Source organism: Lactuca saligna, chromosome 8 (genome assembly GCF_052625555.1).
Source record: "Lactuca saligna cultivar CGN05327 chromosome 8, ASM5262555v1, whole genome shotgun sequence".
Taxonomy (NCBI): domain Eukaryota; kingdom Viridiplantae; phylum Streptophyta; class Magnoliopsida; order Asterales; family Asteraceae; genus Lactuca; species Lactuca saligna.
Genome location: NC_136424.1, coordinates 112,060,780 through 112,132,868, shown reverse-complemented (window position 1 = coordinate 112,132,868; position 72,089 = coordinate 112,060,780). Strand labels below are relative to the sequence as shown.

At 36.5% G+C, this 72,089-nt stretch overlaps 3 protein-coding genes and 1 long non-coding RNA gene across 10 annotated transcripts in view; all 4 read left to right on the top strand.

Annotated features, from left to right (window-relative positions):
- Window positions 1–1,514, top strand: part of LOC145007972 (uncharacterized) — an 8,748-nt gene extending 7,234 nt beyond the window's left edge. The window contains exon 5 of one of the 2 annotated variants that reach the window (XM_078966583.1): window positions 1,408–1,514. In XM_078966583.1, the coding sequence (XP_078822709.1) occupies window positions 1,408–1,427 (20 nt within the window). In that variant the 3' untranslated portion in view covers window positions 1,428–1,514. Of the gene's footprint in view, window positions 1–806; window positions 899–1,407 lie in introns of those variants that run through there. The other variant, XM_078966584.1, reaches the window with a different exon arrangement.
- A 29,815-nt stretch (window positions 1,515–31,329) lies between these two features.
- LOC145012905 (uncharacterized) lies at window positions 31,330–36,208 on the top strand. 4 transcript variants are annotated; one of them, XM_078971702.1, is made up of 4 exons: window positions 31,330–31,633; window positions 32,108–32,238; window positions 32,534–32,889; window positions 32,993–36,208. In XM_078971702.1, exons 3-4 carry the CDS (start codon window positions 32,543–32,545, stop codon window positions 35,997–35,999), a joined length of 3,354 nt encoding a protein of 1,117 aa, XP_078827828.1. In that variant the 5' UTR covers window positions 31,330–31,633; window positions 32,108–32,238; window positions 32,534–32,542; the 3' UTR covers window positions 36,000–36,208. The 4 variants fall into 4 exon arrangements, with proteins under 4 accessions (XP_078827828.1, XP_078827827.1, XP_078827826.1 ...); XM_078971701.1 differs by having other exon boundaries at window positions 31,330–31,637; XM_078971700.1 differs by lacking the exon at window positions 32,108–32,238.
- Window positions 36,209–38,654: 2,446 nt separating this feature from the next.
- On the top strand, window positions 38,655–40,109 carry LOC145008041 (secoisolariciresinol dehydrogenase-like). Its single transcript, XM_078966654.1, has 3 exons — window positions 38,655–38,753; window positions 38,834–38,902; window positions 39,219–40,109. The coding sequence occupies exons 1-3, from the start codon at window positions 38,728–38,730 to the stop codon at window positions 40,018–40,020; spliced, it is 897 nt and encodes a 298-aa protein (XP_078822780.1). The 5' UTR covers window positions 38,655–38,727; the 3' UTR covers window positions 40,021–40,109.
- Window positions 40,110–43,102: 2,993 nt separating this feature from the next.
- Window positions 43,103–46,349, top strand: LOC145012970 (uncharacterized). Of its 3 annotated transcripts, none has more exons than XR_013664771.1 (5): window positions 43,103–43,681; window positions 44,745–44,979; window positions 45,274–45,323; window positions 45,402–45,847; window positions 45,973–46,349. It is a non-coding gene; the product is annotated as an uncharacterized LOC145012970 (long non-coding RNA). The 3 variants fall into 3 exon arrangements; XR_013664772.1 differs by having other exon boundaries at window positions 43,105–43,681; window positions 45,274–45,516; window positions 45,782–45,847; XR_013664770.1 differs by having other exon boundaries at window positions 43,104–43,681; window positions 45,274–45,847.
- The last annotated feature ends 25,740 nt before the right edge of the window (window positions 46,350–72,089 follow it).

Below are 72,089 nucleotides of genomic sequence, written 5' to 3'. Positions count from 1 at the left end.
CAAGGTATGAACTCTTAATTTTTGGATTAGCCCTTGTAATTAGTGAGTTATTAAGAGATTAGGGTTTGATCAAAGTGGGTTTACCACTGATTTAATGAAATTAGGCATGAGTTTATGTTATTAACCTAGAATCTTAAATGGAAATCAAGTAACTACATGTAAACTTGAGAATTAATCATATGGTTTAAGAGTAATTAGTGAAAATTAATAATGAAACCCATGGTTTATACTTGAATTAGAATGGATTACTAAAATATTCAGTGTTATCATTGTAAAAGAAGAACTTGGTGATATTGATCATGAGGTTTGATCATGTAAAGGGTAAAATGAAATTATAAAGGGTATAATTGTCCTGTTTTTGTAAAAATCACCAAAAATTATAGAAAAATCGTATGGAGATGTGCTATATATCCCTGGAAAGCTGAGAATGTCTACTTTGATTTTTGTTTTAAAACCAAAATCTAATTCCGGACTTAAAAGGGGTGAAAACAGCTATATGTTCAGTGCAGTAAGGCTGAATTTTGACAGCTTTGGAACATTTTGACAGCTTTAGGATGCTGTTTTGTAAAATTCATAGTAAATTATAGAAAAATCATAAAAATGTGAGGTCAGTGGCATTAGAAAGATATAAGAGTCTATTTTATTAATATGTATAATTTATTAGTTATTTTGACATTTAATAAGGGTAAAACAGATCTGCAAGTGACAGCTATACAAAGAACAAAAACTAAAATTTCTAAATTGAAAACAACATAACTTGAGAGTAGTTGAGTAATTGCTTATGAAATTTGAAATATGAACTCCAGGGGTATAATTGAAGGTTTTAGAGGCCTGAGGATGGTGTAATTTCATCAGAAAAAGAGGAATTTTATCGCAACATTCGGTTACAGCACAGTGAGTTCAATATAGGGACAATTGTATGTTATGTGTTATATGTGCAATGTGCTTTCTTGTGTTATTGATCTAAGTGGTTATTACTTGATATTGATTTTGATGCCTTTGGCCATGTAGAGCATGACTCGTATCACTTTGGTATTGGCTTTGTGCCTTTGACCATGTAGAGCATGACTCGTATCACTTTGGTATTGGCTTCGGGCTAGGTAGGGCTGAAAGCCTGTATATTCTAGCAACATGATTAAAAGGGATTGTGTTTTATGTGCCTCTTGGGCTGGAATTTATGATGCTTATGATCCTAAATTATTGTGTCTTAATTATTGTAATCCTTTGAATCTAACCGTTTATTGATTTGGAAAGTCCTTCATTTGATACACATATAAGCCTTTGTTGTCCTTTGTTTCTTTTTGTTCCTGTCATATTGTTATGTATATGGCATAGCGTTATATTGTATCTATTTTTGAACTCACTAAGTGACGCCCACTTATCCCTTTTAGTGTTTAACTATTTCAGGTGATAAGCATCCAGAGTAAACACGCTTTGTTGGAGGACTTAGAGTAGTTGACACTACTACGTTTTTACTTGGTATACATATATGTATATGGATTATAAATTCCTGGGTAGTTATGTATTTATACAACTAGTTATGAAACTTTGTAAAAACCCTTTTAGTTGGTTTGTATCCATGCTTTTGTATTTAGACCACTAGTGTGAATTATAATTATGAATATGCATGTAGCATGTTTGGCTTTATGGTAATTTTAGTGAATGGGGTCATACAATATAGCTACCAGTGTAGGTACTAAGTCCATAGCTATCATCGTCTATCTGATAGTATTAAATCCATAGCTACCAGCGTTCGTCTATACGGTACTAAATCCATAGCTACCAAGGTTTATCTATACAATACTAAATCCATAGCAACCAGCGTTCGTCTATACGGTACTAAATCCATAGCTACCAAGGTTTATCTATAAAGTACTAAATCCATAGCTACCAGCGTTCGTCTATACGGTACTAAATCCATAGCTACCACGGTTTACCTATACAGTACTAAATCCATAGCTACCGAGGTTTATCTTTCGTCTCATCCTCAAACTTATCCTTCATCACACACCAACTAGTTCGTCTACCCATGTTCTACCCAACATATTTGTAGATATAAAATACATATGCAGTTTATCTCATTTAAAACCTATATAAAATATCCATTTCACGCTTATCTCAAATAAACAACAATATATAAACACATAACACGTATTTCGTAGCAAATACTTAATATTTATGTGTTAGAAGAAAGTTACCACACACTCACACCAAACATATACTTAGTACATTCAAACAATACTTGTATTAAAATCGTGTTTATGAAAGGGACTATACACCCACGCATATAAACAACTTTATATTGTACACATAGCACGTTTTTCATAAAAAATACTTCATAATTATGCGTTAGAAGAAAGTAACCACATACTCACACCAAACATATACTTAATACATTCAAACAATACTTGTATTAAAATCGTGTTTATGAAAAGGACTTGCTTCGGGTCTCGGGGTTGATACGGGAGCTTCGGGGGTACTTCTTTTCACGTAAATCAATGTAATATGGGAGAGAGATGAGAGAATGAGCAACCAAACTCGGTTGGCCCTTCAAATCTATTTATAGGGCAAAACTGGCCCTTGCCACGTCGTGGAACCTTTTGCCACATTGTGGGCTTGATCGTCACTGCATGCGTCATCCCAAGTTGCATCTGGGGGACTCCCGGAGGTGTCAGGAGACTTGCCACATCATGGCACTGCTTGCCACGTCGTGGTCTCTGACAGTTTTGGGGTTTCGCGCCCCGAACTTCAGAAATTCATAACTTTCGCATACGAACTCAATTTTCGACGTTCTTTATATCGACGCGAAGGTGAGATTATGCTCTACAACTCTCGTTCAGACTCCATTGGCTAATTTTGAATTTTTTTAATATATTATAATTATATTACTTATATAATATCTTTAGTATGCCGGGACAGGAAAACTCCGTTCGAAATTCATAACTCCTTCATCTGAACTCCGTTTTCGTCTGTATTTTTATCGTTGGAATACTATCAAAGAAATCTTAGACTCTCGTTTAGATCAATAAGGATAGATATCTATCTACCTTAAATTCACTATTTACGTCGCGCTGGGTCATGTCGGTTCTGTCGCGAAACTTCGACAGGTCATAACTTCTTCGTTATAACTCGGATTTTGGCGTTCTTTATATGCACGGAAACCTTGTGAAATATACTACAACTTGGTTAAGATTAATCATTCTAAATAATCTTCCATCAAAAAGTCATTTTTGATGCTTATCGTCTCTAATGTGACTAGCCCGGATTTACGAGCGTTACAATTATATCCCCCTTAAGGTGATTACGTCTTGGAATCATCAACGAAATAGGGCTTGCATAATGATTCCACATGTTATCTTTTCATCCTAGGTAATAATCGTAACTTCTATGTTTCCTCGAAAGAGTATTTAACTCTATGGCTTTCTTGACCGCAGACGATGCCCAATCTTGCATCTGCTTATCGTACTATGTTGTACTTTCAATCATAACTTCCAAGTTACAAAATAAGTCCTTATTGTCGATTCCTTCTTCTTCTCAAGATAAATACTTTCCTTTATCTATTATAATAGACTGATGGGTCGTGTTCTAATGACCTCTCATCTCACGATGCGACGCTTAGAATTGGTCTTTAATAAAGTTAAATTCCAGAATGGAATATACCTTCCTTCATATTCTAATGTGATATAATCACATTTCAGCATGTAGCATTTCTAGCTACAAACTTTATGAACAACGAGTGCGATACCAATGATTGCATTAACTTCAATCTTTTGACTGACGTCAGATGTTACTTCGAACTTGGTTCTATGAACCACGTAACAAACTCATCGTAGTCGGACTCAATTTGATATGACCACTAGGGTCGGAATAACAACCATCTTACTAGTTACTACCGAAACAAGGGTAATGACAGACTTGAACAAAACGGAATCAATTACTAGCTTCTTGGGAACCTTGCGACTTTCCCTAATCCAAGTGCGAGTCATGTGCTTTCGGTAGTATATGCATCTATTATCTTTCACACCTACTCATACTCGTCCCAAGTATTGTCCCGCAGTCGACCAAGTCACCATACAAGAAAATCACAAAACAATTTAACACATACGAATGTGTCCAAATAATCATAAACAATTTCCCTAGACTCTACTAGGACTTCTTCATTGCTCAATCTTCAATCATCAACTCTACTTCAACTCGATTGGTGATGGAAATACCATACGATAAGACAACTTCAAGAATTTCGCCAATCGTTCCATCATCCTGCCAATCAAAAGTGTACTTTAGACGTACCGTACTCCTCTAAAAGTACTGTTATTTCATAAGACATACTCTAAAGGCAAGATACCACTCTTACGATATCTTCTAATAAGTTTCATCCACTATCATAAGCCTTCTTCATTTACTCCATTTACTCAATTTATCTACGAGTCTTCACCGTGACCTCTTGTACATCCAAGCAGACATTTGGTTTACCAAACGAGATTTTTTTTAAGATAAGAAATTTTTAATTACGATAAATGTATAAATCTCCTTATCACCCTGAAACGTTTACATGCTAGTTCTAATTTCGTTGTCGTACGCTTAGAATCCTAAACACATAAGGTTTCCAAATCCGGTCAGCAAACAGACCATAGATCTGAACAAATAATAGCATCAATTTAGCTATCACACAAAACAATTAGCACATAAAAGCATTTTAGGCATCATTCCTAAAATAAACTAGTGCATGTGATAATTTAGGTGTACTACCTAACATATTTTAGACACACTCCTCACAATTATTACTTAGCATTCTAAGTTTAAGTCTAGAAATTTCCTACAAATTCCAAGTTCGCTTAAACTAATGCTCTGATACCAACTGTGACATCCCCAATTTGATGTCCAGAAAAGACCGATTTGTTTATGCTTTGTTTTTAAAATCAGAGTAATCGTTTAAAGAAAATGGTTGCAGAATTTGTTCCCAAAACAAGATATGATAAAAACTTATCAAAAAAATTCTCAAAGAAAATGTATTTTCATTAAATAATAAAACCTCGGGATGTCATGTTCTGATACAGACACATAAGCATAAATAGAACATACATTCATTTACTCTACTGATTTACATCTCCTTTAATCTCTCAGTGAAAAGCAGCTTCGTATCGATACCTGTGATATAATTAAACTGAGTGGGTCAGGCTTGGGAGCCTGGTGAGCATATAGGGTTTTCAACCCACAATAATATAATTATTATATTCAATCATCAAACAATCAACCCAATTACCCATCCCCATTATCTTTCTTACTCTTAAGGGTCTACCCTAAGAATCATCTATTCGTTCACTCCGTATTACGCACTAAGACAATAGCTGCCAGGATTCTTTATTAGGCACTAAGACAATAGCAGCTAAGGCTCCTTCCTAAAACACTAATTCCATAGTTGCTATGGTTCATTCATCGGGTACTAAATATATAGCTACCAGTGTAGGTACTAAGTCCATAGCTATCATCGTCTATCTGATAGTATTAAATCCATAGCTACCAGCGTTCGTCTATACGGTACTAAATCCATAGCTACCAAGGTTTATCTATACAATACTAAATCCATAGCTACCAGCGTCCGTCTATACGGTACTAAATCCATAGCTACCAAGGTTTATCTATACAGTACTAAATCCATAGCTACCAGCGTTCGTCTATACGGTACTAAATCCATAGCTACCACGGTTTACCTATACAGTACTAAATCCATAGCTACCGAGGTTTATCTTTCATCTCATCCTCAAACTTATCCTTCATCACACACCAACTAGTTCGTCTACCCATGTTCTACCCAACATATTTGTAGATATAAAATACATATGCAGTTTATCTCATTTAAAACCTATATAAAACATCCATTTCACGCTTATCACAAATAAACAAAAATATATAAACACATAACACGTATTTCGTAGCAAATACTTAATATTTATGTGTTAGAAGAAAGTTACCACACACTCACACCAAACATATACTTAGTACATTCAAACAATACTTGTATTAAAATCGTGTTTATGAAAGGGACTATACACCCACGCATATAAACAACTTTATATTGTACACATAGCACGTATTTCATAAAAAATACTTCATAATTATGCGTTAGAAGAAAGTAACCACACACTCACACCAAACATATATTTAATACATTCAAACAATACTTGTATTAAAATCGTGTTTATGAAAAGGACTTGCTTCGGGTCTCGGGGTTGATACCGGAGCTTCGGGGGTACTTCTTTGCACGTAAATCAATTTAATATGGGAGAGAGATGAGAGAATGAGCAACCAAACTCGGTTGGCCCTTCAAATCTATTTATAGGGCAAAACTGGCCCTTGCCACATCGTGGAACCTTTTGCCACGTCGTGGGCTTGATCGTCACTGCATGCGTCATCCCAAGTTGCATATGGGGGACTCCCGGAGGTTTCAGGAGACTTGCCACATCATGGCATTGTTTGCCACGTCGTGGTCTCTGATAGTTTTGGGGTTTCGCGCCCCGAACTTCAGAAATTCATAACTTTCGCATACGAACTCCATTTTCGACGTTCTTTATATCGACGAGAATGTGAGATTATGCTCTACAACTCTCGTTTAGACTCCATTGGATAATTCTGAATTTATTTTTAATATATTATAATTATATTACTTATATAATATCTTTAGTAGGCCGGGACAGGAAAACTCCGTTCGAAATTCATAACTCCATCTGAACTCCGTTTTCGTCTGTATTTTTATCGTTGGACTACTATCGAAGAAATATTCAACTCTCGTTTAGATCAATAAGGATAGATATCTATCTACCTTAAATTCACTATTTACGTCGCGCTGGGTCGCGCTGGGTCATGCCGGTCATGCCGGTTCTGTCGCGAAACTTCGACAGGTCATAACTTCTTCGTTATAACTCGGATTTTGGCGTTCTTTATATGCACGGAAACCTTGTGAAATATACTACAACTTGGTTAAGATTAATCCTTCTAAATAATCTTCCATAAAAAAGTCATTTTTGATGCTTATCGTCTCTAATGTGACTAGCCCGGATCTACGGGCGTTACAGAGAGAGAGAGGGAGAGGGAGAGAGAGAGAGAGTTGGATTTAGAAATGGAGAGGAAGAGGAAACCCGAGGGGGTCAGTTAGGGAGTTCGGGAAAGAAGCCCAAGCTATCAGATCACGGATCTCGGAGCTAGTAGAGCCACGACCGTTGTGGAAAATTCGGCAGGATGCACAAGGGAACGTGCAAGGCCGGGAGTTCGGGCTGCTATAAGTGCGGTCGAACTGGTCATGTGAGTCAAGATTGCGCAACCACTACCACCACCACGACAACATCAAATCTAATTTGCTTTTAGTGCAATTAGAGGGGACACACAGTCTTTGTCACACCCTCAAACCAGACAACGAAAACGTATGAGGGCTCGTGTGACTATAAATTGTAATATCATCACAATGAATATACATGAAACATAACACAATCATCAACAAACATTATATAGTACAAGCGGTATTGTTCACATCAAGTACATTGTTTTACAGTACATATTCCAAAACATAAATTGTACGATGATTGACATTTGCATAAAAGAAATTCCAAAATACTCTTGATGATTCTTCAGCTTACCAATTACCTGAGAATACAAGTTATTTTGAAATGGTCAACATATAAAATGTTGGCGAGTTCATCAGGATGTTTGATTTAAAAGAATTTGTATTGTTCGTGAAACCCAAACAATCTGATATTTTCTGTAAATTCTCTGAAAAATGATGTAATGATCAAGTATAAATGTATGTGTGATTTCCACTTGTAAAAAAAACATGTATAAATAAACGATCCAAAATTTCCTTGTATTATATCTGTTGTAAGTAGAAGGTAATGAATAATAGTATTTCCCCAAAAAATCTGATATTTTTTTACTTATAAAAGTGTTGTAGTCCTTGTATTATCGTATAAATTATTTCGTATAAATATGATTTAAGCATTTGGATTTCCGTTGTAACACCCGTTTATTAAATAAATAAATAAATAAAATAATAAGTGCATAGTAGCCCTAAAATAAATAATTATATATCAAAGGTTGGTCTCGAGGAGTTAAATGTCATAATTTTAGAAGGCGGCGATTAAAGTGTAAAATCCGGACTTAATTAGTAAGTATTATTGAAGACAGGGGATGCTTGGTAACAAATAGGACTCGATATGAAAGGAATTATGAAAACAAGGGCTAAAGAGTTAATTAAGGACCTCATTTGAAAATAATTGTAGAGGGTGGGGCCACTTAGTAAAATATGGGACTTATTTTGTAAAGGAGTTACATGGATGGGGTTAAAAAGGTAAATTTCGAATTTTCTTTGGAAAAGACAAGGGAAGGAGGGACCAATCTTGTCAAAATCGGATAGAAGTTATAGTGGAGACGAGTTTAAACCCGTCACTAGCCTCCCCTCCCATAAACATGGAACCCTAACCCTAATACTCAACTTATTCTCCATCCGCCATCGTCGTCGGAGTCGGGAACCACCGTTCGAGTGTTGTTGTTACTGTTCCGCTACCAACGAGGGAGAGAAGTCAATGACCGTTACCACCGCACCTCTACCTTTCTTCTTCTCCTCCTGTTCTGTCTCCATTCATAGTTGTTCATGGTGGTCGCCGACGTCTCAACTGCTCTTGCTCCTTGTAACGCCCGTAGATCCGGACTAGTTAATTTAGAGATAATAGGAGTCGAAAACAACTTTTCGACAAAAGATTATTTATAATAAATAATCTTAACCAAGTTGTAGTATATGTTACAAGGTTTCCGTACATATAAATAGCACCGAAATCCGAGTTATAATGAAGAAGTTATGGTCCGTCGAAGTTTTTCGGCAAAACCGGCACGATACCGGGAAGCGTAAATAGTGAATTTACGATAGAGCGAGATTTAGCCTTAGCAATATAAATGAAAGTCGTAGAAGACGTTAAACAGCGTCCATAAAAAGAACGCCCAATTATGACTTCGTATGAGGAAGTTATGATTTTTCGAAGTTTCAGATTAGCAGTGTACAGCCCGAAATTCGAATAATAGATCAAGCGGTTTTTAGCCGACACGACCTAAACAATAATCGAATATCTCGTTAAGGGTAGCGTAAAGAGAAAAAGATGGGTGAAAACGGACATCAGATGAAGAAGTTATGAGAATTTAACGGACCAATCATGTCCCGGCCTGTTAATAATATAAATTTTAAAATAAAGTCAAAATTAGCCGATGGTGTCTAAACGAAAGTTGTAGATTACGTTCCCACCTTCGCGAGGATATAAAGAACGTCAAAAACAAAGCTCGTGTGCAAAAGTTATGATTTTTAGAAGTCGGAAAGTAAATTTGCAAGACCTGTTGCGAGATTGATGACGTGGCTGCATCTGGGCCGTTGCTTGTTGACCAAGGCTTCGCTTCGAATCGTGACACGTCGCCCTCGCAGTACGCCCCGCGTCCGAAGAAGTTATGCCCCGTGTAGCTCCGATCTGATCCATCCGGCGGTGCGAGACAGCTGGCTTCGGTTGGCAACCTTATCCGAGGTATACGCCCAGCGTAACCGAGGCTACTGGCGCCTATAAAAAGGGTCTGAACTCCTCCGATTTTCTCACACCTTTCTCATATCTCTCTCTTTAAGCTTTCTCTCTCTAAGGGTTTTAACCCTCCTCTAAGCCTAGGTGATCCCCTAGCACCCTAAGGAAGCCCCGAGGCTCCCGGAGTCCCGAGAAAAATGGTCTTTTGGTTTCGGAAACGCTGCTCCGAGCAAAGCCCGGTTTTCTTTAAAATCCGCTGTAAGTGAGCTACGCTTACGCAAGTTTTAATATAGCTTCGAAATAACTATAGTAATGTTATTAGGTCCTTAAAATAATTATTTTGGCTATTATTATGAGTTATATAAGTATCGTTTAACGCTTATATAATAGTAATAATAGTCAGACTATTAATTGTCGCGGTTATCGTTAGACTAAACCCTAGTGGTATTGATACTAGGTTTTATCGAAGGAAATTGTTTTGAGAGTATCGGACCGCTGTCCGAGTGCTGAGTCACCACCTTTCAGGTGAGTGCATAGTTACTTTCATCTTACACATAGATATGAAGTATTTTATATAAATTACGTGCTATGTGTACATATTATCTGAATACTTGTTGTCTATGCTGGATGAACAAATTTATGCACGTTTTAAATGATTTAAACTGTATATGTATTTTATATCTACGAAAATATTGGGGTAAGACATGGATAGACGTAATAGATGAAATATGAGTTGGATGATGAGTTCAGAGGTGAAATAGACCGTGAGGTGAGGATGAGAGGTGGACGATGTGAGAAGCCTTTTTCCCAAATGATTGCCCCGTCATTCAGCAGAGTATGGATGAAAACCACGGAGTATTCTAGACAGTCCAGTGGAACACTAGCATACACGCAACTTGTAGGTGTTATGAACAACGTGTTCACCGGTGTACTCTAAAAACCCATTGATATGTATTGCGAGTGGACTCTCGAAAACGATATTGTCAATAAAACCCGACAGATGCGCCTAAAGGACTCTACCGGCAGAAGCGCTTAATAGAGAACCTCATAACCCCGGCAAATGCGCCTAAAGGACTATTCCGACAGATGCTCCCCATAGAGAATGTCACAGTTTTGGCAGTGGTGCCCCAGTGACAAAACTAGCAGATTGTGCTTGACAGATGTGTCATTTACAACGATGGAATTCGTACCTATTCCTTAGGATACTCCTTAGGAATAAATGAACGAGGAATAGTTGATTCTTAGGGTAGACCCTTAAGAATAAAGAAGATAATAGGGATGGGTAATTGGGTTAATTGTTAAATTGATTAAACATAATAATTATATTATTGTGGGTTGAAAACCCTATGTACTCACCAGGTTTCCCAACCTGACCCACTCAATTTATTTATATCACAGGTGTCGATATAAAGTGACATTACACTAAGAGATTAAAGAGATGTAGATCACTAGTGTAAATAAATGTAAGTTCCGTTTATGCTTATGTTCCTGTATTGACGATGACATCCCAAACGTTTTAAAATGAATAAAATATGTTTCTTCGAAAATGTTTTGATAACGTATTTATCGTATTTTTCTGGGAACAAATTCTGCAACATTTTTATGAAAAGAAGTACTCTGATTTTATAAAACATAAACAAAATCGGTCTTTTATGGCCGTGAAAATGGGGATGTCACGCTCCTCGTGTGACTTCGCAGCAGTCGATCGTTGCCGCTACCGCCGTCATTCCATGCGGTGGTTCTGCTATGTTTTGGGTGCCGCCGCCACAACGAGGATAACATAGTCGGGTTGCTTCTTCGTGTTGTATCTTGTGCAGTGGATGTATCAACTTCAAGCCGTGTGTGGGAGATATTGGTTGGAAAATGCATGAAGACCACCATGGCAGTCAACCATAGTGGCTGCCACCATCAACACCGTCATAGAGCGGCTATCATCGCCGCCTTTCCGTTCATGTTGCCTCAAGATTTCCAATGGGGTGCATTTTTGTGTTCAAAGCAGGTTGTGTGTGCTAGGTGTTGCTGCTATAAGACAAGAGGTGTATGTGAGTGGGTTTAATTAGCCGGAAAAGCCATCACCACCACCGTAAGGTGGTGGATGCCACCTTCTACCACCACTACCCACCATAGGGTGGCTGTGTGTGTTTATGTTGTTTAGTGTGTGTGTGTGTTTATTTTGAGTTTCGGCATTGTAAAGTGTAAATTACAATTTGGATAATGAAAAGAAACCTAAAACCACCATTGTAGGGTGGTGGCTGTCATCTTCTGCCACCACCGGCCGCCATGTTGGGTAGCGGTGTGCTTGCCTCGTTGAGTTCGATTCAGTTAGGGTGCTTGAAACCTTAATGGGCCCAAAGAAACCTTAATGGGCTTAGTGAAACCCTATTGGGCCTAATTGACATTAAAGCCCAAATATGTGTCTAATGGGTCTAATGGACCCTAATTGACCTTAGGAAACCCTAATGGGCTTAAGGACCTAGTTATCGGGCCTATTGGGCTAGGATGGTTTGGAAAACCCTAACCCTGTCGAAAATACCCGATACCCGAATTACCCGCACGATTTTTTCGGGTATCGGGTAAATCGGGTATCGGGTAAATTATTCCGGGTAATCGGGTTACCCGATTTTTTTCGGGTCGGGTAAAGGGTACATTTTTTGGGTTTCGGGTATACCCGAATTACCCAAATTATTTTAAAAATTCATTTTTTTGTAGAGCTTGTACTATATAACAGTTATTTGATCACGCTTAAACTAACTATGATTATTGTAAAACATAAATATATTTATTATATCAATAAGACACTAACAATATTAAAAGTAATTTTTATATATCATCACGTTTTTTAAAACTTAACTATTTTCTAGGTTATAGTTTTTATTGCAACTAACAAACTCATTATCTTGACGAAACTTCAAAACATGAAAAAACTTATGGCTACATTTATCTTAATCATTTTAAACTTTTAAATTAAGATCTTTAGGTATTTATTTTTTTAACATCTTATTAGATTAGATTAAGTTGTTAAAAAATTACTTGATATCTTATGTATTATTGACTATAAAATCTTAATGTTCAAAGCTTGAGTAACTTCGTTTATGTCTCGTTTGTTTATATAAACAAGACTATTAAAGCACGACGTATTTATTTCATTAAATTTATTTTTAGGTGAAATTCAAAAAAAAAAAATTATATATTTCGGGTAATACCCGAATTACCCAAACCCGACCCGATACCCGAATTACCCAAACCCGAATTATCCGAATTTAGTTTGGGTAGGGTAACGGGTAATTTTTCTAACATGAAAAACCCGAATTACCCGAAACCCGAAAAAATGACCCGTTCAACACCCCTAGAAAACTCTAATGCCATGAAACCCTAATTTGGGACTTAGCGGGACCGCATCAGAACAATTTAATGATACCAATCTGATACCAGTGTTACAGTTTAATTTATGGTTTTCCTCTTTGAAACAAGTTAAAATCGATGGGATATGGGATCGTAAATGGGAAGAAGATGAAGTCAAGTGGTGTTAGTTTTGAATCAAATTCCAATGAAATAGTTAAACCTAGAGAGAGGTAAACAGAAGTACCTGTGGGATGTGGGCTGTCGCTGGGGTAAGATTTATGATCAGATCGGAGATGGGTTTTGTTGTTGATGATGGAAAGTTACGTTTGTTCTGTCTGAAACCGGGTGCTAAGTGCTAACTGAAGCGATGATTTGGGTTATATGAAAAGTCAAAAGCAAAATCACTAGGCTTGGAACTGTTGGCTTTTTGTAGAAAACTATGAAAATGGTAACATACGGTTCTTCAAGACTTCGGATTTCTGCTAGTTGCAACTCAAATGCATTTCAGTTTTGACTTTTGAGCTTGTATTACTGCGTCAAGGGAAAAAAAGATTAATTATGTAAAACTCGGAATATTTTCTGTATTTTTTTTGGTAAACGGTAAAATAATATTAAATAAGAAACCCAACTTGAACTAAAACAAGTTGCTATGAGTTGGATGATACAAGGGAAAAAACAAAAACATGACTACAAGGAAGCCATTTCGTTGTCCTGAAGTTCAACGTTGATAAATTTATTGTTTGGAAGGAAGACAAAACAATTAGATTAAGAGAGTCTTTTGGGATTACTTTAAAGTGATTTTTTGTACTTTTGGTTTTTTGATATCCGACAATTCTAAAAGTCGGATTGACTTTTTGACAAGAAGAAAAATGAGTTGTTTTAAAAATAAGGAATTTATTTTGGCTTTTACTCCCTTAAAAGTTAATCTAAACACATTTTAAAATATATAAGTCAAAAAATCATTTTGTTAAAAAGAACTTTTTTAGCAGAAAAAACAATCCCAAATACCCCTAAAGTGGAGACTAACTCCGCCCAACTCGTCGAATTGTTGCCCTTATATTTATTTCGTTGGAATGTTTGAAATATGATTGAGTCAACGGTTCTAGCTTGACAAACAATAGAGTTCTTGAAAATCTTATTATTTTTTGTTATCCAAATGTTCCATAAGGCAGCGTAATCAATGAAATCAAGTCCCCCATGAAAATCTTCTTATTTTTTTTCTGGTACAAGTCCCCCATGTTACGGCGTAATCAATGAAATCTCTCACCTTTCGATCTTGCAAGTTTTTTTTATGTCACACCACCTCAAAAGCAGTACCAAACATCTTTGGAATAGGCACATTCTACCGGTAGATGGTTTGTAGTCTCAATGCAAGTCCCACATAATTGACAATTTCAATTTTAGACATTTATACCCTTATATATATTAGTGCATCAACTATTGCTATTTGATCCAACACAGTTCTCCAAATGAAGCATTTCACCTTTAGAGGGATGAATTTTGACCAACAAATCTTGGATCCAATGTATTGATTGAGTTTAGCATCCAACATCCGCCTCCAAATTTTGACAATGTAAACTCTATTTGTTTGAAACTTAAAACGAAATCCAATCTTGGTTTTGCAACCAAGCCACCTGACACATCTTACACCTTTTCCTCTTATTACAAATCTAGAAATAGGATCTAGATACAATATCGTCCAAAATACTTGCTTTCTTAGGCTTCATTTGTAATGTCTGGTTCCTGGTATGCATTTAACTTATTTATTTATTTATTTTGAAAGAGGGACTCGACGAGTTGGTGGCCCTAACTCGTCGAGTGGATGGCAATTTATACGCAGGGTTTGAGCTACCTACTCGATGAGTCAAGAGCCCTCGACTCGAAGGTAGCTCGGCTAGAGTGAAACCCTAATCTCGGGGTTTTGCACCCTATTTAAGCTCCTTAACCCCTACCTCTTGGCCTTATTTCCAGCCTCCTTGTCCTAAACCCTAGTCCACGGAACCTTAGAGTTTTCCATGAGAGTGTGAGCCATTTGAGTTATCATGGTGTGTTTTTGAAGCTTATAGAAGAAGAGGAAGATATAGGGATCATGAGGGGAAGAGTAGATACTGGAACTACACTCCATTTGCTACACTTTCTAGTAATCAAGCTCTTATCTTGGCTATTAGTTCATTAGATCTCTTTATGTCCTTTTTATGTGGGTTTTTGGTCAAAGAATGATGGACTTTGGAGAATGATCAACCAAAGAGGGTAATCTTCCAGATCTAAGACCTTAAAGGGCTGGAATTGCTTAAAGGTTCAAACTTTATGTCATTAGAGCCCCATATAAGCTTTAAGGACGTCATTATGGCCTTTTGGAGCACAAAAGGCCATGCATGGAAGCAAGCTCGAGACTTTACGTGTTTAACTGGTATCTAGGCCCTAGATCTAGGTTTTCATGCTTTGGTTTGAGATATTAAGGCTTTTTGGACAATATCTATGTCCTAAAAGAATTAGGGTTTGAGCTAAACCCTTCAAGAAGGGATATCAACGGGTAAAGTTGGAAACTTTACCCTTAGAAAGATCATTTCCGGTGAACAAGCGAAGTATGAACTTTGGATCTAGATAATAGGGGCTTAATCTGTTAAGATGGTTAAACAGACAGAGTGACTCGTCGAGTCCATAAAGGAACTCGGTGAGTTGGGTCGTGTTGTCCCGTTCCAGTTTGAGGTAGAACTCGACGAGTCTGTAGAGGAGCTCGACGAGTTGATTCACCAAATCGTGACTCTGAGCAGCACGATAGGACTCGACGATTCGGAGGAATGACTCGGCGAGTTGAGTCGTGATTCCAGGATTTATGAGTTAAAGAGATCGGTCGGCGAATTAGTCAACCCAGAATGTTGACTTTGACCAGGGGTAAAATGGTCATTTTACCCTTATAAGGATTTTCAGTTTTTGACTAAATGTTTTGTGAATGTATATCCATGGAGTCGTTGGAGCAGCCATTGGATGGATTTCTCACTCGAGTTATCAACAGCCATTTTGAGAAGTGAGTTTTCCTTCAGTCGTTGGAGCAGCGAATTAGCGTATACCAGACTTCGGTCCGATGTCGGGGTGGTCCTGAGAAGTGTATATATATACTTGATGTCTTTGTGATTCATGCATGTTATGTGTTATGTGTTTCGAGCCTAGTTCCGATGTCGGGGCAAGCCTGATGCATGTTCGCTTATATGTTATCTGTTATGTGTTCCAGGCTTCGGTCCAATGTCAAGGCAAGTCCGATGTATGTTTTATGCTTACGTTATGTGCTTATGATATATGATATGCTGTGTGAATGTCGGCGCAAGCTCGATGTCAGGCGAGGCCCGATGCCAGACGTGGTTTGATTTCGGGGTAAGCCCGATGTCGGGCAGGAGTCCAATGTCGGGTAAGTCGATGTCGGTTTCGTCCCGATGCAGTTGGGTGGAGTCCCAATTTTGTGTTATATGTTATGTGTATGGTACGTGGTAGTTTGGGGGAGCTCACTAAGCTTTGTGCTTACAGTTTTCAGTTTTGGTTTCAAGTACTTCCGCTAGCAAAGGGAAGGGCTCGGGATAAACACATGGCAAACACCACCGTTTCAAGCCTGGGATATTTACTCTGATATTTGATACGATATTTTGATATGTTGACAGTTGTTATGATACTTTTAAGATACATGGTTTATGACTTTTATATGATGATGATATTTATGGTTTTATTAATGATTTAAAAACAAAATTTTTGGACCTTATTTTTTTGTTGTTACACGTTGGTATCAGAGCCTTGGTTTGAGGGCTTCAGGCAAACTCTCAGGTGTGTATGAACTCAAAACAAGGACTTGGTATGAAAATTTTGAAAAGAAAATCATTTTTATAAAAAGTAATTAGAGAAAAATAAAAGATTTTGAGAAAAGCAGAAAGAGTTTTGAAAAAAAAAAAAGAGAAAAATGTGTGGTGCATGCAATTAGCCGAGCTCAAGTAAATACTCCCAAATTACCCATGCAAGTTTATGTTATGATATGTTTATGAGAACTGCATGTTAGATTAGGGCTAAGGATCTAGGAAGGATACCTTATATGCCTGTTATGTGTGAGTCATCTTTATGAACTGCATGCTAGTACAGATTAGTCAGTATGATGGCCTGATTAGTATATGCTTGATTATGTGTACTCAATGCTCGAATGTTGCTTGCTTTGTGATTTTAGGAGTTCTAGCTATCTTTTAATAACTAGTAAACTAATATATTAAGTTACATATTGCGAAGACTAAATAATTTCAGAATGTTAGGTTTAGCCTTATTTCGCAGCTCTCGTATCAGTCGAATCGTTGTAGGGTAGAACCTCTCATTCGAAGACTTATCTAGTCTTAGTGATATGTAATAGTATTTGCGTGATAGTTAGGGGAAGATAGCAATGACTTCTTATGCAGATGATGGCGTAGAGTGGGATGGTGATTACCTTAGGGCAAGCCTAGGATGAGAGTAGCGCGTGGAGCATTAGTAGTAGAAGGGACTTGGTGAGGTCAAGGCAGTTCTTGAGGAAAATACGGATATATGTGGAATTTAGTATGGGCCCATACTACTAAAAAGCAGAGGATCAGTACTCGAGTCAAGGAATGCTGAGATGAATCCGAGGAACTTGTAGTATATGTGATCCCTCGAGAATTGATTAGTATTTTGATATTTTTTATGATGTGTTTTTCAAAATGGTGGTTTTACGCAATAAACCAGTTGGCAGTTCAGGCGCCGGTGAGGGATCAGGCTGAGACTCAGGAGTCGGGTAGTTAGACGACGAGACTAGAGAGTTCATCTCCTCTGAGATCATGCGCAGTATCCTGGATTAGACTCTTGTGATCTTTGGCATGATCAAGGAGCGTATTTTAGAGCTTTTGTATGAGTGGTTGAGTGCTTTCCGCACTAAGGTGGCTTTACGACCAGGTTCAGGGTCGAGTTTGCACCCCTGATAGAGGTGCAACAGCTTGCCAGGGAGTTTCAGGATCTTGAGCACACGATAGAGACAGTGGCGGAGAACACCACCAAGATTACGGAGAGGGCCCTTCTCGTTCTGCAGTACATGGAGGACGAGGGATAAAAAAGGCTCGGTATCATGAGATGTTGCAGAGTGATATCCGCCAATTTGTGAGTCGCTCCAACTGCAAGATGTTGGAGGACATGATTGTTAGGGCGAGAGAGAGAGAGAGAGAGAGAGAGAGAGAGTTGGATTTAGAAATGAAGAGGAAGAGGAAACCCAGGGGGTCAGTCAAGGAGTTCGGGCAAGAAGCCCAAGCTATTAGATCACGATCTTGGAGCTAGCAGAGCCACGACCGTTGTGGCAAATTCGATAGGATGCACAAGGGAACGTGCAAGGCCGGGAGTTCGGGCTGCTACAAGTGCAGCCGAACTGGTAATATGAGTCAAGATTGCACAGCCATTGCCATCACCACGACAACATCAGATCTAATTTGCTTTCAGTGCAATCAGAGGGGACACAAGCGATCCTAGTCACACCCTCAAACTAGACGATGAAAACATTTGAGGGCTCGTGTGACTATAAATTGTAATATCATCATAATGAATATACATGAAACATCACACAATCATCACCAAACATTATATAGTAAAAGTAGTATTGTTCACATCAAGTACATTTTTTTACAGTACATGTTCCAAAACATAAATTGTACGATGATTGACATTTGCATAAAAGAAATTCCAAAATACTCTTGATGATTCTTCAGCTTACCGATTACCTGAGAATACAAGCTATTTTGAGATGGTCAACATATAAAATGTTTGCGAGTTCATAAGTATGTTTGATGTAAAAGTATTTGTATTGTTCGTGAAACCCAGAAAATCCGATATTTTTTGTAAATTCTCTGAAAATGATGTAATGATCAAGTATAAATGTATGTGTGATTTCCACTTGTAAAAAAATATGTATAAATAAACGATCCAAAATTTCCTTATATTATATCTGTTGTAAGTAGAAGGTAATGAATAATAGTGTTTCCCCATAAAATACGATATTTTTTGATTTATAAAAGTGATGTGGTCCTTGTATTATCGTATGAATTATTTCGTATAAATATGATTTAAGCACTTGGATTCCCATTGTAATACCCGTTTATTTATTAAATAAATAAATAAAATAATGAGTGAATAGTAGCCCCAAAATAAATAATTATATATCAAAGGTTGGTCTCGAGGAGTTAACTGTCATAATTTTAGAAGGCAGGGATTATAGTGTAAAATCCGGAGTTAATTAGTAAGTAATATTGAAGATAGGGGATGCTTGGTAACAATTAGGATTCGATATGAAAGGAATTATGAAAACAAGGGCTAAAGAGTTAATTAAGGACCTCATTTGAAAATAATTGTAGAGGGTGGGGCCACTTAGAAAATATATGGGACTTATTTTGTAAAGGAGTTACATGGATGGGGTTAAAAAGGTAAATTTCGGATTTACTTTGGAAAATATAAGGGAAGGAGGGACCAATCTTGTCAAAATCGGATAGAAGTTATAGTGGAGACGGGTTTAAACCCGTCACTAGCCTCCCATCCCATAAACATGGAACCCTAACCCTAATACTCAACTTATTCTCTAACCGCCATCGTCGTCTGAGTCAGGAACCACCGGTTGAGTGCTGTTGTCACTGTTCCGCTACCAACGAGGGAGAGAAGTCAATGATCGTTGCCACCACACCTCTACCTTTCCTTTTCTCCTCATGTCCTGTCTCCGTTCATAGCTGTTCATGGTGGTCGCCGGCGTCTCAACTGCCCTTGCTCCTGGCGTGACTTCGCAACAGTCGGTCGTTGTCGTTGCCGTCGTCATTCCATGCGGTGGTTCTGCTATGTTTTGGGTGTCGTCACCACAACGAGGATAGCTTAGTCGGGTGGCTTCTTTGTGTTGTATCTCGTGCAGTGGGTGTATCGACTTCAAGCCGTGTGTGGGAGATATTGGTTGGAAAACGCATGAAGACCACCATGGCAGTTAAACATGGTGGCTCCGCCATCAACACCGTCGTAGAGGGGCTATCATCGCCACCTTTCCGTTCCTGCTGCCTCAAGATTTCCAATGGGGTGCGTTTTTTTGTTTAAAGCGGGTTGTGTGTGCTAGGTGTTGCTGCTATAAGACAAGAGGTGTATGTGAGTGGGTTTAATTAGCCGGAAAAGCCACCACCACCACCGTAAGGTGGTGGATGCCACCTTCTACCACCACCGGCCACTATAGGGTGGCTGTGTGTGTCTGTTTATTTTGTTTAGTATGTGTGTGTATATTTTGAGTTTCAACATTGTAAAGTGTAAATTACAATTTGGATAATGAAAAGAAACCTAAAACCACCACCGTAGGGTGGTGGCTGTCGTCTATTGTCGCCACTAGCCGTCGTGTCGGGTGGCGGTGTGCTAGCCTCGTTGAGTTCGATTCAGTTAGGGTGCTTGAAACCCTAATGGGCCCAAAGAAACCTTAATGGGCTTAGTGAAACCCTATTGGGCCTAATGAAGCCTAATTGACATTAAAGCCTAAATATGTGTATAATGGGTCTAATGGACCCTAATTGACCCTAGGAAACCCTAATGGGCTTAAGGACCTAGTTATCGAGCCTATTAGGCTAGGATGGTTTGGAAGACCCTAATGCCATGAAATCCTAATTTGGGACTTAGCGGGACAGCATTAGAACAATTTAATGAACTTAAAATATTAATTATTAATCATTGAAAATTAACCTAAGGCCATGTGGGACTTAATGGATTAAGTCCATAATGGGTTAAGTAGGAAACTTAACCCTAATCATCATTTTATGAGAAACCTTAATTTCACTTGTGTTTATTGTTGGGCCTTGATGGTTGGGTTATTAATGGGCCATCCAAAGTCAATCAATTGGACTAGAATAATTTAATGGGCCTAGGGTAAGGCCCATGTAAGGGGTTTGGGCCCAATTTGGAAAATTGGGCCATTGATGGGCCATAGTTTGGGCCTTCATGATTATGAGGTATTGGGCCATTAGAATGCCAAATGTTGGACTGGACTTTTTGGTTAGGCCTTTGAATAAGACCATGTATAGGCCTGGGCCCAATTTGGAAAATTGGGCCATGTGTTGCGCTTTAATATCTTAGCTGACTTTGGGCGTATGGATTGTGACAACTGTCAATTTCTGGTCAAGTCAAAGTCAAATAAAGTCAACAATTCAAACAGTTCAACTCAACTAACCCTTGTGTACTAGGGCTTTTGTTAGGAAATTACTATACAACTCGCTATTCTAATGAGAAATCATAAATTGAAAAGTACGTACATCTAGATTTCCTTAACCTAAAACTGTGGTAAGTAACGAACCAAACCGATAAAATAATGTTGCATACTCATCGGGAGTGTGTAAGATCCTTAAACATGGCTTAACGGGGTTTACGGACCTTGCGTTGTGAAGCCGGACACTCACAAATGTCACACACGAAACCTTTCTCAATCGTTTTCTCTCTATCTCTCTCTCTCTATTTAGAATTTCTCCCAAATCTCTCTAAGTATGTGAAATCTCTCCTAAATCTCTCTAAGTATGTGAAATGTCTCCCAAATCTCTCTTTGTATGAGAAATCTCTCTAAGTATGTGAAATCTCTCCCAAATCTCTCTAAGTATGTGAAATCTCTCCCGAATCTCTCTTTGTATGAGAAATCTCTCCAAGAATGTGAAATCTCTCTCAAAAGTTCCTTAAACTTTTTATAGTCTTTCGGGCCATCTCGACCCTTAATCAGGTCAAAAAATGGTTTGAAACGGGGTAAAAACAAATAAAATAGACTTAAGGACCCGAAACCCCTCTTAAGGAGTCGAACCCTCTTAGGAACCGAACTTGCCAGAAGCGAAGGTGTCAGAAGCGAAGGTATCAGAAGCGAACTTGTCAGAAGCGAACTTGTCAGAAGCGAATGTGTCAGAAGCGAACTTGTCAGAAGCGAAGGTGTCAGAAGCGAACTACCCTGTCTCGGACCGAACCCTCTTAGGAACCGAAGGTCCTTTCGAACCGAATCTCACATAGGCCGAACCCTACCTTCGCCCCATTTCGCTCCATCTCACTTTCGGGTCCGAGCCTCGCATGCGAACCGAAGCCACCTTCAGGCCGAAAAGTACATTCGGTCTATTTCGCTTCCTGCTACTTTCGGCCTATTTCTCCTTCGGGCCCAACATCAGGAGGACCGAACCTCCGGCCCAGGACCGAGAGGTCTCGCTGGAAGCCCATTTCTTTCCAGTTTTCGACTACGACATCATTTTAGCTTCGTTTTTCATCGTTTTAACGCGGGATTTTTACCCGAAACTTTATTTTAACATATAAGGCCCCATATTTATTAATTAATCACGTTCTTGGGGATAAACCTTATACAATAAGAGTGGGTGAAGTACAAGAGGTGGAGTGCTGACTTTCCTTTAGTTAATGACACAAACAACCATCAAACCCGCTCCATGACTAACCCACACACCTCCCCACCATACCATGTCACTTCTTTGTACTTTTTCCCTCTCTCACAAGTTATTCTCACGTTCTATAGGCTGGAAAAAATCCACCTCTCTCCTTACTTCATTCATTTTCTCTCATTTCCACCCAAAGAGCAAACACTTTCCTCTCAACTTCTCTCTTTCAATTCCAATTTTTCCAAGGCTTTTTCCAATACTTTTCTTCTTCACTTGGTAAGTATATTCATCCTCCATATAATTATTTCACTTCCCTCTACTCAAATAATAGATATTTTACACAAACATCATCACATTCATGTTAGATCTTCGAACCTTCAAGACATATTCTTAGTGTTCTTGAGTGGAACACTACCTTTCTCCATCATCCATCTACTGAAATCATATAAGGGGAGTTCATACCCCTACATTTTCATGTTTTTCTTAAGTTTTAAGGGGGGGGGGGGGAATACAAGTTAAAACACCAAGAACACAACTAAACTCATTTAACAGCCTTCATCAGAAAAGTTCAACTCCATTCACGGACTGTTTTGGGAAGCTTAAACATTTTAGTTTTCAAAAATGTTTTAGGTTCAAGTAGTTCCAGTTCTTAGCTTTAAAATGACTACTTGCACATCTCCACACGATTTTTCTACAATTTATGGTAATTTTTTACAAAACTGCCTATCATTTCAAAAGCAAATCCGGACCAGTATGTGATTGTGGACATTTTCACACAAGTTGGAGGTCATTAAAATTCATAATAAAAATTATGAACAAACTAGACTCATTTCCCATACTCTTAGAATTTACGGATTCTGATTTGGACCTTTGATAAATTTTTTATAAATTTTCTAAGAACAGTAAAAGAAAATGTTAACAACAAAAAATGCTATAAATTTCATTCAACCTTGCAACATGTTGAGCAAGGTGTATATCTATATGTGAATATATGTTTTTGCAAATAGATGACATTTTATCTTAGTATATAGTCATACATCAGAAAACAAATGTATTTTTACCTTCAAAAATATGGTAATTAATTAGTTGTTATATTGCATGTTGCTTCACTTTAGCAAAAGTATATATACATATCGGTAAACAAGAGGGCTTTTACCTTCACAAATATAGTAGTTAACCATAATAAACAAAGTTATAACTATTACATTTAAACGTTTTGATAAGCTATAATAGGTATGGTTTATGTTTCCATTAACACAACAAACACATTCCAGAAGGTTTTATTCATACAGAAAAAGGTTTTACACTCACGCACACTACATGTAAACTTGTTAACTTAAATTGTGAGATATTCTTCTCAGTACTCCTAGAGTACGGGTTAAAATTCATGGTAATTATAACCAGAGTCTCTTGTAGGGAGAACGTGATAGTTGTGTATAGATCTATATTGGGTTAGACACCCCACACCTGAGCTGCTTGCAACAGCTAGACTGGAAGGTCTATGGTGACAAGTGTCATATCAGTTTCGCGACGCCTGAGAAATGTCGTGGCAGGTTCATTCAGTCATAGTATGGTTATATCGACTCACATAGGAAGTTAACAACTCATAAAGTTTACGGGAATTTATATAAATCAAAAGGGGTTTTATGTCGATTTAAAATCACTTTTTATATCAATAAGTACGGATATTATTGTATACTTTCGGTCTTGGTATTTAAGACTACACACCATTCATTACAGGATTTTTTCTCAAATTAGGAAGGGTTTTACGCCAATTCAAAACCACTTTTATATCTTTAAGTATGACAAATACTTGTTTATTCTTGGTCCTGGGTTTTAGGACCACATAACTTTTAAAAGGAAAATATTGGATTTTTCTTGGTGACACACAACACATTACAAAGAACGGTTTCCAAACTCTTTATCTCAAAAACTTATGAACTCACCAACTTAATTGTTGACACTTTTTCAAAACTACTTGTATTCTCATGAATTCAGTGAAACAGGAAATCAACAGCGTTTTGAGGATTTGTCATCATAATGTAATTGATTTAAATCATGTAAACATATACTTTGGTGTAACCTTTTCAATTATATTTATGATGGTTATATTTACTTTGAGCACTATTATATTCGTTGTTATAATACTATACATGAAGTCCACCACCCCCGACGTTTCCGCCATCCTTGGTTTGGGGGTGTGACATGGATTGGGCCTTGGGCTTGCATAAAGCCAAGCTTGGGGTAATGTAGTAATTATCCAAAGTATGTACTCATCATGCTTATGTAGTGGAACCCAATTATTAATTGGGTGTTGTTTTGGTGTTGACAGTTCGAGAATCTATCAGCCAACAGTTGGGGTTGAGTTTGCGGGACTTCAGCATTGTGGGATTGAGTCTGTGGGACTTCAGCAATGTGGGATTGTGTCTACGGGACTTCAGCAGTGTGAGGTGAGTTACCTTCCAGTAGCGGTGGGTTTACGGCCACAATGTCGGCCCACTAGTAGGAGTTGTATGTTAGATGATTGTCTTTGTGATATCATTTAGGTTTGCTACTACCTGATATGTTATATGTTGGCATGATATGTTATATGTGATAATAGTAGAGTTCGGTTGTTATGACCGAAGGGTAGGTCATGCACCATATATGTCTGACAGTATGTGATGATATGTTTATATGCTGGCATGATATGTTATATGTGATAGTGGTAGCAGGAGGGGAATAGTCCCCAAGTTCAGTTGTTAGGACCGAAGGGTAGTTCGGACACCCAGATATGTCTGATAGTATGTTTATGTTATGATATATGTGATAGTAGCAGTAGGGGTGGAATAGTCCCCGAGGGTCGATTGTTAGGACTGACGGGTAAGTCTGCACCCCAGAATGGCTTGACACGGGTAGGCCAGCACCCCAAAATGGCTTGACACGGGTATGTCGGCACCCCAGAATGGCCGTATCAGGTGGGCCAGGCACCCCATAATTGCCCGATAGTATGTATGTTTTGTGATTGTATGGTATGTGGTATAATGGGGGAACTCACTAATCTTTGTGCTTACTGTTTTCAGTTTTGGTTTCAGGTACTTCGTTTTCAAGAGAAAGGAGCTGGCTTGATCGCAACACATCACACTACGGTTTTCCGCACACAAGATCTTTGGGATTACACTCTGATATTGTTTTATGATAACATGTTTTGATTATTTCTACTTTGGTTTTGACATGACATTATATTATGGATGTTTTCTTATACTGTTGGTTTTATAATAATGTATTTAAAAATGAAAATTTTGGCCTGTATTTTTGGGATGTTACACCTGTAATGTATCGATGGTAATGGATCTATATGTGAGTGATTATAACCATGCATGATAATGACTAATTTGCATGTCTTGGAATTTTTTCAAACGCCGATTTTTTTATCAAGGTTCTGTCACCCTAGACTGACCTAGTCTAACTGTAGCAAACAGCTCAGGTGTGGGGGAGTCACCCCCATATAGATCTATACACAAACTCTTGCTCTCCCTCCAGGAGACTCTGATTATAACTACAGGCTACGGCCGTACACTCAATGGTGTCAACCGACAAGTCTCACTAGATCCCAATTATTGCCACATGAATATGTATAATGTTATATGTATTTAGATTTACAAACATCAGATGATACTTGAATATGAAAAGATATGACCTAACAAACATGAAAAATGACAATTGTGGCCCACTAGACATGTAAGTTATTTCCAGGCTTGATAGTATGCAAATGGACATCTTAAAGCCCATTAAGCATATGATGAATTTTTCCAGGCTAAATTTGCATGTAAATGGGCCATTAAGGCCCAATAACATGTGAGGCTAATTTAGGCCCATTAAACATGTAATTGGATCGCGAAGGCCCAATAGACATGAAATGATTATATTGGGCCTAATAAACATGCAAATGAATCACGGAGGCCCAATAAACATGTATAGTGAGTATTAGACCCAATAGTCGTACCGTTGTTGTATTTCGTTTGTTTGTTATAGTATAGTTCTATTAGACGAAACATTTATCCATAATGTCATAAAAAGTCCAGTATTTTGTTATAATGATATTTTTATTTCAAAATTCTATAATTTGAACTCATTTTTTTTTATAAAAAATTTCACTTTAGGTCCCTTAAGAACAAATTTGAACATTTAAAGGCTTGTTTTTACATAAAATGCCATTTTTGGTCAATTAAATTAAAAATAACAATTTAGCTAATTAATTTATAAAAATTTGTATTTTCGGCCCAAATGTTTAATCATTGACGGATTTGGCCTAAAAATACATATATTGACATTTTTAACCCATCTTTGTAGAAAATTACATTTTCAACCCTTATTTAAATTAAATGACATTTTCGGCCCAATTTTTATAAAATTAACATTTTAATCCATAAAAATTGTCATTTTTGCAATTTGGGCCCAAAAAGCCATAATGCCCAAATTAAGGCCCATAATGCTAAAATTTACACTTTTGTCCCTTTGAAAAGTATGATTATTTTAAAAACTCATTTTTATACAAATGTGACCTTTTTGATCCTTATAAAACCGAAAGTGTCACTATTGTCTCAAACTTTTGTTCATTTGTCAAGAATGATCCTTATACAAGATTTTTGTTTTGTTTTTCACATCTTAAACATGTATATCACTTTTATCCTTTGTAGTATGATGACTAAAGTATTTAGTTTATGAATCTCACCCATTTTTGTTAAAGTTTTCGAGATTTATCAAGTTTTATCACATATTCACAGCATAAACAAAGAAAATCACACATAACATGCATAAATACATAAATCTACACATAAATACTTGTATTCTCCGCCCAAAAACATATAAAAACCAACAACAAGGGGGTATGAACTCACCTTTGCTTTGATGTTTCCATATTTGATGAAGAAGTAAAGAGATCTCGGCCCTATATGTGTTATTGAGGTGATTTTCGAGCTCTAAGGTGTTCTAAGAGCATGATTCACGAAAACATGGGTGTAAGAGGAGTGAATGAGTTTAAAGATGAAGTATATCACTTGGATTTGCAAGATCTTACCAAAAAGTGAAGCTTGAAGTGATTCTCTTGAAGATCTTCCTTATACTCACAGTTTTCTTGAGGAAAATAGGTGGATGAGTGTTAGATGATCTAGAGAAGTATGGTTGTGTTTGAAATGAAATAGGTTGGAGAAAGGGAGAGAGTGGCCGAAAGATAGAGTGAGAGATGAGAGTGAGATAAGTTGACTCTTTAAGGGGAGTGATGTGAGAGTTGCATGGATACATGCACTCTTGCATGGATATCCAACAAATACTTATGAGGTGTTATGCAATTAGTTGGTTAATGTTTTTCCTTTTCCTTTTTTTACAAAACCGAGAAAGGAAAAGAATGTAGGGGTTTGGGCCTTTTCTTGATTTGGCTCAAGATTATGAGGCCCATGGTGAAGGTCCTCGACCTATTGGGCCTTTAGGAGTGTTCACAGCCCAATGAAAGTCACTTAGGTAGTTTACGACCCAATTGAGTAAAAGAAATGGAGTTTATGGCCCATTAGGGTGATTGGAGTTGTTATGGCCCAACTTGGCCCAATAGGAATAATATGAACCATTTTAGGTCCATATGGCCCAATATGTTAAGTTTTATGAACGTGGGTCAATTTAGAACCCAATTAGGGTTTCTAGACCCAAAATAGTCGAGTTGAATGCTTATTGGTCCGTTAGGCCCAATAAGAAAATCTTTGTCCATAAAGAACTTGAACCGGGATTTTTAGGGTTTTCAACTCATTATTGACTATTTGAAATACTTTGCATATAGTTTTGAACTTCAATTGTGGATCTTGACTAAGTTTGTTGTCATAGAATGAACATTGTGCATGATATCAAGTTAGAGTTACAAATATTATCATAGATGACGTTTACATGATCACAAAATTTCCTGGCTAATATGCCAGTTGTGATAGTCCTGGTGCCCGAGTTTAGCAACAGCAGTGAAGGTGGCAGCACCTTCTCCTGCCACATTAAGGAATACAGATGGTCGTTAGGGCCGGGCTGAGGCGCCTACGGTGCGGAGCAGGGCTTTTCAACTTACTGCAGAGGAGGCATAAGCAGCTCCTGACGTGGTGGTAGGTATGTATCTTTCCCTTATCTCTGTATTGATATTGATTTTTACTTATGTTTATATGTTTTGTTATAGTATCGTTCTTAGTGAACGGTATATCAGCTTTGATACTGTTTTATTCGGGTGCCACCTGATCTTTTGTGTCGCTCGCGCTCAGGAAGTGATTTGTAGGAGCTCCAGGGGAGCTGGATTTCCCACTGGATGTGGAGATAGCAGATGATAAGACCGTCAGGGCTGCGAGGGTTAACAGAGAGACACTTTTTGCGAAGTTCTCCAAGTATGAGTTCTGGTTGCGTGAGGTGCAGTTTCTTCGACATCTTTTCAACCAGAAGGGTATTCTGGTCGATCCGGCCAAGATAGAGGCAATGATGCAATGAGAGATTTTGAGGTCTCTAACTGAGATTCGGAGTTTCCCGGGTCTAGCAGGTTATTACTAGAGATTTATTCAGGACTTCTCCAAGATTTCAATTCCTTTGGCCCGACTGACCAAAAATTCGGTGGTTTTTCACTAGGGACCTGAGCAGCAGGCAACCTTCGATACGCTCAGGTTGCAGTTGTGTGAGGCATCGATTCTCGCTCTGCCAGAGGGTGTAGATAATTTTGTGGTTTACTATGACGCTTCAATCACATACATGGGTGTGGTATTGATGCATAGGGGTGATGTGAACCTTATGCTTTGAGGCAGTTGAAGCCTCACGAGGCGAACTATTCGACACATGATTTAGAGTTAGGGATGTGGTTTTCTCCCTCACGATTTGGAGGCATTACCTCTATGGGGTTTGTTGTACCATTTATACGGACCACACGAGTTTGAGGTACCTCATGGATCAACCAAATCTGAACATGAGGCAGTGTCGGTGGCTAGATGTGGTGAAGGACTACAATTGTGAGATCCTTTACCACCCGGGCAAGGCCAACGTGGTGGCCGATGCCTTGAGTCGCAAGGCAGTAGCGGTCCCGATCCGAGACAACTGTCTGAGGATAACTGTGATTACTCTATTGCTTGAGCAGATCCAAGAGGCGCATTTTGAGGGCCTGAAGGAGGAGCATTGGAAGTGCGAGCGGATCATAGACCAGGTGAACTCCTTTGATTACGACAATCGTGGATTATTGAACTTGCATGGGAGGGTCTGCGTACCGTATTGGGGCGGAGTACGTCAGAAATTGATGGATGAGGCCCACAAGTACAGGTTCTCCATCCACCCCGGGGCGACAAAGATGTACAAAGATCTTCGACCTTATTACTGGTGGCCCCACATGAAGTGGGATGTGGCATGGTACGTAAAGAGATGTCTGACCTGCAAGAAGGTCAATGCAGAGCACTAGAGGCCTCACGACAAGATGCAACTATTATATATTCATGTGTGGAAGTGGGAGGACAATTATGAAATTGAGAACGCGACGACAAATCTGGGCCAGATATTTCAAATCTGCCGCTTAACCGCTTCAGCGTACAGGGACGACGAAACATATAATATTAATATATGTATATACAAGTATATTCATATATGAATAACTCTATTTCTATTCATAAGTTATTATTCATATATGAGTATGATGGTTGGTGGCGGCGACAACGAAGATAGCGATGTGGTGGGTGGCAGAGGTGTTGGTGACAATGACATATATTCATGACGATGACAAGTATTCATATATGAGTAAGTATATATTTATTAATATATGAATAAGTATATTTATATATGAATATATAAGTATATTCATATATGAATAATTATGTGTCTATTCTCAAGCCACTATTCATATATGAATGTGACGGTCGGTGGCAGATGTGGTGACGATGATAGGGGTAGCGGTGACTATGACAATGGTGGTTGCGGTGGTAAACACGAGAATGCATTGTTGGTGATTTGTGTCATCTATGTGTATGTAAGTGTAATGCATTGACTTGTTGACTAAAATTAATCTTGTAGAATATCAAACAAGTAAAGAAGGTGCAGAGTGCACACTTGTTTAAAATTATTTAATATTCAAAGCATACTGCCATTTATGGGGGAAGTCCCTGAATGAACGGGGGTTTGGGGGCAATGCCCTTGGGAGCGGGGTCCAAGGGGCAGAGCCCCTCGCTGGGTCGAATTTTAGGAAATAAACCTGGGTTTGACTTTGTTTTGACCCGTATAGAAAGAACCCGAATTATTGACAGTTTTTAGACATTAAGTTGTTTTAGTGACCATTTTTTAGACATATGACAGTTTTCTGTTGGAAAATATACTTAACCAATTTTGGTCTTCATTTTATGGTACTAACGAAAATTCTTATAAATTCATTCTCTGTTACGCTCTAAAAAAATCCGTGTCTTATTCGTTTGAAGATTGAGAGTACCACCTAAATACTTCAATCTGAAAGTGATATTCATGATTTTCAGATTTCCAAGTGTCATTTATACCCTAATTTTCTAATATATATTTACCTTTTTATGTACATATGAATATTACATTCATTTGTCGCACTGGAATGCAAAAGTGTTTTGCGACAAAAAGAAATATGTGACACAAATTTGTTCTCGCGTTCTCAATTACATAATTGTTCTCATTTAAACCTAAGTCTCTCTGTGTGTGTGTGTATATATATATATATATATATATATATATATATATATATATATATATATATATATATATATATATATAGTTAACCAGTGATCACAATATAATACAACGAGTGAGAAGACAAACAATCAACAATCTGTACCGTTAAATCTTTTTTGCACGATACGTCGTAAAATTTATTTACATGTAACTCTCATGACAATATATATTTATTTAATTAAAAATTATTTTTATACGTTATATATTTATCTTTCTTTAAAAATTTTTAACTTTGGTTGCTAATCATGCATCACAAATGAAAATTCTAATTTAGTAGAAATTTTAGTATTGCCACAAAACATTTAAAACTTAGCATATAGGCCAATTCTGGCAAATTCCCATATGGGACCTCCTTCTTCGAGTACATTAAACATATAGCCCCCAAATTCTCTGCAATTTTTCGTAACGAAGGTAGCCCTTTCCATTCCAATTTCTTCCCCGATTTTGCCCTAATTCCATAATGCCCCTCGATTCCTCCGTCCTTGACATGATCTGAACAAACCGCATACGATCTCTGTCATCCGTCACTCTAGAATTCCCCCATCGTAAACCTACCCGTTCAGAGAGTTAGGGTTTCGATTCAGTCGAGCGAGTTGTTGTAGAATCAAAGGTGCTAAGTGGACTTCCTTTCTTCGAGTAGGTGTATATTCTTTTCCAATTCTGGGCTTTTTAAACCTAGCTAACATTTTGAGCATGTTACACGTGTAACTTGTTATGTTTTTAGTGTTGCTGAGGTTTGTTGATAAATGAATCTGCTTGCTGCGTTGTTGGTATTTCTTGGTTGAATTTTGTGTTGTTTGTGTTTATTGTTATGCAATCTGTACACCATCTGTTAACAGGAAACAGCTACACTTTAAATTGAATGTAGATTATTTGACTTTCAAGTTCAGGATTGATATGGCTTTTGAACTTTCTAAAGGTTGTTAAACCAAATTTCGGAACAATGGTAAAGTGATAGTGCGATTATCTGCACGTTATATTAGTAACTGAAGTTATGTATTTCTTTTTCTTTGTAATTTGACTTAGAATTTGCAGTAATGGGGCTTTTATTTGAATATTTGAGTTGAATTCCAACTAGGATATAAACATTCAATTTTGGTTATTTTGTAGTTCATGTTGTCTTGCTTGGAAAGTAAGAAGTTGACTGGTTGTACATGGACTTTTAGTGGGTTAAAGAGAGGACACACAAACAGTGGATCTAACTTCTGCTATTCCTGCAACCAGTTCTTTAACCCCCAAAGGTCATAAACATGTTTCAATGATGTTAATTGCCTACCAAGTTAGAGTTTTTTTCAACTTCATTCTTGTGAACATTGCCCCTAGAAGGGGCACTTAACTCCTCAGCTATTCCTGTTGAAGCATGTACTTTAGGGGGAAAAAGAAGATGATCAAGATTTTGTGATATACTTTTGACATTTTTCTGTTTTAAAAGCTTCTCTTTTATCACATGAGTGAAGCATATATATTTCTTTCATAATGATATCTTCATATGCATAGTATAGATTATATATAACAATGGTTGTGTCCTTTCTGTAGGTATATGCAATGGTGAAAGGGAAACTTATTCTAATTTGCCAATCTGGTGGTAAGTTTGTGACCGAAGATGATGGAACAATGTCATATAGTGGTGGAGAAGCAAATGCAGAAAATATCACCAGTGAGACACCATTCAATGATATAAAGTTAAAGCTGGCTGAGGCATGTAATTTCGATCAGAAGACAATAAGCATCAAATATTTCCTCCCAGGAAACAAGAAAAACCTAATTGTCATGAAGAATGACAAAGATCTGAAAAGAATGATTGATTTTCATGGGGATGCCATCACAGCAGAGGTCTTTGTTATGGGAACACCAGGTTTTGATCGTAGTGCCCTAGACATCGAATCCAACAGGTATGTGATGCAATTTATGATTTCAATTCTAATCAAAGTCAGTTGATAGCAGATATGTGATGTTTTTCTCTACTTAATGTGATCAAATTGGTAATGTAAACAGGGAAATTGTCACCAAGAAAGATGAGACCTTGAAAAAAGATGACACTGTTGTAAAAGTAAAACACAGTAATTCAAAAACCAAGAAAGGTGGCAAAGAAAAGGTGACAACAGCTCCTCCTTCTTTTGCATCTCCAGCTAAGAGGACACGTCGTGCCATTGCTGCTGCTGCTGCAGCAGCTGCAGCAGCAGCAGCAGCAGCTGCTAAAGTGTCATCTGATGACAATAAAGAAGGCGGCAGTGACAAATCCAGTGGTGCCACATCAGAAGATTCCGGCAATGACACTTCCTCAAGCTCTGATTCCGACCCTGGAAATGAAAAGGCGAATTCCGATTCCGGTTCAGACTATCGCCCTAAAAGGTCTTCAATGAGAAAGCACACGGATTTAACTACAAGTCCTGCTGATTCTGTCAAGAAAAGGAGGCGGACCCCATCTTGGAAATTTGGCGCCAACGGGCGTCCCACAATCGTTTCTTCCCCTGATTCGGGGTCAAAACGGGAAAAAAGTGGGAAAAATAACGATGAAAGTTCACAAAGGAAGATTCGGAGGTTAGCTGCTAAAGGAGATAGCTCTACAGAAACAAAAGAAAGAAAGAGTGATCAAGAAAGTGAATCTGAGGAAAACTTACCTCTCGCCATTTATGACGATTATACCCTTACCGAAACAATGGTGGATGCATGGAAGTCATCCATCACTGGTGTCGGGCAGGAGTTCAAAAGTGTAAATGAATTCCGGGCAGCCCTGAAAAAGTATGCCATAGCAAACCGATTCGGATACAGATTCAAGAAAAATGACACAAGTCGTGCAGTTGGAAGGTGTGCTGCTGAAGGGTGTACTTGGAAGTTTTATGCTGCGTGGGTCCCCACCACACAATCTTTTACTATAAAAACAATGCATAATCAACACACTTGTGATAAAGAATCAAGAAAATCAGCCCACCCTGCAAAGAACTGGTTGGTGGGGACCATAAAAGATAAGTTAAAAGAATCGCCATATTTGAAACCAAAAGAGATTGCTAATGAGATTTTGCAGGATTTTGGGGTGGAATTGAATTATACACAAGTGTGGCGTGGGATTGGGGATGCTAGGGAACAACTTCATGGATCACTTAAAGAATCTTACAACAAACTCCCTTGGTTTTGTGACAAGATTCTAGAAACAAATCCAGGTAGTGTGGCTAAACTCATAATTGGTGATAAAAAAAGATTCAAATCCCTTTTTGTATGTTTCCACGCGTTGATTCATGGTTTCAAGAACTGTCGCCCTCTTCTTTTCTTGGAATCTGCTTCTATGAAGTCTAGGTATGGGGAGACTCTGTTGATGGCTATCACGGTTGATGGAAATGACGGTTTTATCCCTGTTGCATTTGCTGTAGTGGATGTGGAAGATGATGACACCTGGCGTTGGTTTTTGGAGGAGCTAAAGGGTTCGATTTTGGACTCGAGGGCTATTACATTTGTGGTTGATAGAGATAAGAAGTTGAAAAATCTTGTTGTTGAGGTTTTTCAAAATGCTTACATTGGTTACTCTATTCACCATCTTTTAGCAAGTTTCAAGAGACACATGAAGGGTCCTTTCCATGGTGATGGAAAAGCTTTTTTGTCTGTTCATTTATTGGCTGCAGCACAAGCGGTTCGACCCGTGGGTTTTAAAAAGTCAACTGAACACATTAAGACAATATCTTCACAAGCTCATGATTGGGTCATGCAAATTGAGCCTGAAAAGTATGCGAGTTCTTATTTTAAAGGTGAGAGGTATAACCACATCACTGAAGATGTTGGTGAATCGTATGCTAAGTTAATGGAAGAACATCGCCACTTACCCATATTGCAAAAGATAGATGCTTTGATTCGTACCATGATTGATGACATGGAATATGCTAAATTAGATGGGAGTATGTGGGTGAGTCAACTCACTGCTTTGAAAGAGAGAGAATTGGAACAAGAGAAAGTTAGGGCAACTGGGTTGAAAGTCTTGATTTCTTCTGATGTAATTTTTGAGGTTCGTGAAGAATCTACACATGTTGTGAATGTTGGTGATTGGAGTTGTACGTGTATGATGTGGAAGCGGATTGGGTTGCCATGTCATCATGCTGTTGCGGTTTTTATGCTGACTGGTAAAAATCCGTATGATTTTTGTTCTGGTTATTTCACTGCTGATGCGTATCGGTTGACTTATGCTGAGTCAATAAACCCAATACCGATTGATGGGCCACATTTGGTGAAAGATGTGGGTAGGAGGTTGGATTTTGGGAAAGATGAGGGGGGTAATGTAGATGCTGAAAAAGTTAAGGGTGTAAAGTTGGATGCGGAGAAAGACGAGGGTGGTGGTAATGTAGACATTGAAATGGAAGAGGGCGTGAAGTTGGATGACAAGAAAGATGAGGGTAGCAAAGTGGAAATTGAAAAAGATGAGGGTAGTAAAGCTGACAATGAAAAAGATGAAGGTAGTAATGTAGAGGCTGACAAGGATGATGGTAGAAAGTTGGATGTTGAGAAAGACGAGGGTGGTAATGTAGATACTGAAATGGAAGAGGGTATGAGGTTGGATGAAAAGAAAGACGAGGGTGGTAAAGTGGAAACCGAAAAAGACGAGGGTAGCAAAGTGGAGAGTGAAAAAGAAGAGGTGGGGAAGCTGGATGTTGAGAAAGATGAGGGGGGTAACATGGATACTGAAATGGAAGAGGGTGTGAAGGAAGATGAAGGTAGCAAAGTGGAAAATGAAAAAGATGAGGGTAGTAAAGTGGAGACTGAAAAAGAAGAGGGGGGTAAGTTGGATGGTGAGAAAACTGAGGTTAAGATTAGAGAAGAACATGAGGATCCAAATGTGTTTGTGCTACCTCCAATTCCTGTAAAAGGGGCTTCTTCAATGGTGAAGAAAGAGAAAGAGAAAGAGAAAGAGAAAGAGATTGAAGGTGTTGAAACAGAAGCAGAATTGAAAAGGAAAGTGACTTGTAGCACATGCAAGAAACCAGGGCACTATAAGAAGTCTTGCAAGGTTAATTCATAGGTAAATTTAGTCTATTGTATATATAATTATATATATATCTATTATCTATATTTTATGCAGGTTTGTAGTGTAAACTTGAATCTTGTGGTCTTTGTTTGGAGACTTGTGGTAGTCGTAAGTGTTATATTTAGTTTTTCATTGTGTGTGATTATGAGCGAGTAGGATTTGAGAGAGTTTAAGTGCAAGAAATGACAATGTACTTTTATTCATTTTTTTAGATTGTTCTTAGTTTTGGTTTGCTAAGAATGTTGCGGATGAAAATATGATGCTATAATAAACATATCGATGAAAGTACATTGTTGTTTCTTGCATTTAACCTATGAGTTTTTTATGAGAATTTAACGTATGGATGGAAGAAAGAGGTGTATATGAAAAAGGAAAGTGAAGGGATAGTAATCGGTTATGGTATAAATTTTCAATGTCAAACACAAATATGTAATGCAAAATACATTTTTTTTTATAGGATTATGTGCGAAAAATATTGTTTTCAATAGATATCATTGCCTTTGTATTGATTCCGAAGAACTTGAGCCCAACTTTGAGTCTTTTCTAACTTTTCATTTTTTTAAAAAAAATATGTTTAAGAGACGTAATATATGAAAATTATATATGATATAACATTACAACAATATGACCAGTGGCTAATCTAGAACAAAATATTATGTGGTTCTCAAATTAAATGAAACCGATAAAAAAATCAAATAACACTTGTGAGGGGTCGGGTCGGGTATGATTTACTGAAATATAACTGAAAAAACCGATTAGCCACCACCAATTAAAATTAAAAAAAAAAACGACTGAAATATAATTGAAAAAACCGAACGATTTAATAAAAAATTAGTTGATTATTAGTGTATTGATACCTTATTGTTTGATAAAAACTATATCTTATATTTAACCTTGTATATTTAGCAGCATACATGTCTCATATAACTTATTTTTTGCTCATTTTAAAATGTTTTTTAAGACATTTTTTAGAAAAACAAATTCAAGGTAGGTTTTTTATTTTTTATAAGGTAGTTCTTAATTTTTGTGGTATATATATTATAAATGAAATTCAAATTTTAGATAGGTCCTAGAACTTACCTTGTTATAAGCTAGTAGGGATGAGTATGGATCGGTTTTTGGTTAAAACCAAACCAAACCATAGAAAGTCGGTTTTACGGTTTTTAAACCCATATAGGTTCGGTTTTTACATGGTTTGGTTTTTCGGTTTTCCAGGTTGGTTTTATGGGTTTTCGGTTTTAAACCGTGGGTTTATATGCTCAAGTTGTTTTCTAGTTTTTGGGTTCAAACCCGGTGAAAGTACGTAGCGATAAATTGTATTGTATCTACTTTAAATATACTAAAATAAAGAGTACGGATTCTGCTATTCTAAAAGTATAAAAATGTTCAAAAGATCAAAGTTTATCACCATTAATAGTTTGTTGAAACTAAACATAAAGTACTAAAGGGATAAAATTTAAAATCTAAAACTAAAACTAAAAGTTTAAAACATAATAAATAATATATGTGTGGGTCGGTTCGGTTTTTATGGGCGGTTTTTTTATACGTCAAAGCTAAATACGCCCCTGACTAACAAAGTGAAAGAAACTAGAGATAACTGACAACTAGGGATGTTAGTCAAATCAATTCAAAACAAAAATCAAATTTTATAATGCATTAATTTGAAGTTAGGTTTCAACCATTGAGATTACGTCTGTTATTATGTTACATTTGAATCAACGACAACACTCGGAAAATAAAAACGAGAGGTCATCAGATTCAAAAACCAAGAATAATGGAATATTTATTTGTTTAATTTCGGCCAAAAATCAAAATGAGAGCGAAGATTAGATATGAGAAGCAGAGCCAAGTAGAATCAGATTACCAAAGAAACAAATAAACATTCCATGAGCTTTGTAGTTACTGCAAATTTGTATTTTGGAATTGAAACAAAACATGAGCTACTGCGTGACGCAAATCCACATTAAATCATTATTAGCCAAATGCATTTTGTTTTTAGATTACCGGATTATGGATTACTGAAATGTAGACTGAATCATATGTAAAATAGTATTACAAACAATTCTATCATTTGTTTTTTTTAGTTTGGAAAAAAAATTACGTTGTATTTTATAAAAAATAATATTTCGAAAATAAAAATACATTTCGAAACTTATTTTTGTATTTTTTTTACAAAGTCATATAGCGACTAAAAACATCCCTTATATTTTTATGATTTTAGGAGAATTTTTTCTGGGTCTTTTTTATAAAAATTTTAAATATATATATATTTTTTAAAATTTCATGATTGTGTTCTTTTTGTATAGAGAACTACATTTTAAAAACTGAGATTTTTTTTACTAAGAAAATGAAAAATTAGAGCGTCCGATGATTCATGCGAGCGTAAGAAACGTGATTTCTTCCTGATTTTACTATATTACCCTCCATCATTTTCTTATTCCAAATCCATCTTTTGAGAAACTTACACAATCAACCTTTAATAAGTAATCATTTTTTCACAATTAATCATAACCATCAAATTTCATAAATAAGAGTTCATTTTGAGACGGATATATATATATATATATATATATATATATATATATATATATATATATATATATATATATATCTCTCTCTCTCTCTCTCTCTCTCTCTCTCTCTCTCTCTCTCTCTCTCTCTCTCTCTCTCTCTCTCTCTCTCTCTCTCTCTCTCTCTCTCTCTCTCTCTCTCTCGATTAAGGATGCTAAGCTCAATCAGATCCACTTGGTTTGTAATTTCTTTTACTTTTTCACACTATATAAATGATAACAATAATAATAATTTTCTTGTTTTGGTCTCTAATGAAGCATCTCCATGTCAAGAGCCGTGGTCAGTCCAAGCTTTCAGTTTAGCAGTTTCTCTTCGCAGACTCCAAGGTATGTTCCTCAATATTACATAACTATTGTTTTCGATTCTAATAAAAGTTATAAAATGGATAGTTTTTATCGATCCTATTGTAAATATATTATATAACAGATTAAAACGGAATTTTTTTTATACATATTGGATCCGGTTGTGCTACCAAACATTTATAAATATGTAATTAATACATTAAGTATGAATATAATATAGTTAACAACTACTATTGAAATAACAATATATAACTTTTTTTTATTATAATTAAAACAATGATAATCTTTTCACCGCCGTCCGCCGGCGTTCTAAATTTGTCGTATATATTCATCATAACAGATTACAAGGCAAAGTTGCACTCATCACCGGAGCAGCAAGCGGCATCGGCAAAGAAACCGCAACGAAATTCATCAACCATGGCGCCAAGGTAGTGATCGCCGACATCCACCACAACCTCGGCCACAACACCGCCACACAACTCGGTCCCAACGCCTCATTCATCTCCTGCAACGTCACCAACGAGTCCGACGTCGCTAATGCAGTCGATTTCACTGTTTCCAAATACGGTCAACTTGACATCATGTACAACAACGCCGGAATACCATGCCGGACTCCACCTACCATACTCGACCTCGACCTCGAGACGTTTGACCAGGTCATGTCGGTCAACGTCCGCGGCGTTCTCGCCGGAATCAAGCATGCGTCACGGGTAATGATTCCCCGTGAAACCGGATCCATTCTCTGCACTGCTAGTGTGACCGGAGTATTAGGAGGATTGTCCCAACATACGTATTCCATATCGAAATTTACTGTTGTCGGAATTGTGAAATCGTTGGCGTCGGAGCTGTCACAGCATGGTGTTCGGATTAACTGTATATCGCCTTTTGCGATTCCGACGACTTTAGTGAGAGATGAACTGGCACGATATTTTCCGGATCTGGAAGAAGAAGAAATCACGAGTATGGTGCAGAACGCCGGGGAATTCAAGGGAAGTTACTGTGAGCCCGGAGATGTGGTGGATGCTGCTGTTTATCTTGCTTCCGATGAGGCTAAATATGTCAACGGCCACAACCTGGTGGTCGATGGTGGTTTTACATCCGTTAAAAACTTCAAATTTACTGTCCCACATAAACAGCAATGAGTACAACAAGAATATGCCAACGAGATGAAACTTGTTAACGTTTTCCAGTGAATTCTCATCAATGATATAACAATCATGCGTTGCAAACATGTCTACTATTATTATTCACTATTAGTAGTATGTTTTCTTTTTTTAATGGTCTAAAGTGTGGGTGAAAACTCCTCTTATTTTTCTTATTTTTCGTGGCTCATTAATTTTTTTTAATAAATAAAATTAATTCATATTTATAATTTATAAATTTTAAATTAATAACAACCAAACTTTTTAATTAAAAAAAAATGCATTTTATTAATTAAAATAAAAAATTACAATAAACCTAAGATTTAAAAAAAAATAGAAAATTAAAAAAAACACGAACAAAAAATCAAACAAACCAACAACATATGAAAAATATTTTCTCATAATTTTTTCCTTTTTCTTCATTACGAGTTCGAGAGCCGGTCCCGAGAGACGGTCAGTGTTTTCTATCAAGAACTTCATATCAATCATTTCTTGTCTCTCCGCGCGCCCCTTCTTCCTTGCTTCTTCTTTTTCTTTGTCGAACGCCAAACGTTCAGCGAAATTAAGATTATATCGAGCAAACGACGCTGTTATTTTCCGCATTTCGTTAATGTCCATGCTGAAATCCGATGCACCCGAAGAAGTCCCTTTTCCCTTCCTCTTTGCTTTGTCCCTACCCATCGGTCGGACATTTCTTCTAGCTCGAGTTCATCCTTCTGATTTAAATCTAGACCGAACCGAGCATCGGAGGAAGTTGTGTAACCACTAGAGTCTGTTTTCGTTGCGAAGTAACATTTGGAACTTGGACCGAGTAATATTGTCTAACATTTTAGTATTGAAATTGTAGTGAAGATTGAATGTGAACATCGAATTGGGGACGATAAACTCATTGTGATGATGAATCGATAGCAAAAATGTTTCGAGTAGGGGTGTTTAAACTCAAAACATGAGTTTTTTTCCCTCTATCGGAGATTGGGGTTTGATTGCCGGAATTTTTTTTTTTTTTTTTTTTTTTTTTGAAGAAAATAGAGGTTTTGAGGTTTGATTGAAGTTAAATGCATATAAGTATTTATAGAGGTTGTAAAGGGTAAAAAAAAATTACATTTAAAGACATATAGCTGTTGCTAATATATAATTATATATATACACACACCTTTTTTTAAAACTTATTTCCAAAAAAAAAAAAACATTTCCAGCCAATCATCGAAGCAGGAGAACGTGACAACCAAACCCCTCATCCTTTCCCGTGCCACCCTTCCCGCACCGCCGATGCGATGTTCCTTCGTGCAGGACGCTTCCCGCTGCTCTCCCCGCACCCCATTCCTCCCGGCCTTAGTAAGACTATCCCACTTCCAATTACTAACTTTTTACTTTTAGTCAAGGAATATTGTAATTGAGTTTATATAGATCCTTTCCCGTTTTATACATGCAAAGAATCAGAACGATGAACTAAAGTGAACGATGAACTAAAGTGACTGAGAGAATAAAATTTTTTCTCATTAACTCATTCACACATGGAGTCGATATATACTTATACAAGAGAAAGAAATCAAAACAGTTACAACTAACATCTCAACAAAATATAAGCTAAATTACATAAAAACCCTTCTATACATAATAACGACAATTAGCCAATTAGGGGCGTAGTCATATGGATTGGATTGGTCTTAGCCCCCATACAATATAAAATCTTTATATATAATATATAATTTTATTAAGTAAAAGAAAGTAGGCTTCATATGGCCCATTAGGAAAATTATTTTTATATTCAAGTTTTACTATCATGCTCCTCTATCTTGAGCCTATATTTATTATTTTTATGTTTTATATTTGGGTTTTATAATTGTGCTCCTCTATCCTTTGAATCTTATTTACGAAAATGACCCTTTGAGTTTTCCTTTTTATTCATAAACCTATAAAAGTTATAAAAACAATCCATAAACTTTTCTCCCCTATACATAAACCACACGACACTTGTTTCTCTTAAATTTTTTGTGTTATGGGAAGTTATATGTTTAATCCTACACCATCTTCAAATCATATTCATTTTTGTCTCAAAAAAAATATAAAAATGAGATAAATAGTGTTTCATCTCCAATCATATTCCATTTTTATCATATTTTTACCTTTAAAAATTATATTCTTAGTATATTTCATTATTTCAACTTACATAGATTGTCAAACATACCATCTACTAATTTAGTTTTAACAAATATATAATCTATATTTTTTTCATTAAATTGATATTAAATATAACAGATTATATTTGTAATAAACTTATAAATAAATATTATACATGTATTTATAAAAAATATTACACATACATACTTTTAAATAAATATTATACATACATTCATATAAATATTAGACATACATACTTTTAATTATAAATTTTTATAAAATACGTTATCGTTTTTTAAAATTTCAATATGTATTTAAAATTTTATATGAATTTGATGAAAAAAAAACTTTATATTTATAATTAATTAATATAATTTAATATATAACAAAATATTATAAGTACTAAACATTATATTTAAATTATAATTAGTAGGTAAAAATGAACGATAAATGTATAAATATATAAACAGAGAGACTAAAACCGACAACGCAAAATTCATCCTCATTTTGGAAGAAATGAATAATATAACACCATATTTGGTGTAATACTATTCATATCCTCTAAAATGGGAGAATAAATGAGAGTTGAAGAAGAATATTAAAGAAATGGGGAAAAATGGAGAATGAGAGTGGATTGGGGATGCTCTTAAAGTTTCCTTAACTTTTTATTTTTTTATTATTTATTTATTTATTTAGTTTTTTAAATATAAAAATGATTCATGCCTAGGTGTAGGAAATATAAGATTAATAAACCTTATAAATTTTGTCACAATAAACTTTTATTTTCTCAATTATATCTTTGAAACTTTCGATATTTTTAATTTTTAGAAGCAAAGTAATGGAATTATATATACAATTAAATCACAACATGCTTATGAACAGTATCCGAATGGGGTACTGTTAAAACTCGGTTGACTCAGCTTCTAGATTCCACGGGTTAATCCATCCACCGACTTCACCGACTTTTTACTTCGCATATTCGATCTGTTTGATGATTTGCGTTTGCGACACCACCTCACCACCGCTTTAATATGTTTTGTCCTTCGATTGGAGCGTTTTCCACCTTCTCCACCATCATATATGCAACCGGAAAGAGATCATCGATCGTCATCGCCGTCTCGACTAACACCACACGACCACCTTCACACCTGCTTCACCCCTATCGTACCCCACCGTCGACGGTTTTCTGCAAGGCGCATCGCTACCCAACAACTTTGTCGACGACGTTGCTAAGTCCGGTAACCTTAACCTTCTTAGCCATCGGTAACGTCGATCCTTTGAGCAATATTCTAAAATTTGTCAAAAGATTTCAACATTGAACCGCCTCTTTCAATCTCAATTTATGATTTCTATGGGATGAGAGGATCAAGAAAGGGATAACGACAGATGGGTTTTCTCAATAAATTTGTATCGTTCTCTCTGATTTGACATTGCCTTCTCAGTTTGACAGACTTTTCATTTCAATTTGATCAGTTGAATCGTGTTTATCACTGCTGGAACAAAGGAATCTTCACGAGAAAGAGGTTAGGCTTAAGAAAAGGTTTGTATTTCAGCTGCTTCGTTCTACAAATCTTCTTCAACGTTTGTGTTTCCTTTCTTTTTTCATAAATTTCTAATTCTTGATTCTTTGTTGTGTTATTTGAAATAAGGTGCTTAATAGAATCCTCAAACCTCTCAAAACGAGTCTAAATTTCAACCTGAAATGTAAACCAAATAGATTTCACTTCTATTTATTGTTGTGAGTTTATTTTGAGGCAAATCGTAACTATGTTTGTAAAAGCTAGATTAGACTGCTTATTTGGATGAAAACTAAAATTGTTAAGCTACAGAGTGTTTGATTTTCGTATATAGATAGAATATAAAAATGTTCAGAAAACAATCCAGAAACGACAAGGGTTCACAGTAATTTTGTGTATTGCCTTTAAGGTGTTTGTCAAAATGCCTACTTTATTGTACTATTTTTTTTTTTTTTATTATTATTTTTTTTTATGATTAAAGATACTTATAAACAAAAAAAACCAACAGGGGTCTTATACTATTTTACAACCTATGAATTCAAACATTTGAATCTGTAATCGGATATATAGGTTATCAAATGCATAGACCAAATTAAAGATACCATGAAGTGTGTTCGTGGCTGCCATATAAAGGATTAAAAACATCTCTAAGTTTGAAAATATTACCAAAAAAAACCCTAATTTTTTTTTACCAAACCGGGTCTTTTTGGTTCTTTTTAGTTCTTTTCCAGTTCTTTTGGTTCCAAAACAAATTACCCATAATTTTTGGTATTTTTTTTCCGATTCAGTAACCCATAATAGTAGAAGGTTGTAACAGGAAACCAAGATTGTCAAAGTATTGTAGTTCGGTATATTTACATTATTATAACCCATAATATTAGTGTACTAATAAGTTTTTGTTGTTTTTTTTAATTGAAAGTTAACTTTGTTATCATATATGAACTGGAATAAGAGTGACTTTTAGTTGAATGTCATTTTTTGATTTGCATAGGTAGGCAACTTTTTGGTTAAAGGTTACATAACCGTATAGATCTTTTTTAATCTTGAAACGAATTAAAAAAAAAATACTGAAGAGGGTTATTGCAGGTTTGGGCTAATGTTTAGAGCTTGATTTTCTCTTTTGATGAGCATCACTTAGAAACACAAGTCAAGACCGCCATACAAGTTGAGGCAACTTCTCAGGAAATATTTGTTGCTGTAGAAGCTAAGCTTACTGATTTCAAACAGATACTGGAAAGATAAAAAAAGGGAAATGTATAGACACTTGAATGTATTATGGCCCAAGCATGTGAAAAATGAAACCGATATTTTCGAGATTCAGGTTAGTTAATTGATATTTATCTTTTTAACTTGTACAAGAAATAGTAAAGTGCCATGGTTTTTTTTTTTTTGGCTTTTGCAAACTATTATTGGCCATGAATATGATCATATCCAAACAGAAAATTAACAACTTTTGTAGCAAATAATCGAGAGAGGAGAGGTAACTATAACATTCAGGTTACTTTATCTTTTCAATTGATTATGAAGTTTAAAAACTGTATTTTTATTTTTAAAGCATTTTGTACTTTAGAAAAGAAGTTATGTTAAATTTACTCATGATTTCGTATACTTTCAGTTACAATCATTACCGATCTCCAACTCTAAGCTTTCCAAATCCAAATACAGGTAGACTTCGTTGTGGATGTATGTCAGTAGCCTAACCATGTTGTTTTTCTGTTAACATTTTGTTCGACATGACTAAAGCATAGGAAAGCAAGAGCTGTAGGTGAAGAACATGGTTCTATTTGGTTAGCCCATATATGACATGCTTCTTACTGAATGTCTAAAGTGCAAGCTCATTGTATCTTTCATTATTCCTGTAAACCTTCACAACCTCATTTCTAACACTTTTGTTGTGTAGGCTAAATTGACCATATCAAAATGAAAAAAAGGAAAAACCTTAAATCCATATTTCTCTATAGCAATTGTAGCAATTTCAAAATGTGGGTAATACTCCAATTCGAAAATGACACATGATCCGCCAACCTGTTAAATAACATAAGATAAACCACATTAACATCATTCTATAAAAACAGATGTTGCCATTTCATATATTTTTACTAGATTTTTTTATGTGTTTTTAGGACATATCACATGTTATCCGAAAGAATAGAGAAAACTTCTTGGAAGTTGGACGACCAGAGGAAATGGTGAGTGTAGAAAAGTTTATTCATAATGTTAAAATTAAGTGCATTATTTTTTCCGTTTCTTAATATTTCCACATTTCTATAACATGTTTTAATTGATTGTATAATATTTCATCTTTTTATTGCAGAAGTTTGGTGCAAACCCGAGTCTATTCATCTAAAAAATCAATCAAAATTTATTAGGTTATGCTAAAAGTCATCTCGGATGAATATAGAAACTCTCCGGATGAGTTCCATCTTTTCTTAGAATGTTATTCATGTTGTCAATGTCTTTTGGATATGTATTGTATCAACTTTCAATACAATATTTCTAAAAGGTCCCCCTTGACAAAAAACAACAACTAATAAGCACCCATCTAACCCATGCAACGCATGGGATCTACACTAGTTTATATTAATTCCATACATTTTGCCGACTAAAGTCTTGGTGTTGCACGTTTTTGAATAGTTTACCTAACTTCATGTTTACTTCCACTTTCCATAATGGATATGTCAGGTTAGTTTATTATTTTTTTGTTATTTGTTATATTATTTTAATTACTTGTTTTTATTTTCATTGCAGTCGATTTTTAGTCGACTTCTTCCCAATTAAGGTTTGCATTAATTTTTTATCGTAGTATTCTGATAAATTGGGTTAGTAATTGCTGCTATGAATTAATTTTTTGTATTATTGTATTATATGTATTATTGTACAAAATATAAGTTTATTTTGTATAACAACATAAAATTATGTTTGTAATTGGATTTTTTTTATGATTAGTGAAATTTGTTAAGTAATGGCACAAAGCAAAAAAGATTAGATTCACATGTAATGTTTTACTAAGAGGTGAAATATTTTAGATATCGCTAAGTTTTCCAGTTTAGTTTCCATTTTGGATGATTTTAATGATGTATGAGCTCATCATGTACAACTTAAATTAGCAATTTACTTAGAAGGCATACATTGTTATCATTTGAAGTATTTTGGTACTAATTTATATTTCGTAGATTATTTGGTCTATCCTAAAACAGAATCCTAACTACGCAAAATAAGTCCTTCTTGAGCTGATTAAGCTAGCAGTCCCCTCAAGTTGGAGATGGTGAAAAAAAAACCGAACTTGGATGTAGCATGTTGATGATGTGGTCTATTGAGAGACTTTGTCATTATATCAACTAACTGATGTTGAGTTGAAACATGTGATAAGGAAATAAGCCCTGCTTGAAGTTTCTCTCTAACAAAGCTGCCGTCAAACTCGATATGCTTTGTGCGTTCTTGATAAATAGGGTTGGTAGCAATGTAGATTGTTGCTTTTTTATCACATTTTAAATGAATGAGTGTTATTCATGGGACTTTAAACTCAACAAACAATCAATTAATGCATGCAAGTTCTACGCAAACATGTCTCATAGATATGTACTTCGCCTTAGCAAATGACAAAAAAACATTGACCTGTTTCTTAGACTTCCACGAAATAGGATTACCACCAAACATGATAAACAATCCATTGATAGAGTGTCGTGTAAGAGGACAAGTGACTCAATCAGAGTCACAGTAGGCTTTAATGATGCAAATAGAATTAGCTTTAATATGAAGCCCTTGATCTATAGAACCTTTAAGATATCTTAACATATGAAGAGTAGCACCACAGTGAGCTTAATTTGGAGTTTGGTTAAATTGATTAAGGTTCCGTTTGATAAACGTCTTTCTAAACCCACACAGATCTTTCCGGCTGAATGGGCCGGGAAGACTGTTTAATTTGGACCATAAATTATCATTCCTGGTAAGATGGATCTTTCCTACAAAGCCATAAACCCAAGTTTGGATGGAAAACAAAACGCGTTGGACTATTGTGCCCTAACAAAAAAAGAAGAAACATATTCCTTGCGTCACCTCCATCCCCCATCATCGTCTTCCCTTTGTCAATCTTCATCACTTTTTTTTTTCTGCCGATTTCTTCTAGGGAATAAAATAAGAAATTATGATTTTTTTTATTGTATGTTTCATCTGTGTTATCTTTCTTTCTTTTAACTTGTATGCTTCATCTCTTTCAATTACATGTTAGAAATACGATTTTTGTTCATCTTTTTTGTTTTAAAATCAGAATTTGTTTCATGTTTTTAATTTTTCTTTCTTTTTTCTTCTGATTTTTGTTCATCTTTTTTCCGCCGACATATATGTTGTTTTTTTACATAGATGTTGAATTTATGAAAATACATGGTTTTCTGAATATACATGCTAGATTTCATATATATATATATATATATATATATATATATATATATATATATATATATTTATTGTTTTATATACATAAATGTTGAATTTATGAAAATACATGCTGAATTATATATATATATATATATATATATATATATATATATATATATATATATATATATATATATGAAATCTAGCATGTATATTCAGAAAACCATGTATTTTCATAAATTCAACATCTATGTAAAAAAACAACATATATGTCGGCGGAAAAAAGATGAACAAAAATCAGAAGAAAAAAGAAAGAAAAATTAAAAACATGAAACAAATTCTGATTTTAAAACAAAAAAGATGAACAAAAATCGTATTTCTAACATGTAATTGAAAGAGATGAAGCATACAAGTTAAAAGAAAGAAAGATAACACAGATGAAACATACAATAAAAAATCATAATTTCTTATTTTATTCCCTAGAAGAAATCGGCAGAAAAAAAAAAAAAAAGGAAGAGATTACCTGGGCAGAGCTACGGGGCGGAGCCGGTGACGAAGGAGGCTGCTTGGCGGGGGGATGCTGGCCAAAGAAGATAAGTGATGAAGATTGTCAAAGGGAAGACGATGATGGGGGATGGAGGTGACGCAAGGAATATGTTTCTTCTTTTTTTGTTAGGGCACAATAGTCCAACGCGTTTTGTTTTCCATCCAAACTTGGGTTTATGGCTTTGTAGGAAAGATCCATCTTACCAAGAATGATAATTTATGGTCCAAATTAAACAGTCTTCCCGGCCCATTCAGCCGGAAAGATCTGTGTGGGTTTAGAAAGACGTTTATCAAACGGAACCTTAATCAATTTAACCAAACTCCAAATTAAGCTCACTGTGGTGCTACTCTTCATATGTTAAGATATCTTAAAGGTTCTATAGATCAAGGGCTTCATATTAAAGCTAATTCTATTTGCATCATTAAAGCCTACTGTGACTCTGATTGAGTCACTTGTCCTCTTACACGACACTCTATCAATGGATTGTTTATCATGTTTGGTGGTAATCCTATTTCGTGGAAGTCTAAGAAACAGGTCAATGTTTTTTTGTCATTTGCTAAGGCGAAGTACATATCTATGAGACATGTTTGCGCACAACTTGCATGCATTAATTGATTGTTTGTTGAGTTTAAAGTCCCATGAATAACACTCATTCATTTAAAATGTGATATTGCATGCATTAATTGATTGTTTGTTGAGTTTAAAGTCCCATGAATAACACTCATTCATTTAAAATGTGATAAAAAAGCAACAATCTACATTGCTACTAACCCTATTTATCAAGAACACACAAAGCATATCGAGTTTGACGGCAGCTTTGTTAGAGAGAAACTTCAAGCAGGGCTTATTTCCTTATCACATGTTTCAACTCAACATCAGTTAGTTGATATAATGACAAAGTCTCTCAATAGACCACATCATCAACATGCTACATCCAAGTTCGGTTTTTTTTTTTCACCATCTCCAACTTGAGGGGACTGCTAGCTTAATCAGCTCAAGAAGGACTTATTTGGCGTAGTTAGGATTCTGTTTTAGGATAGACCAAATAATCTACGAAATATAAATTAGTACCAAAATACTTCAAATGATAACAATGTATGCATTCTAAGTAAATTGCTAATTTAAGTTGTACATGATGAGCTCATACATCATTAAAATCATCCAAAATGGAGACTAAACTGGAAAACTTAGCGATATCTAAAATATTTCACCTCTTAGTAAAACATTACATGTGAATATAATAATCTTAAATGAATAAAACACAACTTTTAGATAAAAAGATTTAAATAAAATCATAATTATAAATGAATAAACCACAATGCATAACGCATACATAAGTAGATTATAGATCTCATCATAAATGAGTAATACACAACAAAGTTAGAATATACTAATTAACTATTTTCTCTATAATCAAAATTAATACAACTCAAACAAAAATTTGAATACAAAAAATAAACTATTATTCTATAATTTATAAATGAATAAGTTATTTTGCAGTGTTCGGTTGAATTCCATAATCATAAATGAATAAGTCTTCAATATTTCCACTTTATAGTGTTTTCTTGAACACGATCATTCCAACATTATATTCCAGAAGATCTTGGATTTCACTGTACAAATGTAGAAACATAAATCTATTAAAAATTTAATCATAAAGGAATAAAATACAACGCAAAGACGAAAATACATAATAATCATAAATGAAAAAAAAAATCATATTATTCAATTCATATATATTTAGAGTCTTATTTATATATGATTAAAGTCTTATTCATATAGCTTGATTTATATATTTTTATTAGCTTCATTTATACATTATATTCATAAAGAAAGAACTAAGAATATAACATATAACATTACGTTTTGAATGATACGATGAAATATTGGTCAATAAAAAATACAAGTACAACCTCAGGGGCATCATCCTTAGCATAACTACATAGGAACACAAATTCCACCAACATATGATAAAATCAAGCCATAATGCAAAACAGAACCTGAAAATAGAAAGGCCGGAACCTGAAATATGTCCAAAGTTGTATGCTTAAGGGTAGAAAACCAGCAGCGGCTATTGAGGTGAGAGGTTAGGGTTAATGGATGGTTGGTCAATCATTGCAGAACATGGTAGTCGATGCTTACCGGTGGTCATCGTCGATTGCCAAGATTCCAAAGCCAGTAGGGAATTTAGAAGCAAGATTATTTTTGTTAATCCATTCCCAAGACGAAGATCCATTTAATTTCTCCTTCGTGCTCTGCTCGAGATACTCCTTGTGATGTTCCGTTTTCTTGTACTCGACAAATCTTACTATGTAGTTTCTCCGAGCTAGTGTCCCTACTTGTTCTTGTGATTTTGGTGATATTTCGGGGGTTAAGGTTTGGTTTTGAGGGGGGTTTTTTGAAGCGAAAAAGGGAAATTGATAGAATGAGGACGATGATAGAGAGATTGAAAATGGAGGTTTTCAATCTGTGTGAAATCATCTTCATCATTATGTCGCCGACGTTCAAAGCAGGTATATGGAAGGGTTGTATGGTACTGATGGCTCAATTAGTGTTTAAAGGTTTGAATACGTGATTGAGAAAAAAAGAGGGGGGGGGGGGGGAGAGATTCCAGCAACTTGACAAAAATATGTTAATGTTTAATGACCATATTACCCTTTAGTATATTAATTTTTTACGATCTTATCCCATTACTTTTAGAAATTTACAATTTATTTCAAGATTTTTAGAAATTATATTAGCCTTAGATCGTAATATTTGAAGAGCTCAGATCTGTTCTCGCGTTCTCAACCTTTTTGGTGTTCTCATTTGATCATACTCCTATATATATATATATATATATATATATATATATATATATATATATATATATATATATATATATATATATATATATATATATATATATATATATGTTCAAATATTTTTGACGACTATTGTGTGCATGAATGCACCAATAGGAATCCAGGAAAAAATAAATACTTAAATAATCAAAATAAGGCTAGATATGTAATTTTTCATTAAAAGTAAATAATAACCAAAATTAAATGCCTTGATTCATGGATCAAATCCCTTAAATGAGACCATCGATTTAGCAAACCTATCGCACCACCACCGATTCCTCATTTTCTCTAAGAATCATCGTCTACGAAAACCCTTCGTTGCTGCCTCGTTTCCGTCTGTCCTCCACTTGCCGCCATTAATCGCTTGAAGTTCACCACCGTTCTCGCTACCCTCTAAAAACTCTATCACACAAACATACATGCTCAATTGAACAGTTCATCAATTGGATTTTCTTATATTACATGTAATTTTGATTATTGAGTTTTTGATTTGGAAGAATATGATTCTATAGTTTTCTGTTTGTTGAAAATGGTTTAAAATTATTAACGTTTTGGGAAATTAGCAAAACATTGTTATGCATTTGAGGTAATCGAAGATTGGTCATGACAATTCAAGAACCCAACATTGCGATTATCAAGGTTAGTTTGATGTTTTACTAATTTTTTTGTTCTTGCATTTGAATTTAATTAGGGATTTTAGTTGTAATCTTGATTCTATTCGTAGCTTCTTTTTTATCTCCGTATGTTTTTTAATACGAATCCACATTGTAGTTTTTTTTTAATAAAAGGAATTATTAATTTTTTCCACCATTATTTTGATAGAATTCGTATGGTGTCAAAACGGATACAATCTTTAAGAATATTGAAAACAATTATTAGAGAATTTTTACTGTATCATTCTCACAGAATAAACATGTTTCTTGATAGCTATTAGACTCTAACTAATATTCTGTTATAATAACTCTTTAATTAATTTGGCGTATTTTATGTTTTTGGAGTCTTTTTTCGATTAAAAATTGGTGGTTCGAGGATTACATTCTATCAAAATGGTTGAACAAGTTCACACTTTTTCATATACTTTATATTAATGATTTATTTACCTTTGGAGAGTCTTCTTCCTACTTATTGTTCCCTTACGAAGATGGTTTATATATTCTAATTGTCTTTTTCTTAGTCACCTTTTGCGTTAACATGATCTTTTCATGTATTTATATTTCAAATGTTTTGTTCGTTGGATATATTCTTGATAATACAAATTATTTAAGAATATTCAAAACCATTATGCAAGAATAGTTTATTCTGTAAGAATATTATTGTTGTATTATGATAGAATTGTAATTAATTATTTATATGTTTAATGTGCAGTTGTTACAAGTGTATCACTACAAAATATTTAGCAATGAATTTGTGATAGAAATGACTTGAAGACCTGATCGGAAAGGCTTCAAGAATGAATTAAAGAATGATCACACTTACTGTTTAAGAATGTTGTTATTTTTTAAAAATTACACTTGTTATTCTTTCAGAATGTTGTTATTATTCAATGAATCACAATCATACAACGTAATTATTTGGTATATTATTAGTTCAAGAATCGATTTTGTGTATTCTTTCAGAATGTATTTACTAGTTTATGGTTGACATTTTGTCATTCTGACAGAATAAAATCGAAAAATATATTTACTAGTTTATGGTTTGCATTCTATCATTCTGACAGAATAAAATCGGATTTTTAAGTTTGAATTAATTTAAAATATTCAGATTTTTTAAAACAAAGAAATTAATTATCCCTAAAAATCTGAAAATTTCCTTTTTCAATATAGGTTAATTGATTAAAATGCCCTTATGCTAAAATTTGTGTGATTATATGGTACATGTTATCCTATTCTAATAACATAGACCTTCAGATCATGACATTTGATTCTATTCCATCCGGTGGTCTAGATCTATACATTCTGGCACACAATAGTTAGTAAAAACAAAATAACCTAAGCTTATATATATATATATGTATGTGTGTGTGTGTGTTGTTTTTTGTATATAAATGCTAAATTTATGAAATTACATGTTGAATTGTGTATATATATGCCGTTTTTTTGAATATATATATATATATATATATATATATATATATATATATATATATATATGCTGAATTTCACAGTTATTGCTGTTTTTTAGAGTTTTATGCACATTAGTATGGTTCTATTTAGATTTTATTAGATTTATGGTTATTACTTTGTATAACAATTATTGTGTAATTTTGATTTTGTATGACAATTTGTATGTCTTTATAATTATTCGATAACCAGTATCCGATGAATATTGCACCCCTGCTATTACTAATACATATCAATCACTACAAGCATATCAAATACAATGATCATATCTAGTATAGTAATCATATCGCACATCAATCCTAGATGATAATCACAAAGACAACCATCTACACAATGTCGTTGCTGGTGGGTCAGCATTGTGGCCGTAGACCCACCCCTACTAGAAGGAAACTCACCTCCAAGTCGTGTAGTGTCTGCACTGTCCTTGGTGTGAAATTCGGATCTCCTCAACTCCTCAATCCCTACACAACAACCCCTATAAGTTATCAACTTGTACTCACAACCCCTACAAGGGTCGACTTGAATCCAGGTCAAAGGCAAAGTCAAAGTAAAACCCTGGTCAAAGTCATCTTTTGGTCGACCAGACTCGTTAAGTTGGTCTGCCAACTCGTCGAGTCCCTTCATCTATAGAATACTACAAACTCGTCCCCACTCGTCGAGTCTAGCAAGAGCTCGACATGTAACATCCATAAATTTTACGCCAAATTTAAACTTTTAAAATCATAAATAAAATCAAATAGCGTTTGTTTACAAAAATGTTTTCAAATCAATATCCATCAGAGTGTCCCATAAAAATAACATAAGGATGAGGAGCGGTACGGTCACGCCTTCACCTTGCCATGATCTCCTGAAGTGACTGAAACAATAAACTGAAACTGTAAGCTCGAGGGCTAAGTGAGCTACCCCCAAAATACCAATACCACACCGACAATACCATATTAGTAATAATCAATCAATCAACATGCATATTGGGCCATCGGCCTGACTGGACCGCCCTACAGGGCCTACAGTCTATCTGGATCTATCCCGAGCCTTCGGCATGACTGTTCCGCCATGTGGGCCTACAGTCTCCCCGGACCGCTCATAGGGTGTGTTGGCCTACAACACAAAGCAGGTCCGCCTCAACCCAACCAACAAACAAATACTATGTGCGCATAACTATCATATACTGTCATATATAACTATCAAGCATATTTATCACTGGTCATCAATCATAGAATTCTCTTGTAACTAGAGTACCGACCTAGCAGGTCACTAATATACCAATCCCTACGGATCATAAGAGCATAGCATACTATCTACCCTGATTTCGATCTAACAAATCATAACCACATATAGCATACCATAACAATAACAACTAAAGGGACGACCTTGGTGCCGTAGACCCTATCGATATAGTGATGACAGCTCACCACGCAGATGTCGACTCAGAAGGTAAGCTCCAACTCTTGGATCACTTGACACAGGCTCCACCACCTATAGCACAATATGCTCGTAAGTTTTTAACCTCATAAGGTACTCCATAATCCACTAGTCAACCCCTGATCAAAGTTAAAGTCCTCAGTCAAGGTCAACAATCCATGTTGACCTCGACTCGCCGAGTTCCTTGAAGCACATTCCAACTCGCCGAGTCATCGGAGTAACTCGTCGAGTTCCTTCGATTCTCGTTCAAACTTTAATGCCACCCGTCGAGTTCCCTCCTTGCAACTCGAAGGATACACACGCATACATATCCATGAGAAAACTCATTCAACTCACCGAGTTGTTCTTCAACTCGTAGAGTTTATGGCAATCATCATCGGACTCGCCGAGTTTTTCATCCAACTCGTCGAGTTCACAGTCATCTTCATGTGACTTGCCGACTCAACATTGCGACTTGCCGAGTCCATTCAGTCCTTTTTCCATACAGACCTACTTTGAGCCATGCAGCGGCTCCAACTCACAGATCCAAGCTTCTAGGGCATGCTTATCACGTAAAGTTGCAAACTTTGCGTGCATGCATGGCTTTAAATGCTCCAAATCCCAAATCTAAGCTCTTAATGGGGCTTCATGCCCAAGAGGGACCTTAATCACGACCAAAACTGTAACTTTATGCTTCTAGAATCCGAAGAGGGTCCAGATATGAAGTTACAACTTCAGATCTAGCCCATAGCTCATCATACCAACTTGATATTCCAATAAAACCCTAAAACTCAACCAATAGAGGAGATCTATAAGGAAAATGACAGTTTAGGTACTTCTGTAAGATCATATCTGAGATGAATGTTGGTTTCCACACTCTAATTGCTCTAATCTCCTTCTCCTCCAAGTCTTCTTCTTCTTCCAAAAATGCTCTTTTCAAGCTTCAATAGATACACAAGGCACACACACCCGGATAAGGGCTCTAAAGGACTCTTTAGAACTGTAAAGAGGTCCAAAGGAGGCTAAGGTCCCTTAAATTAGGGGTACAAACCCCAGGATTTAGGGTTTCATCCGCCAGCTCCTACTCGCCGAGTCCCAATATGGACTCGTCAAGTAGGTCACTTAACACGCAATCCTACCCCGCTGCTACTCGATGAGTAGGGCAACCAACTCGTCGAGTAGGGCTTAACCTAATAAATCTTATTTAAAACAATACCTGAGAATCAGGGTGTTACAACTCTCCCCCAATTGAATCTAGACTTCGCCCTCGAAGTCCTATGGAGTAAACAATGACGGGTAATGCTCGCGCATCTCCGCCTCCGGCTCCCATATCCACTCGGATCCCCTTCGATGTTCCAACTGTACCTTTACTAAAGGTATTTCCTTGTTCCGCAAAATCTTCTTCTTCCTTTCCAAGATAGCCACGGGCCTTTCCACATAGTTCAGGCGCTCATCGACCTGAATATCATCCAACGATACCACTGCCTCCTGGTCCATAATGCATTTTTGCAATTACAAAACATGAAATGTGTTGTGGATCCGGCTGAGCTCCTCCGGAAGCTCTAGCCTATAAGCCACCCTGCCGACCCTGGCAACAATCCTGAACGACCTAATGTAACAGGGACCCAATTTTCCCTCTTCCTGAAGCGGATCACACCCTTCCAGGGTGAGACTTTCAGGAGGACCATGTCACCCACTTGAAATTCCAGCTCAGATCGGCTTCGGTCGGCATAACTTTTCTGCCAGCTTTGAGCGGTCTGCAGTTGTTGTCTAATATGCTGTATCATCTTGGTATTTTGCAGAACTACCTCTGTCCGACCCATTACCATGTGCCCAGCCTCACCCCAACAGACTGGGTCCTACACTTCCGCCCATACAACAACTCGAAAGGCAGGGCGCCAATACTGGAATGACAGCTATTGTTGTAGGCGAACTCTGCAAGCGGTAGGTGGGAATCTCAACTCCCATAGAAATCAATGATGCACGCCCTTAACATTGATGGGTTTTGGTCATAAGACATCCTATGTGCTCATACAAACCCTAATTCTTGGATCTAGGTTTCTCTATTGTACATGCTTTGAATCCAAGACTATAAACCCTAATTCTAGCATACAAGTAATCATATTAATATGTAATTAGGTTTAAGATCATACCTTGATTGTTATGTAGCAATAACAATCCCAATTCCACCTTGGATTGACTTTGGAATGCTTAGAGTCACAAGTGTCACTCCTCTAATGGCTCACAAACACCATAACCAAATGGAGAAGGTATAAAGAGAGAGGTGAGAGGTTAGAATTCGTATTTAGGACCTCTTGGGAAGGGATCCACGAATTCATGACCCTAGGGGTGTTTATATAGGTGTAGAGATAGGGTTTCAGTCATTATCCTTATCTAGTTGATTATCCATTAAGCAACCAATAAGATAATCCTTGAATCCTTATCATACTCGAATTCTAAGGCTTTCTAACCTTAAATTCGTCCACCATATAAATAAGATAATCCTTACCTTATTTTGTAACTATCACATAATTACAAATCAGCCCCTCTAGTTTAATTAATTACATTTGATCACAAAACTAATTCTTAATTAATTATTGACCAATATTAATTAAACAAATATGATTTCTTCTTTAATATATTATTCTTATAACATATTAAGAAATCATATTAGCCTCTCTCTCTCTTTATTCATTTGTCCAATCAAGTTGCTTTGGTGAAGGCAACCCAAAGGGACCATGCAACATCGGGTCAAGTACATACCAAAATAGTTATGGACTTAGACACTAATCCAACAGTCTCCCACTTGGATAAGTCTAACAACTATTCTGCGTATGACTTCAGATCCTGATCTGCAATCGTAGCTTTCCAAAGCCGCTGTCAACTCTGATCATATCAGATACGCGTATCCTTAGATAAGGGATCATATATTCCTCCATTCTAGATATCGTATGAGATACGATTTCAAATCATTCTCTTTGTACTATATCTCGATTTCTGATTTATGACGACATACTAATTGAACAAATCAAATTAGCCCTAGCCCGGCCGAGCATTTACGTATGTCATCACTAAACCATCGAGGGGCCCAAAGATATCGCTTTTATCCTACTTTGGATAAAAGGAACGGATAAACTTTGATACAATGCTCGCTTGCACTCACTCACCGAATTACACACAACAATATGTTTTATAACACCAAGTTACTGGTGCGTTTACATATTATCAATATGCAACCGATCAGCAAGATACAACTCACACATCTCGGTTTCAAGAATATAAGATGTTATCGTCTTACTAATCACTCGATATAGTGATCCAAGTGAGCATGGGTTTAATCCAATGCTCAAATCATATTCATAAGCACTCATGAACGTTGCAGCAAACATTTGCTTATGTCTAATACTCTTTTAGACAATCCACACACCAATTCACGACAATCTTCATTCATATCTACTTCCAACATATGAACGACTGTGGCCCGTTTGAATAATTCGATTATTCTTAATAAACTCAATTATTCTGGAAGTCAAAACATGCAAAGTGAAACACAAGAATAATACTAATCCCATATGGCCTCAAACCTTTGAGTATAAACAAAACACGTTTTATTTATCACCATATCGATTACTCATTATTTGTCGTTTCGGGTAATCAACTTTTTAATTGAATCATTACACTTGTCCCATGCTCCTAGCATGCACACAATGTTTACCTATGGTTCTTACTTTTGTGAAATAGACAAATTGAACACATTTCCAATCATTCTCATTTTACAACTCCAAATCCATTTTCTTAAGTGTAAGAATATCAAATTCTTGTTACTTATAGAATATACTAGATTCTAACACTTTATGCAACGATCCTTTTGTAATGTCATTGCACCAAAGTCTCAAAGACTATTGCCAATGATATTACAAATTCCTCTATCGGAGATTGTTACAAGACAATTCCTTAGATATGATGTCTCTCACTCAAAGTACATTCCTTTAAACATCCTTTTGCATAAAAGTTTCTAATCTAGACATAGATTTTCAATATTTACTTCCCAATATGGACACGCTTCCATATTTTCCATATGACAACTAATTTCTTAATAGAATCTTATCTATTCGTAATGATGTCGATATAGTCCATCCAATATGGAAACATTTCCATAATTTCCAATACTATACTTCCAACTACTCACAAGCGACCAATTCTCGTCGAACTTCGAATCGTCCTTTGATAGTTGTTTAATTATTTTAGTCAGAACCAATTCTAGTCCCTTTTCCCTCTAAATGCGCTAGACATTTGGAAAATTTTAGAATGGTCAAACATTAAAGCATTTGCAATCGATCCTATACCCGAAGCGTATGGGACACGACGCACAATGTTTTATTTTCTATGTTCTCAAAATTCGAATTGTGAGGAGGAATGTCGTAATCATAATCGAAACTTTAAGAACGCACTATGTACCTTTGACTAAATTTATCAACATTTCACAACCTAATCCTTTAGATTTGAAATGAAGCATAATATTCTCTTCCTTAATTATAGCAAAACAACCTTTCAACTCTTACAACTTTGCAAAGTATGACTCTTGTTTTCTATAATTAATATTGCCAACTATGCAATACTTGCCTTAATAATCATACAATCATAACATTTATGCTCCCACTATCATGATGATTATTATAAAACATAACACTTATGCTCCCACTAGCTTCGACATGTATTCATAAACATCTTAACTTTCAGAAAAACAATACTTATTGAATTTCTTAAGTTCATGTTTCTAATACTTAGTGCTTTGATAATCTCTTTTATCAAGGCTTCTTGAACTTATACACTTTTGCCTTAGATAGTTCATATGTGTGTCTTAACGATTAAGACTAATTGCCAAACCTCACAATTCAAATTATGGAAAGGGATGCCGTAACCATGATCGAATTCGAGAATGCAATTTTACAATCACTATCTTTTAAAATCTTTCTTACTGAAAGCATTTTCTCACAATCATTTTCATGAAGGAGGAAATCTTATGACACTTAGATTTAAACGGTGTATGTGTTCCTATCCATGTGAATTTGTTAAAACCAAAGTTTACGACAAATTCAAACTCATATGGATCGAACTTTCTTAATCTTGATTTCTTGCCTTATGGTAGCACAGCTGCCCACCACTTCTTCCAAGTAGTTAAGCAGCTCACCTTTTTCCTATCAATGTACTTTCCATTGATGAAGGTCCTTGCCTTTTATGCATTCAAATGAGAACTCATAGGACTCATATGCATAATTAACTTGATTGGATTGGCACAGAAACAAAATAATGTCTTCATGATAGGTTGTAAACCTCAACTCGTGTGCTAGTGATGATCGATAAGGTTTATTTGATTTGTTCTTGAAACTTTTTAAGACTATTAAGACTCCCACTGAATCCTTGACATATAAGATTCTTTTGTCAATAAACATTTCTTGACAAACAAATTTTCAAGAGTTAGTGTAGCTTGTATCAAAACACTTCATAAATTGGTCATAGTTGGTCTTTGTCTTATCCAAGACATCACAACTTTCCACATTTGATGAATGTTATAAACCTTCTTAATACTATTCACTCAATGTCACAATCTTGACTTTAAGACTTGTTTTGGAACGAAGTATGATTGACTTCTTGATTTGACCATTTCTTCAATCGTTGATTCCTCTTCTTGGACATACAATTGTACCAAGACTCACTTAGAGGATCAATTGAGATATGGTTCTTAATCTATCATAAAGCATAAAAGCTACTCTCCCTTCTTCTTAGAATGGAGAAACTCTTATCTTTCTGCCTACTTGATTCTTCTTATTCGTTTTGCTATTGATCTAAACCCTTTAATCAATTCAAAATTACACTTAATCTTGTAAGTGTAACCATATTTACTAAGCCTTTAGTAAATCATGACGAATATCTTTGTTACTCTTATGGTAAACTTGATCAACACACAACTTTGTGTACTCGATCTCCTAGTCCTTCAATTGACACTTTGTCAATGAATTAGTCCAATTTCCAAATACGTAATTTCTCAATCATCGTGCATCCACGTTGCATGATTCCAAGTTTCTGTCCAATTGAAACTTGGGCGATGAGAAACTCTCCCTATTTGGTAAATTCTTGACATTTCCATAAATAACATAACTAAGAACCATATCCATTCGTTGTAGAAATATGCAAACATCAATTTTCATAACAATTTCATTGCAAGGAAGTAAACAAATAAATAAGTCAAACAAAATTTGTTTTATTTATAAAAGCAGCGGAAAAACATTTGTCCTTACAATGCAAAATCTATTGAAAACTATGTAAAAAGAAAATGTCTAACAACTCTATCATAACTATCTAAGCTCAAAATCCAATCTTCAAGTCCATGAGATCGAGATCCATCTCTTGTGATTAGATTCATCTTGCTCTCTTATCAAGCTTCCTTTCTTTTCACCGATCCTTCAAAACATTCAAATGCAATCTTATCACATCATGTATTAAGAATCAATGAATAGGAACTTAATGGAGTTAGATAGTGGATTCTTACCTAAAGCGTAGTCATACTTTTGACTCTCCCATCTCTTAGATCTCTTAGGTAAATAGGGCAACTTCGTCTCCAATGCCCCTTCTCTTGGAAATAAAAGCAAATTGACTCTTTTGGAACAACACATGGAACTACCTCAGACATTGCCTTTCTCTTATGATCAAACTTTTCGATCATTGCATGTCTTTCATTGCCATTTTCTATATCCATAGAGGTCTTGAAGGCAGATTCACCAATCAACTTTGCTTTTCTATTGCGCCAAACCATTTCTTATTCAGCAGCAACAAGCATATAGGTGAGATCTATAAGGGTCACGTCGCGGTTCATCATATAGTACTCTCTTACGAACATACTATATGAGTTAGGAAGTGACTGAAGAACCCAATCAATAGCCATCACTTCACCGACAACGGATCCCATCATTCTTAATCTATCAATGTGTGACTTCATCCCTAATACGTGTGCACACACCGACTTGCCCTCTTTATGTTCACTTGCCAAAAGGGCTTGAGTGATATTGAACCTTTCAATTTTACAATCTTGTGGGTTAGGGAGAATAATTGGAGGAGGAGGAGGAAGTAAAGCATGATTTCTTGTTCCTCGATTGAATCGTGGAATATCATCTTCATGTGGAATACTTGTTCCACAGGATTTGAGAAGACCATAGTTGTCGAACTTTGACATCGGGAGAAAAACGGATTCAAGTTAGTTGATTGATTAAGTCCTTAGTAAATCACCCAAATGAAATACTAAGGCTAGGACCCAACACAATATTCTACAACTCGGGAGAGGGATGCCGTAACCCAAATCGCAGAACATTTGAAGGTAAGTGAATGATGATTCACTAGTTTCCACCATGAAAATGAAAAGGAAATTTAAGTTTTAAATCTATGAAAACTCCTAGATCCTTTGAGATTCATTGAAAATTTCAATGGCATGTTTAAATCTCAATATGACCCTCTTGTTTGTGACTGGGATGCCGAGGATCACAAAGCGGGTGTGGATAACCATGCAAACTACATGGTGCCCTCACATGTTACAATCACCTATTCGATGTGCCGGTAAACCACACACGCTCCACCGAACTATGATAAACATTGAGTCACCCTTTGCTACCTTTGCTTAGAACCATTTAGTGTGCCGGTAAACCACACACGCTCCACTAACGTCTTCGCAAGGGCACAAAGTGTAATTTCGTGGAATTGCATCAATTCACTTTTGCCTAAGTAACTAAGATTGGGAATTTGAAAAACATTTAGTTACTTTGTATTTCATTATACTTATAATGGAAGGTTTCGTCCTATCCTACCCGTTCGGCTAACGACCCTCCACTAGTCAAGAGTGCGGTGGGTAAGAGTGGATACCCATTCAATCGCCATTTTATAGGCAATTTCCTTAAACACCCCTTATAGACCAGCTTCGTGAATGAGGCCTACTAACGGTAAGACTGACTTTTACTCATACACATATATAATGTTAGACTTTTAATGTTATATATAGTATAGGGTGTATTTTATACTTTTAAAATACTATATGGTTAACTTTAACAATTACACTTTTAATTCAATTAAATGGTTAACCTAAACTTTTATGGATTTATTAAACCTCTTTTAATTATACTCCTTAATTAATTAATAAAACCATAAGGGTGTGATTTGAACCTTTCAAAACATTACTAGGGTTTTAGAATTTAACATTTCTAATTAAACCTTTTAATCAACTTTTAAATTCCAAAACTTGAGGGCAAGTTTTGAAACCTTTTTCAAAACATTAGGGTTTTAACTATTTAAATTTCAAAACTCCAAAACTTTTGGGTTCAAATTTAAACTATAAAACCTAAAGGGGAAAATATGAAACCTTTCATAACAACAAGGATCAAATAACAAATAATTTTAAATTAACATTTAATCACATAATTATCCATATTTGATTTATTTAATGATTTCTTGCAAAACAATTTATCAATTTACTCAAAATAATTAATCAATTATCTTATAAGGAAACAATTATCTTATTAATTGAGAATTATCTTTAATTAGATCAAGAATATAGTCATATATATCATAAAATCGGATTTATATTGATCTAACATGATAAGGTAACTATCCATATGCAAAAACAACAAGAAATCCCGAGATAACCATTATCTGACGAGTTGACTCGTCGAGTCAGGCATGGACTCGTCGAGTCTGCATGGACTCGGCGAGTTCAGCCATGGACTCGGCGAGTCCAGTCTCCAAAATCCAAAAAAATTGAATTTTTCAGTTATACAATGCATCAATACAATTGAAACCAAGCTAGGCTCTGATACGACTGATGGGTTTTGGTCATAAGACATCCTATGTGCTCATGCAAACCCTAATGCTTGGATCTAGGTTTCTCTATTGTACATGCTTTGAATCCAAGACTATAAACCCTAATTCTAGCATACAAGTAATCATATTAATATGTAATTAGGTTTAAGATCATACCTTGATTGTTATGTAGCAATAACAATCCCAATTCCACCTTGGATTGACTTTGGAATGCTTAGAGTCACAAGTGTCACCCCGCTAATGGCTCACAAACACCATAAGCAAATGGAGAAGGTATAAAGAGAGAGGTAAGAGGTTAGAATTCGTATTTAGGACCTCTTGGGAAGGGATCCACGAATTCATGACCCTAGGGGTGTTTATATAGGTGTAGAGATAGGGTTTCAGTCATTATCCTTATCTAGTTGATTATCCATTAAGCAACCAATAAGATAATCCTTGAATCCTTATCATACTCGAATTCTAAGGCTTTCTAACCTTAAATTCGTCCACCATATAAATAAGATAATCCTTACCTTATTTTGTAACTATCACATAATTACAAATCAGCCCCTCTAGTTTAATTAATTACATTTGATCACAAAACTAATTCTTAATTAATTATTGACCAATATTAATTAAACAAATATGATTTATTCTTTAATATATTATTCTTATAACATATTAATAAATCATATTATCCTCTCTCTCTTTATTCATTTCTCCAATCAAGTTGCTTTGGTGAAGGCAACCCAAAAGGACCATGCACCATCGGGTCAAGTACATACCAAAATAGTTATGGACTTAGACACTAATCCAACAAACATATCCTCGAAGGTCTGAATGGTCCGCTCACTCTGCCCATCAGTCTGAGGATGGAACGCCATGCTAAAATGCAGTCTCGTACCTAGTTCCTTGTGGAACTTCTTCCAAAAACGGGAAGTAAATTTGACATCCCGATCGGACACAGTGGAAACTGGGACCCCATGGCGAGAGACAATCACACGGACGTACGGGTCGGCCAACTTCTCTGCCGACGAACTGTCCCGTATGGCTAGGAAATAGGCATTCTTGGTCAATCGATCCATGATGACCCATATAGCATCGAACCCCTTTGCCGTCTTCGGCAACTTCATGATGAAATCCATCGCGATCCGTTCCCATTTGCACATGGGAATCTCCAGAGGCTGCAGCTTACCGTGCAGCCTCTAATGTTCGACTTGACTATCCTATAGGTCAAGCACCTCTCAACAAACCAAACGATATCTCGCTACATACCAGGCCACCAATAACTCGAACTCAAATCACGGTACATCTTGGTGGCTCCCAGGTGAATAGAAAACTGAGACTTATGAGCCTCCTCCATCACTGTCTGTCGGACCCCTCTGGACATCGGAACCCAAACCCGACTGTAAGGGGTCAACAATCCGCGGGTATCCTGAAGAAACCGGGCGCTTTCGCCCTTAATCCTTTCCAAATTCCAGTTCTCCGGCCTCATACCCTCAATCCGAGCATCCTTGACCAAACCCACCAGCGGGGAATCCACCGCTATCCTCATACACTTGGCTGGGGTAGAGGACCCAGCTGACTTGCGGCTCAGAGCATCCGCAACCACGTTCGCTTTACCAGGATGGTAAAGGATCTCACAATCATAGTCCTTGACCACATCCAGCCACCTGCGCTGCCTCATGTTCAGGTTCAGCTGATCCATGATACGTCTCAAACTCTTGTGATCCGTGTATATAATACAACGGACCCCGTACAGATAGTGCCTTAAAATCTTGAGAGAGAAGACCACCGCTCCCAACTCAAGATCGTGCGTGGGGTATCTCGTCTCGTGCGGCTTCAGCTGCCTTGATGCATAAGCTATCACTCATCCCCTCTGCATGAGGAGTGCCCCCAAAGCTGTGATGGACGCATCACAAAACACCACAAAATCCTCAACTCCCTCGGGAAGTGTCAACACCGGCGCCTCGCATAAACATCGCCACAGGGTCTCAAATGCCGTCTGCTGCTTAGGGCCCCACCGGAAATCTACCCCCTTCCTCGTTAGACGAGTGAGGGGTACGCCGATCTTGGAGAAATCACGAATGAATCTCCGATAATACCCTGCTAAACCTAAGAAATTCCTGATGTCTGAGGGAGATTTCGGAGTCTCCCATTAAATAACTACCACCACCTTGGCCGGATCGACCAAAATCCCCTCCTGGTTAAAGAGATGTCCGAGGAACTGGACCTCTCGCAACCAAAACTCACACTTTAAGAACTTGGAATACAACCGTTCTCATCGTAGAACCTCCAGCAGCTCCCTGAGATGCTCCTCATGCTGATCTCGGGTCTTGGAGTACACCAAGATATCATCTAGAAACACAATGACCGAGAGATCGAGCATCGGTCTGCAGACTCGGTTCATCAGATCCATGAACACTGTCGGCGCGTTGGTGAGCCCAAACGACATCACCACGAACTTGTAATGACCATAACGAGTCCGAAATGCGGTCTTCTCCATGTATTCCTCCCTCACCCTTACCTGGAGATATCCTGACCTCAAATCAATCTTGGAAAACCAAGATGCACCCTACAGCTGATCGAAAAGATCATCTATACTCGGGAGTGGATAACGGTTCTTCACTGTTAACTTGTTCAACTCCCTATAGTCAATGCACATCCTCTGCGAACCGTCCTTATTCCTGACGAAAAGGATCGGTGCTCCCCAAGGTGAACTACTTGGACGAATAAACTACTTACCCAGCAGCTCCTGCAACTGAGATGACAGCTCTTGCATCTCGGGTAGTGCCAAACGGTATGACGCCTAGGTGATAGGGGCCGCCCCTGGCACTAGGTCAATCCTGAACTCAAGCTGCCTCTCCGGAGGCACTCTAGGTAACACCTCTGGAAATACATCAACAAACTCCCTCATCACCGGGACCTCAGAAACTGAGAGCTACTTGCCAACCCGCGTATCTACCACATACGCCAAATAACCGACACACCTGTGCTAAATATACTGTCGAGCCTCGGCTACCGAACAAAACCTTGATCCCAACCTGGTGCCCTCACCATATACTCCAAGTTCTCCCCCACTTGGGGTTCGAACCACCACCCGTTGCCCCTCACAGTCGATCATGGCGCCAAAATGGCTAAGCCAATCCATCCCTACAATCACGCATACATCCCCCATGGGGATAGGAATCAAATATATCGGGAAGGGCACCCCGAAAATCTCCAACTCGCATCCATGGTATACCGAAGAAGCAGAAACTCCGTGCTCGTTGGCGATCGAAACTCGCAATGGGCACTCAAGATCATCCATCGGCACACTAAACCCTCTAGAGAAGGTCTGAGATACAAACAATCGACTTGCCCCCAAGTCAAATAATACCAAAGCGGGCAAAGAATTTACTAAAAACGTACCTAATCACAGGTACAATCAATAAGCATAACACAAATATAATAACTGATACAGAGAATAGAAACGTACCAACAACCACATCCGATGCTGACTTGGCCTCCTCGGCCGTGAGCTGGAAGGCGCGACCCTGAGCCATCTGAGGCTCCACCTTGACTGGCCTCCCATCTCCAATCCTCACAGTAGCTGGCGCGGAACCCTGCACCGGCTTTGCGGAGAGCTGCAGACAGTTGGTCTTCACATGACCAACCTGATGACACTGGTAACAAATCCTCATATCTGCTAAAGGGGCAGACTAACAGCAGTCCCTACCATAGTGCCCCTCCTTGCCACATTAGTGGCACCCACCTCCTGCTCGACAAACCCCCGAATGAGCCTTGCCACACTTTACACAAGTATGGCTCTGATGGCCCCCAGACCGTGTATAAGCGGTCTTAGACCACTTAGGCGCCGACTAAGATTGTGTCGGTGCCTGACGCTGCTCCTTCAGCTGCAGCTCTATCTCCAACTCACACCGCCTCGCGGCTTCCTGAAGGTCCAGAAGGGTATCACAATGCTGTGTAGCCACAAACTGTCGTATATCTGTCTTGAGCATACTCAGATAACGAGTCATCTAAGACTACTATGACACAAACTCTGAGCAAAACATAGCCCTCTCAGTGAACATCCGATTGATCTCCATCACAGACTCCCCATCCTGTCTCAATGTCAAAAACTCCTGAGCAAGTCGCTCCCGTTCCACGCGCGGAACGTAGTGGGTGGGAAACATATCTCGGAACTGCTTCCAAGTAATAGCAGCCCGCTGATCATCAGAATATGAACCCGTCGTCAATCTCCACCAGTCCTTTTCCCCGAGCCTAAGCAGCTTCAGAGCACACCTGACCTTCTGGTCAGCAGGACATGAGCACGTGAATAAATAGCCCTCCACGTCAGACTGATGGGTTTTAGTCATAAGAACATCCTATGTGCTCATACAAAGCCTAATGCTTGGATCTAGGTTTCTCTATTGTACATGCAATTTATCCAAGACTATAAACCCTAATTCTAGAATATGATAATCGATATTAACATACAATTAGGTTTAAGATATTACCTTGATTGTTATGTAGCAATAACAATCACAATTCCTTCTTGTAATGACTTCAGAAAGCTTAGAGTCACAAATGTCACTCCTCTAATGGTTCACAAACACCAAGAGCAAGAGGATGAAGAATAGAAGAGAAGGAGGCTGCCCAAAAACGTCCAAAACCCTAGAAGACAAGTTCACCACGTTTTTGGGGCTTAAGGGTGCTATTTATACATGTACGCTATTAGGGATTTAAACTAGGAAACCCTAATCTGACTGCTTATGCCCTAAGCAACCCATGGATTCCTTTCCTAAAGGACTTGGACGATTTCATATGGGTTTTCCCATAGAATTCGTCCAGCCTTATATAATAAGGTAATCCATAGCCCAATTGCAATTATCTTATAATTACAATTCCAGCCCCTTAAGTTTAATTAATCTCTTTTAGTCACAAACTTAATTCTTATTAATTCTTGACTAATATTAATTAAAGAATATGATTTATCCTTTAATATATTATTTCCATAATATATTAATAAATCATATTTAATTCTTTCTCTCCATAATTCATCTTATCAAGTTGCTTTGGTGAAGGCAACCCAAAAGGACCATGCACCATCGGGTCAAGTACATACCAAAATAGTTATGGACTTAGACACTAATCCAACAATCTCTCAATTGGATAAGTCTAATAACTATTCTGCGTATGACTTTAGATCCTGATATGCAATCGTAGCTTTCCAAAACCGCTGTCAACTCTGATCCTATTAGATACGCCTGTCCTTTAGATAAGGGATCATATATTCCTCCATTCTAAATATCGTATAAGACATGATTTCTAATCATTCTTTTTGTACCATTTATTGACTTCCGATTTATGACGACTGACTAATTGAACAAATCAAATTAGCCCTAGCCCGGCCGAGCATTTATGTTTGTCATCACTAAATCATCGAGGGCCCCAAAGATATCACTTTTATCCTACTTTGGATAAAAGGAACGGATAAACTTTGACTCAATGTTCGCTTGCACTCACTCACCGAATCACACACAATAATATGTTTTATGACACCAAGTTACTAGTGCGTTTGCATATTATCAATGTGCAACCGATTTGCAAGATACAACTCACACATCTTGGTTTTAAGAATATAAGATGTTATCGTCTCACCAATCACTCGTGATAAAATCCATGGAGTGATCCAAGTGAGCGTGGGTTTAATCCAATGCTCAAATCATATTCATAAGCACTCATGAACGTTGCAGCAAACATTTGCTTATGTCTAATGCTCTTTAGACAATCCACACACCAATTCACGATAGTCTTTATTCATACCTACTTCCAACATATAAACGACTGTGGCCTGTTTGAATAATTTGACTGTTCTAAACCAATTAAATTATTCAGGAAGTCAAAACATGCAAAGTGAAACACAAGAAAAATACTAATCCCATATGGCCTCAACCCTTTGAGCATAAATAAAACACCTTTTATTTATCACCATATCGATTACTCATTATTTGTTGTTTCGGGTAATCAACTTCTTACTTGAATTACAACACTTGTCCCATGCTCTCAGCATGCACACAATGTTTACCTATGGTTCTTACTTTGTGAAATAGATCAAAATGAACACATTTCCAATCATACTCATTTCACAACTCCTAATCCTTTCACTTATAGAATATGTTAGATTCTAACATTTTATGCAATGATCATTTCGTAATGTCACTGCACTAAAGTCACAATGACCATTGCCAATGAAATTACAAAGTCCTCTATCAAAGATTGTTACACGACAATTTCATAGATGTGATGTCTCTCACTCAAAGTACATTTCTTTGAACATCCATTTGCATAAAGTTTCTAATCTAGACATAGATTCTCAATATCTAACTCCCAATATGGAAACCTTTCCATACTTACCATATGACAACATATTCTTAATAAAATCTTATCTATTCATAATAATGTCGATATACTCCATCCAATACTATACTTCCAACTAGTCACAAGCGACCAATCCTCGGCGAACTTTGGATTGTCCTTTGATAGTTGTTTAATTATCTTAGTCAAAACCGATTCTTGTCCTTTTTCCCTCTAAATGCACTAGACATTTGGAAAAATTTTAGAATGCTCAAATACCATAGCATTTGCAATCAATCCTATACCTGAAGCGTATGGGATACGATACGATACTTTATTAATCTTTTGCCATAATATTTTATGTGTCACGTTTGATGGGTTTTAGCCATAAGAACTTTCCTATGTGCGCATGCAAAACCCTATTGCTCGGATCTAGGCTTTCTAATTAAACATGCTTTGAATCCAAGACTTCTAATAGCTAATTAGGTTAAATAACAATGATGAAACAGATCTAGAATCATACCTTTGAGTTCCTTGTTGATCTTGTTTGTCTTGGAGCTTCTAGAGTCACAAATGTCACTCCTCTAATGGCTTACAAACACCAATAGCAAGCAAGATGATTTAGGAGATAGGAGAGGGGAGGAATTCGGCCAGAGGTTCCTTGCTTTAGGTTGTGTGTCGAATTCCCTCACCCTTAGGGTCTATTTATACTTGTAGACTCCTTAAGGGTTACAACCTAAACCCTAATTGAATAATCTTCTCTTAAGGCTATCCAAATCCATTCCATAGATAACCCTATGGACGATTTTGGCTTATCCAAGCCCTAGAAATCGTCCATCCTATCTAGGATAAGGATTTACAGTCTAAAGTGTAACTATCAAACAATTGACAGTTTATACCCTCTTATTTAATTAATCTCTTTAAGTCACCAAATTAATACCAATTAATTTATGACTTATATTAATCAAATAGCCATATATTATTCCTTATAATATTTACTCTCTCTTAACAAATCATCCTTCAAGTTGCTATGGTGAAGGCAACCCAAAAGGACCATGCACAACCGGATATAGTTATAGCCTTAGACACTATTCCAACAGTCTCCCACTTGGATAAGTCTAGTAACTATACAAGTACAATCCGGCTTGCAATCGTAGCTCTCAAAGACGCTGTCAACTCTGATCTAATCAATCTTGTCCTTTAGATAAGGGATCTTACAGTCCTCTGTTAGATATCATGCTGACAATCCTATGGAATGGTTAGTCATGCATTTAAATTTCTCGATCTCCGATTTATTTGACATAGAACTTAATCGAACACATCGATTTAGTTCTGACCGGGCCCGGCACATAAGTCAAATCAAATCATCGAGTGGCCAAGATATCTCTTCTACCCTCTTAGGATAAAATTTACAGATAAACTTCGACTTATATGCATTTACTTATTCATTAACCAACAATACACAACAATGCGTTTTATAACATCAAGTTACTGATGCGTTTTCGCATTATCAATGCACAATCAATTAACAAATAATAAACCATATATCTAGGTTTTAAGACTATATGATATTATCGTCTTGCGATCACCTTTTATATCGTATTCCATAAGGTGATTCCAGCAAGCGCGGGTTTATTCCAATGCTCAAAACCAGTTCATAAGCACTCATGAACGTTGCAGCAACCCTTGCTATGTCTAACACCATTTAGACATTCTACACACCAATTCATGACAATCTTCATTCATATCTACTCCCAACATATGAACGATTGTGGACCATTTGAATAATTCGATTATTCCTAATAAACTCAATTATTCTGGAAGTCAAAACATGCAAAGTGAAACAATAGTTAAACAACTAACATGTGACAGTAACTTTACTCATAAATAAAACTCCTTTATTTAATCATCAAATGTTAATTACATTTATCTATTATACGTTTCTAATACTATCTAATCTATACTA

Bases quoted from the DNA above. Each gene is read 5' to 3' on its own strand.
- LOC145012905 (XM_078971700.1), top strand. From the start codon at position 32,543: ATGGTGAAAGGGAAACTTATTCTAATTTGCCAATCTGGTGGTAAGTTT. The intron at 32,890-32,992 runs GTATGTGATGCA...TAATGTAAACAG, and splicing joins CTAGACATCGAATCCAACAG to GGAAATTGTCACCAAGAAAG.
- LOC145008041 (XM_078966654.1), top strand. From the start codon at position 38,728: ATGCTAAGCTCAATCAGATCCACTTG. The intron at 38,754-38,833 runs GTTTGTAATTTC...TCTCTAATGAAG, and splicing joins AGCTCAATCAGATCCACTTG to CATCTCCATGTCAAGAGCCG. The intron at 38,903-39,218 runs GTATGTTCCTCA...TCATCATAACAG, and splicing joins TTCTCTTCGCAGACTCCAAG to ATTACAAGGCAAAGTTGCAC.